This window comes from Sturnira hondurensis, unplaced genomic scaffold (genome assembly GCF_014824575.4).
Source record: "Sturnira hondurensis isolate 20B ecotype Veracruz unplaced genomic scaffold, ASM1482457v3 Scaffold0022566, whole genome shotgun sequence".
Taxonomy (NCBI): Eukaryota; Metazoa; Chordata; class Mammalia; order Chiroptera; family Phyllostomidae; genus Sturnira; species Sturnira hondurensis.
In genome coordinates this window covers 9,783,608-9,854,743 of record NW_028095197.1, presented here as the reverse complement: position 1 = coordinate 9,854,743, position 71,136 = coordinate 9,783,608, and the positions used below count along the sequence as shown (strand labels likewise).

At 44.9% G+C, this 71,136-nt stretch overlaps 2 protein-coding genes and 1 long non-coding RNA gene across 5 annotated transcripts in view; 1 reads left to right on the top strand and 2 right to left on the bottom strand.

The window, feature by feature from the left end:
* The window catches only part of NANS (N-acetylneuraminate synthase), a 19,494-nt gene extending 803 nt beyond the window's left edge, over positions 1-18,691 (bottom strand). The window contains exons 1-5 of the mRNA XM_037035699.1: positions 18,457-18,691; positions 14,665-14,880; positions 5,457-5,556; positions 4,164-4,318; positions 1,220-1,486 (exon numbers count right to left, since the gene is read on the bottom strand). Of these exons, the coding sequence (XP_036891594.1) occupies positions 1,220-1,486; positions 4,164-4,318; positions 5,457-5,556; positions 14,665-14,880; positions 18,457-18,588 (870 nt within the window). The 5' untranslated portion in view covers positions 18,589-18,691. The remainder of the gene's footprint in view (positions 1-1,219; positions 1,487-4,163; positions 4,319-5,456; positions 5,557-14,664; positions 14,881-18,456) is intronic.
* Positions 18,692-25,709: 7,018 nt separating this feature from the next.
* On the bottom strand, positions 25,710-49,918 carry ANP32B (acidic nuclear phosphoprotein 32 family member B). The gene is made up of 7 exons (XM_037035686.1): positions 49,531-49,918; positions 40,633-40,782; positions 36,740-36,862; positions 31,233-31,422; positions 28,265-28,389; positions 27,428-27,497; positions 25,710-26,162 (listed from the first exon to the last, which is right to left on the bottom strand). The coding sequence occupies exons 1-7, from the start codon at positions 49,582-49,584 to the stop codon at positions 26,095-26,097; spliced, it is 780 nt and encodes a 259-aa protein (XP_036891581.1). The 5' UTR covers positions 49,585-49,918; the 3' UTR covers positions 25,710-26,094.
* Positions 49,919-50,183: 265 nt separating this feature from the next.
* On the top strand, positions 50,184-60,688 carry LOC118979583 (uncharacterized). Of its 3 annotated transcripts, XR_005064950.1 has the most exons (6): positions 50,184-51,468; positions 52,168-52,224; positions 53,205-53,296; positions 53,687-53,768; positions 58,856-58,952; positions 59,523-60,688. It is a non-coding gene; the product is annotated as an uncharacterized LOC118979583 (long non-coding RNA). The 3 variants fall into 3 exon arrangements; XR_005064949.1 differs by lacking the exon at positions 52,168-52,224; XR_005064951.1 differs by lacking the exons at positions 52,168-52,224; positions 53,687-53,768.
* The last annotated feature ends 10,448 nt before the right edge of the window (positions 60,689-71,136 follow it).

The window sequence follows — 71,136 nt, the reverse complement described above, 5'->3', positions numbered from 1 at the left end:
TATGACTGCTACTCAGGGGACAGGGAAGGGGGCCTCCAAGGACTCGGCAGATAGGACGGGCCGGTGAGCAAAATGAAGGGTATGTGGATATCTGAGCTCGCGGCCAGCATTTCCATGTCTTGTCCACAATGCTGCTGAACAAACTATTTACTATAGTCCTCTATCCTCCATGTAAGGCCCAAGGAATCAGCTCCAGAATTTAGCATGGAAGCTTCGGAATTTAGCGTAGAAGCAAAACATCTACCTATGAACAGTAACCAGATTATATGTCCTGTTACACTGCCTTGTTTGCTCAGGGAGCCAGGAGACTTAGAACCGAATTAAGCACTCAGCTCTCATTCTGGTTTCTGGTACAATTCTCTCCTCTTTTCCTCTAGCAGGAGATTTGTTTCTTTTTGCTATTATTGTTATTTCCTGGTGTCCATGCAGGTCTTTAATTTGAGGGAAGTGAGTAGGGCGCCACTAGAATAAAAGATGACAACCTTCCCCGCATGCCTGGTGGTTGACCTTCATCTTCACCCAGACAACCGCAGTGGATTAGGAATGTCTGCACCCCTGGCAGTCCTGGGCGCCTGCTCCTATGACTCAGAGGCCAGGATGGGTCTAGGCTGCGGCTTCCAAGAAGCCCAGATGGTCACTGTGCCAGACAGTGTTCCTTGGCCTCACTGTCCCCTCTGTCTAAAGGTCAGTGCTACACAGCTCAGACTGCTCCTGAGGGAGTATGGGCATCATTCCCCGACAACCCCCGTGATGACCTGCCGGCCCCACCCACCCAGGGCCTCCCCTGATTACAGACACCTCGATGTACCACTGGCCCTTCTCCCACTGCCTCACGGAACCCCCTACCTGGATGATTCTCAACGCTTTCCTCTCCAGGGGACCCCAGACTTGACCTGCCCAAGTGCCTCACGAGGCCCTGGACCCCACCACCACCGAGACTGTGTCCTGGAGTCTAGAGCTCTGGGGTCGCAGACTTCAGAGACCCAGTGAGAAACGGTAACCCGACCCTAGGCCACCAGAGGAACTGCCGAAGTTCCCTTCAGCAGACTGTTTCTCCCACTGCTGACGTGAGCCCAGGGAGACTCAGAGGGTGCACGGGACATCCTTCATCATCTCACTGGCCTGGGCTCAGGCAGGGCAGGCATCGACTCTCCCTGGCAGGGCAGCCCACTCCGGCCCTCTGGGACAGGGGAGCCCAGCAGGGTCAGGTGGAACCCACCTTCTCATTGCAGGCCATCTCACAGGGCAGCAGTCGCTTGATCGGGGAGCCCATGGCCCTTTCCACAAGGCGCACGGACCGCACCAGCTCGGCCAGCTCCCCGGGCTCCAGCGAGGCAGCGTGGTCACTCCCCTTCCAGGTCTTGTCCAAAGTTATATGACGCTCCAGGACCTTGGCCCCCAGAGCCACGGCGGCCACAGATATTGCTATGCCTGTTTCATGCCCAGAGTACCCGATGGGAATGTCAGGAAAGAGCTTCTGGTATTCCTTTAAAATAGACAAAGAAAAAAAAAGTTAAATGTTGTGGTGCTGTATGCACATAGTCCAGAGTCAGGCAGATCTGGGTCGGAGTCCCAGTTTAGCCGCTCACTGTCTGTGCAAATACAGGCAAGACACTGAGGCTCTCTGGGCCTCCCCTCACCGGGGATAATGATAACAGTTGAGGGCTGCCATAAACGCAGGAAAAGCACTCGGCATGCTGTGGATGCTCAAAAACTGGCTACATCGTCAAGAATGCATCTTGAGAATGGGTCACACTGTGCCAACCACCAGGAATCACAGCTATATCTGGAGGCCTAAGCTCATTCAAAAAGCATCTGGCCCTGGCCAGGTGGCTCAGTTGGTTGGGCATCGTCCCGTAAACCGAACGGTTGCAGGTCTGATCCCTGGTCAGGGCTCATACCTAGGTTGCAGGTTCACTCCCTAATTGGGACACATACCAATGGGTGTTTCTCTCTCTCTCTCTCCCCCCACCCTTGCTCCACCCTAAAACCAATAAGCATTCCCTCAGGTGAGGATTGGGGAAAAAAAAAAAAAGATGTCACATTTAATTAGCCCAAGCCGCTCAAAGCAAGTGTGCTATATGCACACATATCGTCATCAATAATATATACAGCCCGATCTCAAAACAATTCTTTGGTGGAAATGCTAAATAATTCATCTGTTATCTATAATTCACTGAATGCAACAAAAGACATTCTAAGTTGAGTGAGTCTTGTCAGTGAGAGTGACCAGAAAGCTTAAGGACACTAAGAGGGACCCAGATGGGGTTTAATGGAACACTGGGACAGCTGAGTGGCAAAGACCTCAAAAGCAGGCCACAAGGGTGCGTGATGGACAAGGAGTCAAATTGCTGCAACACGGTGGGCTGGACCCGAGATGGGAGGCTGGCAATTTAACATTCATTGTGCCCTGGAATCAGAGTGTGAACGGACACGAGCGAACCTCGGGTGGGTCTGAAAGGGCCAGGCGGACCACGCTACACAGAGGGAGAAAATCGGGAAAACGTCTGGAGTCACGTGTACCACACTGCTGATGACTGTGCTCTCTGTGGGTCAGGACTGAGAGAACACCCACTTTCTGTGTTCTGTAATTCAGAGCTATTTGAGTTTCTAAAAATCGCATTTAAATTTAAAAAATAACAGCATTCAGAGAGGGCTAAAAATACAGAAAAGACTATCAACTGGGAGAGACGGAAAGTTTAGGTAAAAAGATACAGTGTTAGTTTTCAAAAGGTTAATTTTCTCAAGTGAGATATGAAGACTCTAGCGACATGTACAAAAGTTTACACTATCATGAAAAAAAAAAGTCCAATACTGTACTGAAAAGAACATGTAAAAAGGAAAACCAGTCACTGCAGTACCACAATTACATGTGTGTATATGTATTTAGAATGACACTAATATTACTATTATGCTTTTGTATGATAACTACATGCGTATGGTTCTAATGAAGTTAAACTTCAGGTGCTGATGGAGTTGGCTGGGACAGTACCAGACAAAGGAGTCTAGTCCCAGCTTTGCCACCAAACTACTGTGAAACCTCAGGCAAGTGAGCCTTTTCCCTTTGGGACTAGACCTCACCACCTGCAACAGAGTTGGAGTCGACAAAATCCTGGGGGAGAAGAAGCTCCCTCAAGGCTATCTCTGTAAACATTTTGAGCCTCAGGGATGATCAGAATTACAGGAGAAAATTAACAGAATTGGCAAATAACACTGAGCAGGAAAAGCCAAAAGTTTCAAGAAGGTCACCTACAACTCAATATGAAGAAAAACAAGAAGATACTTGCACACCAATGTTCCTAACAGCATTATTCACAACACCAAAAGGTGTTAACACCCCAAATGTACATGGATGGATGGATAGCAGAGTGCGGTATACACACGCAATGGGGCATTATCAGCCTTAAATAGGAATGAAATGCCGACACATACTACAACATGGATGAGCCTGGAAGACATTATGCTAAGTGAAAGGTGACACAAAAATACAAATACTGCATGATTCCACTGGTGTGAAGTACCCAGAGAAGACCAATTCATAGAGACAAAGAGTGAACGGGGGCGGCCAGGTGCTGGGGGAGCGGGAAACGGGCCACCAGTGTTTAATGGGTTTAGTTTCCCTTCGGGAAGATGGAAGAGTTGCGGGGAGGGAAGGCGGTCGTGACAGCACAGCCATGTCAGTGTGCGGAATGCCCCCGGACTGTCCACCCACAAATGGTGAAAATGGTAAGTCTTTTGTTTCACCACACGTGCATACACACACACACACACACACACACACACACACGACAACACACTAGGAAAAGATACGAGCCAGCAATTCACAGAAGAGGGACTTCTAATGGCCAATACATATACACAGGTAAAGAAAATGTACATAGACAATTATCAGGACTTAAATTTTATAATGGGTGAGATTAAGATTGGTTTTAAGAAAATTTAACTTACAACCACCCTATTCAGAATGCATCTGCTTCTTTAGCTGCACAGTCGGTTCTGATTTGATTTTGTAACAGCGAGATTGTCAGAGGAAGCATGTCAACGTTGGTTAGAATTTTGGTTGTAAAAGAGGCTCCGTCTTCCCCACTGTACATGTCCCAAGAAAAGCCATTTCGCAGCAGCCGACGACACAAGGGCCCGCCCCACCCCGCCCCCTCGCTCACCGGGATGACGCGCAGGTTGGTGTCCTCGGGCAGGAGCGGGTAGGCGCTGGTGCACTGCAGGAAGCAGAAGTTGGGGTTGAGGGGCTTCACGAGCTGATAGACCTGCTTCATGGTGTCCATCGACTGCATCCCGCTGGAGATCACCATTGGGCGGCCTGCGTGACCCGATACCAACACCACCGTCACTTCCTTTTTAGTGGTTCTGATTCTCCCTCAAGAACACCCCAACTGTTGGTTCTGCTCAGTCAACCGAACTTCACAAATATCTCTCAAATATTCTGCCAGCCACTGTGGAGGAACAGAGGTGAGCTTGGTGGGTTCCTGCCCTTGACCATGGGAAACGTGGACTCCCCTCATCCCCCAATATTATAGTTTAGAAAAGTGAGCTGAATTCAGGAGTCAGAGGAATTTCACAGGCCTCAGAGAAAGGTGAGCATCTCATTGGAGTAGAAGGCTGCGCTGTGCGGTAGGGTACGCACAGACCCCACATTCAAGAGCACGAATGAGTGTGAGGCCCAGAGTTGTCACTCACTAACCATGAGGCCTGTCGATGACATACCATATTTTGCTGTGCCTAATGCGCATGTTTTTGCCCAAATTTTTGAGGGAAAAATAAGGACGCACATTATAGATGGGTAGTACCTAAAATACCTTGTATCTATTCTTATGCTTCATAATTATCCGTTACATAAAATTTCTTGTAACATAATATGTTCACAAATAAATGCTAAAATTCCTTTATAATACAAAAGACAAGTATCTAAATACAAACAAATAAAAATTGAATTAAAATATTAAAATGAAAGATTATAAAGTCTGGGCCAGAAACATGGGTGCACATGATACACAAGAACACATTATACATGGCAAACCATGGTAAATATAAAGCATCATGATTACATGGCCTGCTTCAGCCTCAGCGTTGCTGCAAGAATCGAACGAGATCACTCACGTGGGAAACCCCTCCCTAGAAACTGCACTGTGTGTTACAGTGTTAGACACCCACAGACTATTTCCCAGTCAGAACTTCCTCTAAGAAGTTTTACACAGAGTCATAGCTTCAATTTGGTATCATTTCTTGCAGATTAAAAATAATTTTTAATTAAGTCCTTGTAACAACTGTGTCACCCTTAAATTCCTCCCTTGCAGGTCAGCACAAGAAGACGTGGGAGCATGTGCAGACTGAAGAGACTTTTCTGGAGTCTGACTCCAGGAGAGTCCTTTAGCTACCACTAAAGGGGCAAAACTGTGTTTGGACTCCCTCAGATTTTATGACAAAAATTCAACACTCACCTTTTTTGGCTGTTTTTTCCAGATAAGGAAAATTGTTAGTGTCCCCAGATCCAACTTTGAAAAACGGAACATTCAGTTCATGCAGAAACTCAACGGCCATCTAGAAAAATCAAAGGAGTTCTTTTTCACCACTGTTCAAAACCACTGCCCCCAAGACAGGCGAGGAGCCACGTAAGAAAAGAAAAACCCCTCCTCGTACCAACAGGAGGGACTCTCTCAACTTGAAAGGAGGCAAAGATTTGTTATCAGTCATTTCATTCCATTTCAAGCATTCTTTCATTCATAGCCACCCATCCATTTGTCCAACAAACACTGCGCGCTGGCCTGGCTGGCTACAAAATCCAGAAAAGACTCAGACCCCTGGCCAGATCTTCTTCCCCAGGGGCATGAGGCCCGGCGAACAAATTCAAAGGATCATGACCTAATCCTGACCCAGAAAGCCAGCCAGTGAGAAAATGAATGTCCCTCAAAAGGCCTTACCCTTTATGTAGAACGAGAAAGCCAGGAAAAGAGGCCATTTCAATCCTTGCCAAAAAGGAAAAAACGGAGCACCTGACGGCCCAGCCCTGACACAGTGACCCACAGCTGGGAGGGCCTATCAAACCCAAGCCCTTTCAGACCCCAAACCTGCGGCCCACAGGGGAAATCTCGGTCGCTTGGTTTCGTTTTGGTGACACAACATCATGACTTGAAATCACCTACCTAGGGCCCTTCGCCACCCTTATCTGGGACCCATCAATAATAACACTGGCAAGTGTAGGAAATACCGGATGGAGGAATCAGAGGACCACAAGTTTTAAGAGTAAAATCCCAGTTTGCTGTCAATTTATAAGAACTCCCAAACTACCTTTTATTACTATTATTTTAAAAGATTTTATTTACTTATTTTTAGAGAGAGGGGATGGGAGGGAGAAAGAGGGGGAAAGAAATATCAGTATCCGGTTGCCTCTCACTCACCCTGCACCAGGGATGGATCCTGGCCCGCACCCCAGGCATGTGCCCCGACTGGGAACCGAAACAGTGACCCTTTGCTTCGCAATCTGATGCTCAACCCACTGAGTCACACCAGCCAGGGCTTATTTTTTAAAAGCTGAAGTTGAGTATCAGAAGTGGGAGAATCAATGTGTCAGACTGTTTCCAAATATCTGAATTCACTCTGTCCTCGAGTGCTGCCCACGCGTGAGAAGTAAGTTCGGTCAACCTGATGAGCTGGCAGGTCAGTGCTTCCCATGCCCTAACTCATGTGCACGAATCTCCCAGGGATCTCAGTAAAATGAAATGCAAACTCTGATCATCAGTCTAGGGTGGGATCTGACAGCCTGTATTTCTTTTTTTAAAAATTTATTGGGGTGACATAAGTCCCTGAGTAATGCCAAGGCTGGTGCTCCGTGAACCACACTCGGAGTAGCAAGGAGCTAGGTCACCTTGCCTCAGAATCCAAAGGGCACAGGAGTGGTGAGGCACAGTATGAAGAGGTCATGCCGCCAGCAGGCCCCTTAACCAACCCACTGCGGCCTGAGCTCCCAGCCATCTTCCAAGTGGGTAATAAGCTACTCCGATCCCAGTGGCTGCGCTCAGAGAATACCCCTCCTCATGTGTAAGCCCCCCAATACTGTACTGGTTGGAGCCGTCGGAGAGCCATACAAGTGGCTAAGCAGCCAGTGAGTGGGCAGTTCACAGTCTGCAGCTCCCTACATCCGAGCGAGAGACACCGTCTGGTGAGGCCCGAGTGCCGCGCACCCCCAAGTGTGCTAAGCCACCTTTGCTGCAGTTCCTGCTGCCACGACCTCCCTCTACTCTAGTTCTTCCTCTTGTCTTTCCTTTCTGTATTTTTCTGGCTCATTCTCTCCTGTTAACCAGCCTTAGGGTGGAATTGAAAAACATTCTTTAATGTTTATTGAACGAAGTCAAATTTTTCCATGCCTCTCATTCCACCCGGCAGATGAAGAAAGTGTTTTGTATTTTCAGAGGGAAAGCCCAATGCGGAGGTTTCTTCTACCTAATGTTCAACTTTTGAGAAAGTGGCTTGTGATGAAAAAGTCCCCAAGGACATAAAGAGATGGATGAGCTCACTAAGGATTGGTGCAGAGCAAGCAGGGACAAGGAGGAGCCAAATGCAGAAAAAACACTTTGCAAAAACTTACCCCTGGAGTTTGTAAAATTTACAATTTTGTAGTAAGAAAACAAATGGGCAAATTCTATCAAACGGATAGGCACACCTCATTTTGCAGACCTCCTGGGGAACCATCCCCACCTAGTGGCCATTTAGAAGACTGCCATTTCAGATTGATCTCTGCAAACAGGGTGCCAACTTGGGTCATTGGGGATGATGCTAACTAGCCTTTCATACCCAGGGCCCCTTCTCTCTGTGGACTCCTTGGTTTCCCCCAGCCCTGCCCAACTGGCTGCCCGTCCCCTTTCCACCTGGGGATGCAATGAAGCAGGCAGCATCACAACTTCTCCCCCCTCCCGCCCCACAGCAAAATGCCGTTTTGCCCTGGCTGAGTTGCTCAGTTGGTTGGAGTGTTGCCCCATACACCAAAAGGTTTCAGGTTCGATCCCCAGTAGGGGCACATACCTAGGTTGCGGGTTCAATCCCCAGTCAGGGTGTGTACAGGAGGCAACCAATTGATGTTTCTCTCTCACATCAATGTCTCTCTCTCTCTCAAATCAATAAATATCCTTGGATGAGGATTTTTTTTTTTTAAAAAGCCTTTTGGAGTCTGCTCTAGGCACCCAACTGTGTTAAAAACCCAGAAAAAAGGTCCCACCAGCAAACTGGTTTGGGTGAAATGCTGTATTGCCAGAGCTCCTTCTTACAGGGTCCCTTTATTGGGGGGGAGGGATTACTGATTCTAAATGAATTAGCTAATTAATGAGGATCGACAACGTGTTGCCAGAACCCCCTTTCCATATCACGTCCTGTGAGAAACTCTGGGGAGCACTGATCTAAGGGGTAACAGAAGAGAGGAGCTGGGTCCTTTCTAAGCTCCCACCACTGCCCTCAGTTCTGGGATCCTGTAGGAAAGGAAGAAGCCGTCCGCGGTGATGGGTTAGAGAGGCGCCAGGGTGAAGAATGATGAGGGGAAAAGCATGGAACCAGAAAAAGGATGGGTCTGCCCTCAGCCCAGGGGCCTGTCGGAGCACACCAGCACTAGGGCAGGGGACACCCTGCTGGCAGGGTGGCCAAGGGGAGGAAGGGAGGAGGCAGGCACTACAAGGGAAGGGCGGCTCCGGAAGGATAGGTCATTTGTGTGTGAGGGGCCAGCTCTCTGGTTAGAGCTGCCACTGGCTTTGTGAACAGAACTCTCCCTGGAGACCACAGGCATCTGCTCACTTCAGTGCATTTGCACACACCTCTGCGCAGCTTTCCACCAGGTGCTGCGGTAGTTTACTTGGTGTTAATAAAATTCTGCCACACCTTGACCTTCCCTTAGCACACAAAAAACGCCCTAGGGCAGCGCGCAGAGCGAATGCCTACTGTCCATAAGGAAGTTAGAGTGGATAAGCAGCCAGAGCCACTTTCTAGGTAAACACGAGACATGGGACCAGCCCACTTCAACGGCTGGTACACAGGCCACGCTGGCTCAGCAAAGGGACCTGTCCTGCAAAGCAAATTAACTCTTGCGAAGGATCATAAGAACACATTTCTCCTCAAATCCCGTGCCCAGGTCAGTCAGGAGGCCAGCTGGGAACAAACGGCATTCCGAGGACAGAGGAACCTCCCTGCAAAGATGGTGTGAAGCAAAAAAACTCCAATGCATTGAAAGTAACAGAACAACTACCATACAGGGGATGCAAGCCTTGCCCTGGCCTGGCACCCACAGGCTTATCTCCCGGATTCCTTACCCCAGCCCTAGGGGGTGGGCATCTTTATTGTCCTATTTTACAGACGGGCACCTTTGGCTCAGAGCGGTTACACGACCAGCCCAATCCCACACAGTGTCAATGACGGGACCTGAACTCAGGGTGGCCGCAGAGCACGTGTTCCACACCCCAAACAAGCTTCCTGGGAAAGCAAAAGGCTGCAGGCTGAGAGGCAGGCACCAACTACCCACACCCTGGCTCCTCCCCATCCTCCAAATGCTCCTGCTTCTCACCTTGAAGCCCCCTGGGGGCAAACAACTTGCAGAAGTGACTTTTCCTAAAGAGTCTCACAGATGCAAGGAAGTGCCCTCTTTCCTTCACAGTCCACACGCAGGCACACAGGTGCCCAGAAACATGGACTGAGTGGAAACAGCCTTTGCTGATCTTGCAGTGACTCAGGGCATCAGAGCTGGGAGAGCCCTCGGACACGGGAGGAAAGGCAAGTTCAGAGCGGGGAAGGGACTGCCGAGCTCACGCTGAGACCATCTCAGAGCAGAGAAGGGAAGGAACCCCGGTGCCCGACCCTGGGCCCAGGCTGCCTTCCCTAGCTGAGGCTCAGGTCTGAGGGCGCCAGACTTGTGCTGCACTTTACGTGAATGATCACTGAATCTTTGCGACCTGGCGAGATGAGTCCAGGACCTAACCCACTTTATGGCAGAAGAAACAGAAGCCAAAGAGGTTAAATAGCCTCCCCGTGACACAACGGGAGTGACAGGCAGAACCATATTCCAACCTAAATCTGACCCCCAAGTCCATGCGCCTGACACTGGACCACACAGCCAAGGGGGGCACCACACAGCCGAGGGGGGCACCACACAGCATGGGGCCCCAAAGGTTTCAGTATCTGCACTCTTCAAAATAACAGGACTCTAGCCCTGGCTGGTATAGCTCAGTAGATTGAGCGCGGGCCTGCAAACCACACAGTTGCTGTTCAATTCCCAGTCAGGGCACATGCGTGGGTTGCAGGCCAGTTCCCAGCAGGGGACTCACGAGAAGCAACCATACATTGATACTTCTCTCCTTCCCCTCCCCTCAAAAAAAAGATAAATAAATAAAATCTTTTAAAAAAAGCAATAACAGGACTCTAGAGAGCTTTTTATGTGGAGGTTCTATATATTCATATTTATTGCATTAAAATGAAATCTGAAGAGTTTTGTTTTCTTTAAACCTTAAACTTGTGGAGAAGACAGCTTGTAGCTGTAGAAACAATGCAGAGACATCGGGTGTGCCTACCCGTCACCCACTTCCCCAGCGGTGGCATTTCACGGCAATGGAGTGTGGTGACACACCAGGGGAGTGACTCCGCCAGAGTCCACTGATCTTATGGGCTTCACCATCTTACAGGCTCTCATTTGAGTGTGCTCGTATTTAATCCCACGTGATTTCACCATGTGTACTGGCTCACGCGACCACCACCAGTCATGAAAGAGTTACGCCACCACTGCAGGGTTCCCTCGTGTTACCCCTTCACCGCCACATCCACATCCACCTCCCTTCCACCCTCTCCTGAACCCCTGACAACCACTGATCTGTTCTGTCTCTATAGGTCTATTACTGCAGAAGTATTAGATGACAGAGCCGTATACTATGCAGCCTTCTGGGTTTGGCCTTTTTCCTCAGCAGTGACTTTGCCATCCATCCAAGCCTCTGCCTGTGTCAGTAGTTTGTTCCTTTTTACTGCTGAGTAGTAGTATTTCATGGTGTGGATGCACTAGTTAGTTTAACAATTCATCTGCTAAAGAATGTCTGGGGTGTTCTAGTTTGGGGCTACTACAGATAAAGTTGGTATGGACACTCAGGTACAGGTTTCTGTGTGAACAAAAGTTTCCATTTCTTTCAAGATAAATGACCAAAGGACAACTAGTGGGCCATGTGACAAACACAGCCCAAGCTTCTGCCCATCTACTTTTATAAAAAACTGCCAAGCCCTGGTTGGTGTAGCTCAGTGGATTGAGCGCGGGCCTGCGAACCACACGATCGCAGTTCGATTCCCAGTCAGGGCACATGCCTGGGTTGCAGGCCAGTTCCCAGTAGGGTACATATGAGAGGCAACCATACATTGATATTTCTCGCCCTCTCTCCTTCCCTTCCTCTCTAATGATAAATAAATAAAATTAAAAATAAAAATACTGTTTTTACCAAAAAAAAAAACACCCCACAATGTGAGGGACAAATACCATATGATCTCACATTTAACTAGAACATAATCGACAAAAGAAAAAAGGAAGCAAAATATAACCAGAGTCACTGAAATTAAGAACAATCTAACAATAGCAGGAGGGGAGGGTGGAGGGGACAGTGGGGAGAAGGGTTTTCAGGAACTACTGTAAAGGACACATGGACAAAACCAAGGGGGAGGGTGGAAGCACAGGAGAGAGATGGGTTTGGGGGAGGTACGGGGGAGGGGTGGGGAGAAAATACAGACAACTGTAATTGAACAACAATAAAATAGTTAAGAAAACAAAATAAAACACAGTGAGACACCACGTCACACTTGCTAGGAAGTCTAGAACCAAAAAGTCAGATGATAACAAATGTTGGTGAGGACACGAGGAAATTAGAACCCTCACGCTCTGCAAGTGCAAATGTAAAATGGTGCAGCCACTTTAGAAAACAGCTTGCAGTTCCTCAAAATAGTTAAACAGAGTTACCATGTATATTCCCAAAGGAAATGAAAACATGTCCACATAAAACCTGTCCATGAATGTTTGTAACAGCATTATTCATACTAGCCAAAAAGTGAGAGCAATCCAAATGTCCATTAATTGGTAACTGGATAAATAAAATGCAGTATATCCATAAAAGTGAATATAGTTGAGCAATATAGAGGAATAAAGAACTGATAGGTGGTACGGTATGGACAAACCTTGAACACACGATGCTGTATGGCGGAAGCCAGACACGGAGAACAGGTGCACTGCCCAGAACAGGCAAACATACAGACAGAAAGTACAGTGGTGATGGCCTCGGGCTGGGAGAATTGGGGGGGGGGGTAATGGAAGAGGGATGACTGCTAACAGATACAGGTTTTCCCTTGGGGGTGATAAAAATGTTCTAACATTGGCCTCGCTGGTGTGGCTCAGCGGATTAAGTGCCAGCCTGTGAACCAAAGAGTCACTGGTTCAATTCCCAGAGAGGGCACCTGCCTGGGTTGCAGGCCAGGTCCCCAACAAAGGGCACGTGAGAGGCAACTGCACATTGATGTTTCTTTCCCTCCCTCTCTAAAATAAACAAAATCTTTTTTTAAAAAGTTGTAAAATTTTGGTGATAGAATTGATTGTAGCGATGGTCATACAACTGTGAATACCCTAAAAAACCCTGTGTACTTTAACTGGGTGAATTGTATGGTATGTCAATAAAGCTGAGGGGAAAAAGGAACACACGGCACACCTGTCCTTAGTGGCAGCCAGAGGAATCATGTCGCCGCACGTTACACTGGAACGCCGCTACACACTTGTGAGAGAAGGACAGTGAAAAGGGCAAACACATTTGAGTATTGCGAAAACAGTTTTCACTCGTGGACCTTCATAAAGATCAAATGAATCTCCCAGGGGTTCCTGGGCCACACTTTGAAAACCGCTGCCATACTCTCTGATTTGTTTGTTATTTTGGTTTGTTACTGGTTTTAGTTGCCACTCACTGCAGCAAAATTCCCAAATGACATTTCTCTCATTTCGCCTGACTCCGTACTCAAAGCTAAGGTGTGGTCAGGCTTTAGGAAAACTGCCCTGGGGCAGCATCTGCATGGCAGGGCGGGTGGTGAAGAAAAAGGAGGAAACTCAAAGGCCCTGCTGGGCTCTGGGAAGCCACACACACAATGGACTGACACTTAGAAGGCAGCCGAGGGACCGCAGAAAGCACACTGCACCCGGCTTCACATCTGCCTTCAAGGCCCCTTTCCTAGTGGTGCGACTCTGTACAAACCTCCCCGGTCCTCTGAACTGCTGTTTCTTCAACTGTGAAATGAGGCACAGTAGAGGTAAAATATATTACTGTGTGTGAAGATGCTTTGTAAACTATAATCTATAATTCAAAAGTAGGAAATTGTAATCGTTAAATGCACAACTAGATTTGAAGAATGTCATGTTTATGAATGCTGTAAGTTAAGGAATAAATTTGGGCTCCTGAATTGAAGCCCCAACATGCCAAGTTTCCCAGAGGCCTAGGTTCTCTGCCTCCCCACCTTTTTCTAAACTACCAATGGCTAGGCAATGCTTAAGTTTCTTGGAGCTCAATTTATAGACATATTTTGGGGTGCCACAAAGGATCAGAAGCCTAGGGAATGAACTGGGGTCACTTCACATGTTCTGGATGAGTAAAAGAATCCTGTTTCAAGAGCCACACAAATGTTCTGAGGTTTCATCTCATGATCCATTTCTGCAAAGTTGTCTTCAGGAGACAATTCAAAAACAGGGAAAAAAAAGTTCATCTCAGTGTTATTTATAAACACTAAAAACTGAAAGTAATCTGCGTGTCCAAAAGCAAAGAAATGGCTAGGTATGTTATAAATCTTCAAAAAAATGTTACACTGCTATCAAAAACCTTAAGCATAAGAGGCAGGGAGTTATTTATGTCAATTATATCTCAATAAAGCTAAAAAGAAAACAAGATATGGGTAAAAGCTTTTCATATAATGTTAACTAGGAAAAGCACGCACAGAACTGAATATTCACAAATATAACCCCCACGCAACATAATATGCATATAAAAAGACTTCGGGAGGAAATACACAGAATGAGTTGTCATATAGAAATTATGGGTCAGTTTTCCCCTCTTTCTCCTGTCTTCTAAACTTTCTGTGATATTACATTATTTTTTACAATGAAAATTTGTTTACATTCAGAAAAAGAGTACATGAGGGAATCCTGAGGCAGATTACCGAGCAGGTCAAACCTGAGACCTGGTACCAGCTAGGCTCTTCCAGGATGTCAGCAGGGCCATCCTGTGTGCCACTCCCTTCTGGATGACACCAGTGCCACGTCACCCAAATCAGCCATGGCCTCTCAGCAAGGGGCAGAGGTTTCCTGACCCCTAGTCCAGGTCACTTTCCATGGGGGGAAACTGGCCCAGCAGGGGCTGCCTCCTGCTCCCAGAGACAGTTCATTTCAGAAACTACTGTGTTCTTCCCACAGACTCGCACTGGGCCTCAGCATCCTCTGGCCTCCCATTTGGTTGGGCATTGACCTAGTTAATACTATGGAGAGCTCCAGGTCCAGAAAGCACAAAAAAGTCTACTGTGAGCAAGGAAGGGCTGGACTGAGCTCTCACCAAAAGCCACCAGGCCGCCTGCTGTCCCCTGGGTCTGCTAAAGTAGCAAATGGCAGAGTGGCAGAGGGCTCACCTCATCCATGCCAGAGGCAGTGAAGAAGATGCCAACCTCCTTGGCGTATCTCTGCAGCTCCCTGTACTGGTCATGGCTGAATTCTAGGTGGCGCTTGTGCTCCCCGTATGTCTTCCCCCAGGAATGCTTCGAAGTATACGGCCTCTCCAAGGCTTTCCGATTGAACTTGTGCTCCAGCTCACTCTTCTGGAATTTGGCACAATCAGCCCCACACTCCTGCAACACACATCAGGGCTCCTGTCAATGACTTGTGGATTCCCGGAGAGAAGAGAAATGTTGGGGGCAAGGGTTACGACATCATTATCTTTAAAAACAATGCCAGTTGGCGGAGGTGGTCAGTAACCCCCAAAGAGGAACAGGAGAAGCAAAAAGTCTCAAAGGAAGAAAAGGCTTTCCCTCCCCCCTCCCCTTAAAATGCAAAAAAAGGGGGGGGCTTTTGGGGCTTTGTTTTGTGTTGTAAAATTAAAAGTAACTCATCAAACAGTTAAGGAAGATTCTAAGTTGTATAACTCAGCAGAAGACAGTAAAATGAGCACTGGACCAGAATTTAGGAGAAAATACTCAGAACCTGACTCTAAGTCTTGGATCAGTCACTTCCTGCCTCTAGACTCAGTTTCTCCATCTATAAAATGCTCTGGGCTAGCTCCAGGACATGTAACTGTTCCGAGGAAGCCCTTAAAGGAACAACTCTGCTTTTAGCTGTTCTGCCCCTGTGCTTTTCGGCATGACACTTTATTTGAACAAGAGATTCCAAGGCAAAAAGCAAACAACGGAAACCTAGAAATGCCCCGGCTTTCCTAAAGTATGAAAGCTAGATTGTCTGGCTAGAAAAGCTATAATCCTACTGCCAGTCAGCACAATCTCTCAAAACTGTTTTTTAAAAAACACTCAACAGAAATAGTAAGGAAAACCGCCCTGGCTGGTGTAGCTCCGTGGACTGAGTGCAGGCCTGCGAACCAGACGATTGCGGTTCGATCCCCAGTCAGGGCACATGCCTGGGTTGCAGGTCAGTTCCCAGAGGGGGACACAAGACAGGCAACCATACACTGAAATTTCTCTCCCTCTCTTCTTCCCTTCCCCTCTAAAAATAAATGAATCAAATCTTAAAAAAAAAGAAATAGTAAGGAAAACCTCTGAAGGGTCAGCTTACTGACATTTCTGCAGACACAGTGGTATCAATGCTATGGAAAATCTTGGCTCCAGAAATGTCTGTGCTAAGAGTGTGGGTCCTGCTCCTGGAAAAATCACAAGACAGCACAGTCAGGACATGATACTAGAAAGAAGTCAAAGAACATTAGAATCTAGGACAACACAGTTCCCATTGTCCAGAGGAAGTTGCCCAGAGCGCCTGACAGTGAGTCTCCAGCAGAGCTGGCCAGACCACTTTCCTCAAGGCTGCGCACCACGTGTGTCCTGGCTCAGGGCTGAAACCTGGATCCCTGCCACACCCAGGCTTCTGGCAAGCGAATGAGGTGGTCCTCACAAAGTGTCACTGAGGCTCCCTTTGCTTCTCATCTTTATCTCAAGACTTTCACTCAAGAAGTTAAAAGAGCCCTAGCTGGTGTAGCTCAGTGGATTGAGCGTGGGCCTGTGAACCAAAGGATTGCGGTTCCATTCCCAGTCAAAGCACATGCCTGGGTTGCAGGCCAGTTCCCAGCACAAGACACGTGAGAGGCAACCATACATTGATATTTCTCTCCTTCTCTTCTTACCTTCCCCTCTAAAGATAAATAAATAAAATCTTAAAAAAAAAAAAGAAGTTAAAAGGCTTGTCTCCATCTGGACAAACCTTCCATTTACAGGAAGGCGATAAAAGTGAAGTAGCAGAAACTACATTCCACATGACAGCAGGAAGCAGAACAGGTTCCTCTTCTTTTCTCAGCTTCCTTCCTAAACATGAGTGATTGCCTTATCCGTTTAACACTATGATAAACTTGAGGTTCAGAAAACACAATCAGTCTGCTTTACTATAGGGTTATGGTTTCTTTCTTGAGGGTTTTACTGCTTCTCTACTAGCAAAAAACAAGCAGCAGAACTCCAGGATGAGCCAAGGTATCATGTTCCATTTCTATCAAAACTTGAAAGTTAAGAGTATATTTAATTAGCAAATCCCTAATTATAATAAATTTATATTATATTATTATAATAAAAATAATTGAGGACTGATCAGCATGGGTCAGTTGGTTGGAATGTGGTCCCACAGACCAATAGGTCACAGGTTCGATTCCCAGTCAGGACACATACAGCTGCTGCCACATAACATGGTACACTGTTTTACAGCAAAGTTGTGTTTTCATAAGTAAAAAGAGTATACTCTACTATATCATAAGTAGTATAGTAATTATATAAACCAGTAACGTAATCATTTATCATTATCAAGTTTTATGTACTATACATAATTGTATGTGCTATACAGTTGGCACTTGACCTTCTAGGATTTTGGTACCAGCAGGGGGCCTGGAACTACTCCCCTGTGGACACTGAAATGTGTGGGAAGTTTTAAGCAGTTTTTCAACTGCGCAGGAAGGTGGGGGTCCACACCCCCAACCCCCACACTGTTCAAGGCTCAACCGCTTTTAGCCAACTGGCAGTGCAGTAGACTTGTTTATACCAGCACCACCACAGACAGGCGGGCGCTGCATTGTGCTGTGATGGAGGTGACGGGAACTTTTCAGCTCCATTATAATCTGTCTTACGGGAACACCACTGTGTGGGCCACCAGTTCTTGACCCAAACTTTGTTATGTGGAGCATGGCTACATGGAACCCTATGTGCCAAAATCTATGCTATGCACTGTTACCTCTCTTGATCCTTGTAACTCTGAGCTAAGGACTACCATCATCAAGCCCGGTTGTAAAACGAGGCACTGAGGCTCATGGAGATTAAGGATCTAGCCCACATTCACACGGCTGGTAAATTGTCAAGTCAGGATTTGAATCCAGAGTCCTGGTATTTTAACCATTTCATATTCCAAACACAAGGCAGATGCGAGAGATGATAGCAATTTCCAGAAATTTCCATAACTTCCTGAAAGTAATTCAAGGTCGCTGGAAGATGTCAGAGATAAGTAACAGGCAGCAAGGGGCCAGGTCATCAAGGTGTTGAAGTCAGGAGGAAAAGGATTCTTTTTCTTAAGTTGCTTCATAGCTGAAATTTTTGAACTTTCCAGTCCTGCACCAATACCCAGAGATCTATCAGTTGAATGTATGTCAATACCCCAACATATATCAAACCTGACTGTGCCCTAAAGGGCTCCGAACGTGATCAGATGCCTGGCATCCAAATGATAAGCACCCTGGACCAATTAAGAATGCAGAACTGATTAGTCTCAAGGATGTGACTTTATTATAAGAACTCCTAACGTTCTTTTCTTCTTCAGAACACATCTGGATTTTTGGCTAATTGTGTTTCCAAACTCTAAGACCGCTGAGTAAATCTTTGTCATTTATTTCTAGCCAAAGCTTCCTGATGACTCTTTTCGAATACAGGGGTCAGAGGGTTCTGACTTTACCCAAGGTCAGTGGGGAGCCACTGAAGGTGTCAGCAGGGGGTACAACTTGATCAAACCTGTGTTTTAAAAAGACTATTCAGCCACCAGGAGGGAGCGAGGGAGGTCGGGACAGGAAAGTCAGGGTGGAGCAGGAATGAAGAGGGTTTCGAAAGATTCAGAATGGGACCAGGCAAGCAGGACGCCAGACCAGATGCAGGGCAAGAGAAAGGTGGTCCCGGCTCCCCGTAACCCTTCCCGTCTCCGGATCCCCTCACCCCTCTCCTCTGGAGCGTTCCCCTCACCTTGGCCACGCGGATCATGCGCTTGGCCACGTCCAGGTCGCCCTGGTGGTTCTGGCCGATCTCGGCAATGATGAAGCACGGGTGCTGCCCGCCCACCCAGCGCCCGGGACACAGCTCCAGCTCCCGCGGCATCGCTGCTGCCCCACCACTCCACTCGCCTAGGTCCCTGGGCCACGGCCTCTGGTCTCTTCAGGCGGCGGCCCAAGACCCACACGTAGCCCCCGCCACGTCAGCCTGCGCCCGCTGCGCAGCCAATCCCGGGGCCCCGCCAGCCAATCGAGGGCAGGGGGCGGAGCTACCGCCAGGAGGGCGTTGCCTCGGAACAGGGAGGCTCCACTCTCAGGCTTTGGGCCCTGAAGCTTGGTCCCCGACCGTCTCAAGTTCACTACGGGTGCGGCTGAACAAATGTTCTCGGAAGACCCGACGGCTGTCTTCGCAGGACGTAGTCTAGGTCTAGCTCCCAAAGGCGACGTGCCCTACAACAGGGTGTCCCCAACCCCTGAGCCACGGGCTGGCACTGGCATGTTAGGAACCGGACTCACAGCAGGTGGTGAGAGGCGGGCAAGGAGCGAAGCTTCATCCCGCTCCCCATCACTCGCATTACCGCCTGAGCTCCTTCCTCCCCGTTCCCTGCGACCTGTCCGTGGAAAAATTGCCTTCCACGAAATTGGTGCCTCGTGCCAAACGGTTGGTAATCGCTGCCCTACGGTATAATGGAATAAACGGATTCTGGATTTAGAATTACAGCGCTGGCTGGAGCTCTGGATCACAAATGCATTATTAGTCCTTCCTGGGATTCTTGATCCTGAATACGTTAGTCCTTCGTGTCTACAAAACCCTCATCAGAGAGTTAAAGACCCCAGATCCCTTGGACTGCTGAAGAAGAGAGTATGCGGAGGGATAAGTAAGCAGTGTGGAGGCATGAGCCCTGTGCAGGTGCCCTGGAAGGAATGGAGAAAGGGACCAGAAGCAGGTGACACTGTCCAAAGGAGGAGAGACTCACAAGGTCAAAGGCCTTGAGTAGTTCAGGAGAATGAGGAGCAAGATCTTGGGGGGACTTGGGAGAAAGGAGGCCACTGTTCACAGCAGATCTGGTGGCCAAGGGGAGGTGAGGAAACGGGGTGAAAATAGACCTTTTCCTGGGAAAGTTCGGTTGTTAAAAGCAATTGGAAAAAATGGATCATGGGCTAGAGGAGGTCCCAGAGTCGAAGGGTTCTGGACAAGCGCATGTTTGGAGGCCAGGAGGAAGCAGCCAAAGGCAAGAAGGAGATTGCTGCAGCGCTCATTCACCCGTGATGTGTGGGTGTGCTAGACTAGATGGCCAGGGCTTCAGGTCTCTCCGGTTTAAACGGCCTTTACACCTGGCTGAGGCTTATCCAAACACCCTGGTGACAGAGAAAATGAAACCCAACAATAAAGTAACTCAGTTACTATCGGCTAAAGAAACTTAAGGTTTTGCTTAATTTGTGAATAAGTGGAAACTAAGCTTAAAGGGGAAAAAGGAGAAATTATGTTTTATAATACATTTATCCCACAAAAAAACAGTTAGGCTGATGTTACCTGTGTTTAATAGGAGCTTCCAGTAAATTAAAGTAGTACTACTTTACCTTGCTATAATGAGGACAGGATGCAATTTTCATTCCTCTCTCGTTCTTTTAAAAGTTTCTGGTAGCCCTGGATGGTGTGGCTCAGTGGATTGAGTACTGGCCTGTGAACCACAGGGTCTCTGGTTCGATTCCCAGTCAGGGCACATGCCTGGGCTGCGAGCCAGGTCCCCAATAGGGGGCACATGAGGCAACCACACATTCATGTTTCTCTCCCTCTCTTTCTCCCTCCCTTCTCCTCTCTCTAAAAATAAATAAATAAAGTTCCTGAGAATTTCTGTTGCTTTTCTGCTTGAATAATGAATCAATGTTCAGTCTGTCAAAATGGTTGACAGCATGTGGGAAGATCTTTAAAACAAATTAAAACCACTGAGGTTTTTCCTCATTAGCAGGAGAGGCAAGGAAGAGCTTGACTTTGGAGAAACTAGGGTACCCAGAGTTCTGGGTCATGGGGATTGAGGTAGAGAATGAGGGCCCGGTTCCCAGACCTGAGACCTGGGGTCTAGGGCCGCAGTGGCACCCCTGACTGTGCTAAGTCCCTCTAGAAGTTGGCTTCTGCAAAGTCTCCTCCAATGTAAGATTCCTGCCTAATTTTTTATCCTCACCCACGGATATGTTTTATTAATTTTAGAGAGAGAAGAAGGGAGAGAAACATAGGTATAAGAGAGAAACATCAATTGGTTGTCTCCAGCATATGCCCTGACTGGGAATCAAAACTGCAACCTTTTGGTGCATGGGAACGATGCTCCAACCAACTGAGCCACCCGCCTCATTTTTCTCTACTCTTTGCTTTTAAATTTCCGTAAAGGATCGTATTCTCTCACTTCCAGGCTTTGGCACAGGCTGTTTCCTGAGCCCACACACTCCAGGCTCCTCCACCCCCACCACACTGAGCCATGCTTGGCCACCTTCTGCAGGTCCTTCAGCGTAGGAGGCACTCCCTCTCAGAACTTTCTCTCATCTCTCCAACAACCTCCTCTGGGCTGCCATAGGACCTTCTTCTTTTTCCACTTATTACCCTTTCTGGCAACTGCCTCTTCTCCTCTGTAGTTCCCTCTCTACTGAGCTCCTTTGAGTTAGGAAGCATCTAGAGCACCTACTAAGCTCTAAAATGCAAAGCCCTTGCAGTACAGTGGTGAACAGGACAGACCAGGCCTCTGTCTTTTATGTTGCTTGAGTCTGGTGTTATTTATAACTGTATCCTGTCCTGCAGGGCCAGGAGACCCTTCAGAGCAGGGTGTGGACTCTTTGGCACTTAGTAGGTACCTGGAAACATTTTCTTAATGAGCAAGTGCTCAAAAGGAGAGATGACAATGAAGACCAAGGCATAACTGACTTCATGTTTACTCCCCAGCCACATTCAGCCTCATAGGGGAAAGCAACTGCTCCCCACAGTCAGCTTTCTGGAAAGTGCCCCTGAGGAGGAAGGGGAGCATGGACCCACCCAGGCCCCCCCACCCCCAGCAGCAGTTGTCAGTTTGCAGTGCTCATTGTTTGCCCACCCCGAAGCACTGGATGGTTCCAACTCCGAAAACTTTAGCTCTGTTCTCACCTGTCCTGAACCTTTGGAAACAACAGGGTCTTGTTAGCCAGCCTCTCTCTACCTTGCTCCTAGACTGAGGAGGAAGAAACAGGTTCCCTAACTTTCTCATCATTGGAGCCAGGAGCCGGAGGGCCTAAGGAGGCACGTGGGCAAAGAAGATAAACTTTGGACTCAGGCAGAGCAGGGTTGGAATCCAAGGCAGACCCAGTGTTTACTGGCACCCGGACTTTGGGTAAGTCCTTTCGCCTCTAAATCCCTCCGTTTCCACAACTGTAAAATGGCGGTTGCAGGGGAAGGAGGCTGTTTAAAAATGAATCCTCACAAATGGCCATCTGCTCCCTTCCTGACTTGCAGCAGGAGTGCCCCCTAGTGGTAGATGCGCATCCTGCTCATGCTCGTGGTCATGTAAGACTGCAATGTTACCAGAAGACCGACAAGTGTGACTAGTAAAACTGACATTCTAGGATTCCTACTGCAGCTTTTGGAAAACACCTCATTCACTGTCAGTCCTGGGGATGCAGCCCCCATCCAGCCTTTTCCTAGTGACTGTTCCAACTTCCACTCTGCTCTCCTGCTACATACAGGTCTATCCCCTTCTATTCTGTTGAGCCCAACGCATAGCTGACATTTTCCACCAGCCCCCAAACCCTTACTTCTCTTTGGTAGGGTGCTGGGGTGACTGGGAGTGACGGCATGAGTAACTACTAGCATCTCCATTGCTGGTTAGAACTTGGTGTGTACCACATTCAGACTTACACAGCTGCAAGCTTTTAGCTTGGGCCCTGTATTTTTTTAAATCCTCACCCAAGGATATTATTGATGTGATGGGGCTGGGGGAGAAAGAAATGTCAGTTGGTTGCCTGTGGCAGTACCCCAATGTACCCCAACTGGAAACAACCCACAACCTAGGGTATGTGCCCTTACTGGGAATCAAACACGCAACCCTTTAATGTACAGGACAACACACCTACCAACTGAGCCACCAGCCAGGGCTGGGCCTGTACTTTCAGGTGAGGAACTGAATGAAGCTCACAGAAGGAAAAGTGACTCAGAAAGGTCACATACCAGCCAGTAGCCAGGCTGGGGCTAGAACAGGTGTTTGGATTGAAGTCTCCCTCCCAACTCCACTCCTGCTTTCTCAGGGCTGGGGTAAGGGTGGTGCCGTAAGGAGCACATACACACATACACACTCCAAACCCCTCCTGGCCTGGGGTCAAGCCCTTTCATCAGAGTAACTCTCAAGGTCATTTTCTTTTCCCTGTATGTCCTCCCAAACACTGCTGAGACAAGTCGTCAAGTTCATGGTCAGAGATCATGAAGCTGACCTAATTGGCTCTGGGAAGGACTTCTACACTTCCTGTAGTCTTGGTGGTTTTCCCGCAGAGCAACTGTTGGGCTGGCCAAAGCTGAAGAGGGCTGGTAACCTGACTCCCTTTTTAAACTGTCAACACAGTGGTATCACCAGCCTCATTAAAATTGATGTCAGCACAACCTGACAGGGTTGAAGAGGTCATAGCCTGAGGGTACAGCCTTTGTGCTTCTCTCACCTTTCTCTGGTGGCAGGGTAGTACACCCCAAAGTAAGTGCCAGAGGTACAAAGGACTGACCCTGCTCTAACTCTCCTCCCGAGCAATGGAGGAGTCCTGGGGATGGGGTAGGGGACCAGCATCTTACATGAGATGGTCTGTCTGCATTTTGAAAAGTCTCAATCACTCTTCAGGTCCTGGATTCCTGTAGGAGTAATTCAGGGTACAGGCACAATGTTGAAAACAGCCTGTCTCTCTCCTGTGCCTGTTTCCTAATCTCCATAATGAGTGATGGTTCCAGGTCTTCTACTATTAAAGGACAAATGATCCCAATGCAATCATGGTTTCCAGCATATCACCCAGGCACAGGGCCATTGCTCTGCCTGGAGGGTGCACACATGTGTGAAAGAGGCCTCTACTAACCAGTCGGGACTGGCCACCCAGCCCTTCACAGCTCCCACTCAACTCATTTTATAACTCAAAAATTTGCTGCGAAAGCTGGAGGCAAGCCCATTCAAAGATCTCCTTCACATGGGAGGCAGCTCCAGAAATAAGGTCTGCCCTGCAAACTTATCACCAATAAACTTGCTTCTTCAAGAATTTAAAAATTGTCTTTATTCAAGAATAGTGGAGCTTCAGAGGCCTCCCACAGGTCAGAATGTCACAGGCTTCTAGATAACCTAATTTTTAAAAAATGGTAGAAATGAAAACCTGGCTCGGTAATTCCCTAGACATACTCACCACGTATATAGTAGGCCAAGTTGACATTTTATGGAGTGAATGCACAGAGTTTGACCTTCAAGTCCCTCTAGGGTAAGGTCCCAAATTACTGGTCCAGCCTCACCGGCCATTCCTCTTATTCCTTCTCAATTCACTAGTCAGACTTGCCTATTTGAATCTAAATGTACTCAACAATCCCTATCTTCTACTCATGCTCCTCTGTATTCTCTATTCCTATTTCGAAACCCTGTGTATATTCACTTATATGGCTCAAGTACTTTACTTTCCAGGAAACTTCAGCAATCCTGCTAGCTGGATGCCACCTTTCTAGCCTCTGAATTATCCTAACACTTACTCTAGGTCCTAGTAAATACCACTCTTATGTCTTCGCTTCCTTGCTCTGAGTACCAAAGGGCTGGCTTGTCTCTACCCCAGCCTCCCTCCCTCTTGCCCAGCCATGAGCCTGGCATATCCTGGGTGCTTGTTAGATATTGGAAAGTTCTGTAAACTTGAAAAAGCAGAAAAAATAACCATTCAAAGTTACTGTTTCATATTTGACAGCTGCAAAGCCTAAGGACACTTAGGCTACAGAAGACAATGCTTCATAATGTATTAAAGGTTTGCCAAATGGCAGATAAGTTCTGTAGCTGGAGAAAATAAAGCAATATCCGCTAAACCAGAAATCCAATTTTCTTCAATTTCCTTTGTAAAAAGCAAACTCCACTTTAGACTTCACTTTTAAAACACACAATTTGGGGCTTCCAATAATAACACCACATAACTTTTTCTAGATACAAATTCAAATTCGATTCCAATTTTTAATACTGCATTTACATGCAAAAATCCCCTCATTCAAATAGTTTATATCGAAGATTTACTAAAGCAATTCTCAAATCTTTCATTATAAAAATATCGGCAATGCAGTCACACATCTATTAAATGGGTGAGTCGTTAAATGCAAACTGTAGACTATCTTACCCCTCCCCGTAAACCCTTTGAGACCTGTTAAGAATAGAGAAAATTTCCATCTTTTGGAAAAGCCGAGTTGACCTCAGGCTGTGCCTACCAGCTCTTCCGCGAGGCTTTTCACATGTCATTCCTCCTTAGCACGCCTGTCTTGGTAACAAACCATACTCTGTTCACCTGTCAGTCAAACTCTGCATGATTCAGCCACGGTGCAAAGCCCATTTTTCCTTCAGACCTTCCTGGCCGTGAGGGTCACAGACCCTCAGTGCTGCAAGGCTTCAGAAGCCATTTGGCCACCCCGCCCCCAATTTTAAAGACGGGGGGGGGGGGGGGGGTTTTAATNTACGCCGGGGGGGGGGGGGGGGGGGGGTTGATCTAGAGGGCAACGCAAAGTCACCCAGGAAATAGGCAGCAGAGCCAGAACTAGGATTCAGGTCTCCCAGGCCTCGGGCAAGGCCTTTTCCTTTATTACACTATCTCCTTCTCCCTTAGTTCAACTACTACTTGAATCTAGCATCATTTTGACTGGCTTTCAGGGGCTCTAGAGCATTGAATTTCAAACAGTATTGTTAAAAAGTCTACTTCATTTACTCCCGCAGTCATCAAGAATGAAATTGGATGTAAATGCTTCTTCAGATTCTACACACTTGTGCATTTCCCCTCAATAAACACTAACACAAAAACGCCAAAGAAACCAGCTCTTTAGTGTGCTTTAACATGAGCTTACAACTGAAGTCCAATTTAAAAATGTAAGCATACAACTAGGCTTTACCAAAGAGGAACATGTTTATTTCACTTAAATTCTTAAAAATACTTTTTGGCAGTTGTCACATAAAATGTCCTAATGTAAAAAGACTTCATTAAAAAGAAAAGCATGAAAAAAAAAACCGGACCCAAAATGTTAAGATTTTATTTACAAAGCTTCTTTGTTGTACAGAAAGTAGAAATGCTGTTACAATCTTGGTGTAACTGGTAGCCACAACGGCTGACTCGCCAATCACAGCTACCCATGCTACAGCAAGAGTCTTACATGGAAACCTAACAACGCTTACAGTTTTGCTGGGGTGCAGTCCCCAAGCTTGGTGGTGAATTTCCGAAAGGGACTAACTGGAGGAAGGCGGAATGTCACAGGAACTATTCTTTGGCTCTTTGGGTGGGTGGGTGTCCTGGGGTTTGTATCACAGCTACCTTTTTTTTTTTTTTTAAACAGCTACCAAATCCGTATGAGCAGTCCAACCAACACTGAACAGTCCTTTTTTTTTGCAGGTTATTTAGCATCTTAATCATCTTCTCCTTCATCGTCTGTTTCTCTCTTCCTCTTTTCACCTTTCCCGCTTTCTTCCTCCTCTGCACAATAACAAAAATTCACTTTGAGACAATTGAAAAGGCATACTGCCTAGGTTATTGCTAATGGAGGTAAAAACAATGAATTTTTTGATGGTTGAGAGATTAAAAAAAGATGTCAGCTTGATCTGATAGGTTGTTCATGAACAAGTATTAATTTTTAAAAGCATAAATAGTGACCACAGAACCAAGAAGGGCAAGCATCTCAAATCACAGCCAAGTTCAACCAGTTTTTTCAATTTAAGTTGCAGTCACCCAAATGTTTCTTACACTTGCTGGTCCAATGAAACATTAGCAGTTATTAAAATACATAGCAAGGACTTTGGAGTTAGCCTGTTTTTGACCCATGCTCACTAACAATTGACCTTGGGGCAGGCCGCGCAACCTCTTCCCTTGAAGCTGTTTCCTTGTTCTTATAAAATGGAAACAATGGTACTGACTTATGGTGTTATTCTGAGGATTAAATGAGATAACACAAAGTATGCAGACCTAAACATGGCAAGACTCAAACTGTAGCAAGTCAACACTGACTAAAAAAAGATGACTTAGACCCCTTTAGGTATTTCAGACACAGAGGCCTACATAGCATTGTCAACCAATAAAAATTCATGGCTATTTCAATTAAATTGACTAAATCCTTGTCAAATTATGTCCCCAAAAGCTCCGTGAAGGCAGAAATCAGGTCTGAATGAATGAATGCTCTATCAGTGTAAAGTTGTCTAGTGCCTGGCACAGAGAACAGATACTGAAAACCTTTGAACCAATGGGAAGCACAGCAAACAACCTGGTACTCTAAAACCTACACAAGCACGGGGATCTGTACTTACAGTGAGTAAGAAACAGGTGTTTCCTGGGTTTTGGTTGGGGGTAGGGGCAGGAATAACAGTGATAAAATGGGAAGGTGCTATGTATATGTCCTGTAAAAATTATGACCCAATTACAACTTTTTTAAAGGAAAGAATTCAAAACACAGAAACCTCAAGCCTGGCAATAATCCAGACAATAAGGTCTAAACACAGTCTAAGTGCGGGGGCTGGAAACCAGGCCCCCGGCCCCCCAGACAGGCACCCCCAGTCGTTGGCTGTAGGGCAGGTGGGTGGCACTGGGGCAGACACACTGACGGGGCTATCTGTCCACAGAGAGAGCCCATGAGACCACCAGGGCAAAGGGCATTTTATTTTCTCTGTGGTTCCAAATTCTACATTAATGGACACCCACCCCCGACTGTGACTTTTAACTAAGGAACGAGGTACACGCATTAGACCCACCTTCATCTTCATCTTCATCCTCATCATCTTCGTCTTCATCAACCTCTCCATCATGTCCAAATTCTTCTTCCTAAAGAATGGTAACGGCATATCATTATTACAATTCATTCTGCCAAGCTGAGAAGTACAAAAACTAAATAATTTCCCAACAAATGTAACAATCCATCAAGGAGAAAACGTTAATCTTATTTTTATCTAGTTTAATGTACTGAAATGGTTTTCTTAATAAATTTAATTTAAATTTTTCTTTGCAAATTGCTTTTCAGAAGCATTTTATTTTCCAGACATGTTTAATTAGTATATAACTTTAAATGAATTCAAGAAATGACTTAAAAATCTTGAATTTCAAAGCAGGTTTGGACAAAGACTTCTACATTACCACTGTTATAAAAAGCTCCTCTCAGCAACTCAATTGCATTAAGGACCTATGAAAATTATACAAAGTGCTCAGACTTATTTCTGCACTAAAACCAACATGCTTGTTGATGACATCTACTCTAATTCCTCGCCTGTTTCTATAAACCTCCTTGAGGGTCAAAGTCAAGTGACTCCTCTCTCCTGTCCTTGGGTGGCATTACCAGGTGTCCCATTAAACTTGCCTGCTCCCCCAGGGCAGGACCCCATTCTTAGTCAACACCGCACCCTCCACGCTCAGCATTCAGTAAGCATTCCACTTGGTATTTACTAAAAGGGGTGGGAGTTACAAGAGCTAAATGAATCAGGCTGGTATCAGACTATTCACAAGAACCCTAATTTCTTCAGGAGGCCTTTCCCTTTCTTCCTTTCTTCTGTTAAACTAATTTTAATTAGGAAGCAGGGCAGCAGAGTGGCACTGACCTCCCCACTGACTTCATCTTCATCCTCTTCCCCTTCTACATCTTCGTCTTCATCTTCATCCTCTTCATCATCAAACTCTTCCTCCTCACCATCCTCATCCTCTTCATCCTCCTCATCTTCTCCTTCTGAAAACAGTCCAAAAGGAACTCATAAATACCGCTGATGTCCCACGGGGTACCATGGGGTACACCTGCTAAGGTGCTGGGGAACTGTGGGCTGGTCCACAGGACAGACGCCGGGCTGCAAATGTCAGGGGAAACCATGAACCGAAGTCACCCTATTTCTCCCAAGCCGCTGTAGCTGTACCTCGGTCCTTTTGTCCAACAGGGTCCCATAAAATCCGAACTCCAGGACTCCTGGGAAACTGGATGTACATTAAAACACTCACTAAAGAAGTGGTACGGTGTCTGTCATTTGATTCCAAGGAAGGAAGGGGTAGAGGGTAAGGTGTATGTGCAAAACAAGATCAGCTACAAACCAGTACTTGTTGAAGCTCGGTCATGGGAACACGAAAGTTTTGTTATTATTTCTACCTTTGTCCATATCTAAAATTTTCCATAGTAAAAAGTTAGAAAAATAGAAACAAAACAAAGAAAAATCCTTCTGAGGTAAGGGTACCACTACAAAGTTTCCAAATGGGGAACTTGCGAGATCCCGCCGATGGGCAGGAGGGGCAGGCTGAGAAGCACCGCCACCCTCTGTGTCCCTGCCATCTGGCAGAGGCCTCCAGCCGGGCAGGTCTCACCTCTCCAGGTGCTGGAGCTTGCTGTGCCCCTCCTGCCTCCTGGCTTCTGAATGCTCTTCCCTTTCTTCTCTGCTTGGCTAACAATGACTTGACCTTTGGATCTCAGGTAAAACTCACTTCCTCGGGCAGAGATGCCACACCTCCTAGTCCCAGCTCACTCTCACACAAGCACCTGGTGTTTCTCCATCACCACACAGTCTGCTCACTTGTGGTTAGTTAGTTAGTTAGTTGTGATTACTTAACATTCTCTTCTTAGTAGACAGTAAGCTCCAAGCAGACAGAACCATGTGTGTGTATGTGTTTCTTTTTCCCTTTCAAAACTGTTTTCCAGTGTCTGGCATATAGGAAATGCTCAAATTATTTGTTGCCCTGACTGTATCTTCACCCACCGAAGAATTTCCTTTACAGGCTCCTGGCAAACGGGGCTGTTGAACCTGTTCAAATGAGTTCCAGTAGACACCAAGAGGCACGAAGTGCTTTTAGGAATAACTGAGAACCTGTGGTGAGGGGAACAGTGACAGAAATCTTCGGAACCAGGCGAGATGTCCTAATCTATGTCCATGTTACCCCCCCTATATCCTACCCTATCTTTTTGCCTTGTTTCAAATCTCCTGCAAAACTGTAAAAAGCTTCCTGAGTTCTGCTACACCAATAATCGCACCCCAGTTGCCCAATCGTTTTCCTCCTATGCTTTTCTTTTCTTTTCTTTTTTAAAATATTTTATTTATTTATTTTCAGACAGAGGGGAAGGGAAGGACAGAGGGAGAGAAATATCAATGTATGGTTGCCTTTCATGAGTCCCCTCCTGGGAACTGGCCAGCAACCCAGGCATGTGCCCTGACTGGGAATCGAACCGCGATCGTGTGGTTCGCAGGCCCGCGCTCAATCCACTGAGCTATACCAGCCAGGCTCCTATGCTTTTCTTGATCATTTGTCTTGTGTATTTTTATCTCTAAAGAAGAGAGATAATCACAAATTATGCTTCAACATGAAGTACAGCACAAGGAATATAGGCAATAATATGGTAATAACCACGTATGGCACTGGGGGTGGTGGCGGTAATACATTTATGGGTGGGACTCACTTTGTAAATTATGTAAATGTCTAACCACTATGCTGTATACCTGAAACTAATATAAGAATAATACTGAATGTTGACTTAACAGAAAAATAAAAATTAAAACAGATCATGGACATAAATATAAGAGCTAAAACTATAAAACTCTTAGAAGAAAAAATAAAACAATGCTTCACATACAGCAATACTGCAAATTCCAGCAACATCAGAAATTGCTGAATACATTTCCTTCATGCTGACTGATGTGAAAACTAATCACTCTGCTTCCTCTAAGCCACTTGGAGGCGAGAAGTCATTTCTGCTAATACTGACTCACAGTAAACGCGTCACTGTGCAAGGAGAGCACAAGCTGATCCAGAGGATATTTTGGGCAGAAAATATTCAAAGATTATTAAAAATAACTAAGTGTAAAAAACCTTGATCAAATATCAAAAATAAAAACTATATTCTAATTCCATGTTACAGCCAGATATTATTTCCCTTATTAATGAAAAATGGACTCTAACATATAGTACTTTGAAATCATTACCTTCTTAAACCAGTCACATAAAAAGCAGGAAAGCTACTTCATTTATTTGGATATCACATGTATCAGGTACCCCGTGAACAGAGGAAAAAAGCCCCTACCCAAGAAGACAATCACAGCATAGCTGGAAGGAACAAGAGTATAGCAGAGTGACAAGTGCTGTGAATGAGGTAGCAAGGGGGTGTTCTAGCATGCTCATGAACCTAACCTCTCGCAGGTGTCAGAAGTCTTCCTGGAAGTGTTGACAAAGGTGAGTTTGCAAGGATAAGTAAGCAGTAACCAAGACAAGGGAACAGCTAGGAGAAAGTCAGAGGACATGAAACAATGGCCCTTTCAGTAAACTGTGAATCACAAGGACTTCAGTGAGTTGCAGCCGTCTATGATCTCTAGGCTTGAAATCCAACACATTAGCTAACAAACCATTTTTAGGTGGAATCACCTTAAGGCTTCAATATCCCAAGAGCTTATTTAAAATTAAGCAGAGGTCCTAGCTCCAAGTGTAACCAATGCCTATATGCATGGATATGAATTATTTTTCTCAACAGCAAGAACATTCGGCAGCTTTATCAGAACCCTTGAAAGGCAGACATAAGGCTCACTACATGTTACAGCCAATCACCTTCATCATCTTCTTCTTCGTCCACACCATCCACTTCGGCATCTGAGTCAGGAGCTTCTCGATCCTCTCTGTCATAGCCGTCCAGGTAGGTCAGCTGGGGCAAGAGCTTGAAGACGCTGTCTCGGTAGTCATTCAGGTTAGTAACCTCACAGTTAAACAGATCCAGGCTCTTCAGACATTCCAACTTTTTCTGAAGAAAAGGACCAAAAAACACACCTCCTAAACCAAAGGAACATAACAACAAAACCCTTCTCCTAAAGAGGTAAAATTCTAGGCTTGTATTTTATTAGCTACTACCCACTCGGCCTCATACACAGAAAACCATTCAAGTCCTTTGCAACCTTTGTAGTAGAGGCCACTCGGTTTTTAACTAGTCCTTCCCTCTGCATCCCCTTTCCTCAAAGAACTGTCTCCTCCCGGCAGCATTAGTCTCAGGAAACATGAAGTCGAAAAAGCAGTTATTAAAACTGGATCTTTTCACACTGTGAGACAAATCAGAGCATTTAATAAATTTGTTTGAAAACTGAGTTTAAACATTTGAGTTATCAAGTGGCCAATAAGAACTGACTGGGTATCGAGCATAGTCTTCAAAACTCTGGGGTAGTATGGAGAAAAATACAAAAACAAAGACTCAATCAACCAATCAACCAACCAACTCAGGCTCAAAGTGCCTGAGATTCCTATGTGGGGACACAGATGTGAACCACTGCAGGACGAAATACAAAAACCACAAAGTGTGGTGGTGCAGAGATTTTCTGGGAAGATGGGATCCAATACAGGCTGGAGAAAAAGAAGGGAAACTCAGAGTTCAAACCTCAGAAACAGAGCAACATGATGCTCTTCTCCTCCTTCAGAATTTTTGGGGAAATGTTTGACACCATTACCAGACTTTTCCATGTAATGTTCTTCTGATGTCACCACACCTCCAAACTTTTTTGTGATACCTCATTTGTTTGGAACCTCCATTTCATTTATCTGTAATAGTTAGGGCCTAAAAGCTTGGCCCAAGAAAAATCTTTCTGAACAATCAAAGCAGACAAGAAAATTTCCAGGTATTTTACTCAGATCTTCATCTGTTAAGACATCAGTATATTAGTACTTCAACCCCACAATCTATTAAGTTTTGATTAAGAGTGAATTAAGAGACTGGGAGGGCAGAGGTATTATTACAAGCAAGTGAGAGAGCAGCAGGCAGTGACAGCAGACCCTCTTAGGGAGAAGAAGAGAGGGTACGAATGCATAGAAAGCAAACCCAAAGTGCTATGTAGCCTGGCATCTTTTAGAATAGGGGCAATAGGCCCGGAGGGCATATACTACACAGCTTCATAAACATAACTTTTAATCATTCTAAATCAAGAGAAAAGCTTGGTATTCTCTAAGAAAAAAGAAATACAAAAATAGGAAGAGGCTCTCTGCATGAAGTTAAGTTGCAAAAAATCCATGTTGATGTTTAAAGGCTTTGATGCTTTATTGGGAACACCATTTCAACATCCACAAGGACCTGAGGAGAAATGCAGACTAAACAAAATCTTGTCTTCAGGACTTGAGAGATCTGTGTTTGTCTGCTGGCCCATTCCGGCCCACTGCCTGTTTTTGCAAAGTAAGTTTCATTCAAACACAGCCACTCATGTGTTTATATATTGTGTATTGTTTCTTTTGGGCTACAGTGGAAAAGCCGAGTAGCTGTGACAGAGACTGGTGTGGCTGACAAAGCCTAAATGATTATCGTGCCCTGTAGAGGACAGTGTTGCTGACCCCTGCACTTGCAGATTCGTCATCTTCCTGGTCAAACATGAAGTTCCCACACTTATTTTATTTTCACTGAGCAGCCCTTGGGAACGCAGAGAAGAGTTACAGCAACAGGAAACGGTACTCCTCAAAACACCAGCGTTATGTAAGTCAGTCCCCTGGGGTCTTCAGAAAGCCGTCCCCAGCCCTCCTCAACGTGGGGAGAGCTTCTTTTACCGAGTGTCGCTTTCAGATGAGGTTCCCCAGTGGGCAGCCCTGACCTCCAGAAGCCCAGGTATGAATTCTCACCCAAGAGAAGACAATGCTGAAATGCCACCCCAGACAACTAGCTGGCATACTGGGAACTCTCTTCTCTTCACAAAAAGGTTAATTCTATACCAGCTGGGGCATAATCACAATTTAGGTAGCTTTCCCAAAAAGGCACAGTCTAAAAATTCATTGCTCAAACTCACTCCCCAGGAAAGGATGCATAAAGAATGCACACACCCCTGATTTTTAATGTTCTACAGTGCCCCAAGCCCTTTCTCTGGTTCTCTCAACTATCTATCCCCTTATGCAGGGCCTCCAAGGCTCTCCTGTTTTTAAAACTCTTATGAATCTGTGATATTTTTTACTACTTTTGAAAAAAAGAACCATTATAATTCACACATGCCAAACAGTATGCTAGAAAACTAAGTGAAAACAAATAAACAACACAACCAGTTTTAGTACCCTAGAATTGTTTAAAGTAGTAACATTACACTTTAAGGCTCCAAATACACTACACACAAATAATTCAGGATCCCAATGTAATGTCTAAATACTGCTAAAAAAGATTCACAACTCTATCATATCATAAATTTGGCCTAAAATGAAAAGGCTAGCCATAATAAACATTAAACATTTGATTAACAATAATTTTGCTTGCCTTCTTAGAATTTAGAAGGGCTTTGGGGGATGGTTTGGATGGCCCAGGTCTCTTAAAAAAGGTGTCCAAGGAAGTTTGAATTGATGCCTTCTTTGTCTCTTGATTAATATCCCTGTAGCAAGCAGAGGCATTCACAATCATTGCAGTGACTCGTAAGAACTGGGCTCAATGCAGACGGTGTTCAAAATGTATGTGGTTAATGAGGATGAGGATGGTGTTTTTTCCCCACTGAATACTTTCAGAAGTCAAAATGGACCCAACACTTCCCCCCTTCACCTTCGCCTACAATTTTATTTTATGCCATGTTCTAACTTCAGAGGACCCATTTAGCACCTCTAGGAATCTGAGCGGCAATTTCACAGAAGGGTGGGAGCGGGCTTTTGCAGAGAGTCCTGGCTGTGCAGGCCTGCAGCTTTCTCATTGGCCAGCTATGTGTGACTCTGGACAAGGGATTCAGCCTCTCCCAAGCCTCAGCTTCCTCATGTGTAAACTGAGGGGCATGCTATTTCTATCTACTTTGTAGAAATTTTCCTTGAGGTTACCAATGACATAATACACATAGAGCATCCACTATAGTGTATGACAGATCTTCTAAAAATGGTAACTACAACGATTATTTCTCATTCTTCCCTGCCCCAGGGAACCGAGACTTTCGCAGCTACCACAGGGCCCTCATACATCACTGACCAGATCAGGAACACCCAAGCAAACAGCCCCCCCACCCGTGTTTGCCCCTGCTCTGCCTCTGCATGCTAGGGCACGGAAAAGGCTTCTGACGAAACACCAGAGAGGACTCAGGCTGCCAGAAGAATTAGGCAGAAGCCAGTGATACAGCAGGGAAAGGTACTACCTGGTACTGTTCCAGAAAAAGAGGGTTCCCATGCTCATAATGACCCTAAATTGACAGGCCCGTTATTAACGCAAACAATAAAGGCTTAGTGTGGTTACCTGACTGAGAGACCCTTGGCACTTCACTTAGTGCTGCTGTTGGAACAGTTTAGGTCAACTTGGGTATGGAATAAATTTGCAGATAAAAAAAGAACAGGTCCCAAGAAGAGTGCAAAGAATGGTGGACTTCGATTTGAATCCCTGTTCCTCCATTTATCCTGTGACCAGTGAGTATTTGTTTTCTAAATTGGGTTTCTCTACAGTCATTCTCTCTTCGGTAGCTTATATGAGGATACAAGGGTTGGCTCGTTAACATGGGCCAATGTTAATGTCCACCAACACTATGAAACTCAGTAAATAAACAAACAGTAAATGTTTATTTAAACACTGAAAATGGGGATTGGTGTGAAAGAACAGAACTGGTAAGAACGAGGGAGTCTAGCCCCGAGCAGTGCAGCTCAGCTGGCCGGGTGTCCTCCCACAAAGCAAAAGGTCGAATTCCGGGTCAGAGCACATGCCCCAGCTTCGGGTTTGGTCCCCGGCCAGAGTGAGTTTGAGAGGCAACCGATCAATGTGTCTCTCACACATGGATGCTTTTCTCCCTCTCTCTTCTTCCTTTCCCCTCTCTCTAAAAACAAGCAAACAAAATAAACAAAATCTAAAAAAAAAAGGGGGGGTCCTAAGTATCTGGGTATGTCTACCTACAGCGGAAAAAAAGAGGGTAAAACTGATGGAACAAAAGTGAGAAAAGGTTCCTACCATTTATGAGCTACATACCGCCCACTTAATGAAACACACACATAAAGCGCTCAGTAAAGGATGATTATTACATCTACACTGGAGCAGCACCTCAGTTATTAAGAGGGAAAAGACCCTATGATTCTGACAGGAAATCCTCTTCACTGAAAGAAATCATAACTTAACTCTATCTTTCCTTGAGATACTAACAGAACATTCTGTAAAACTGATGTGACAGCCACTTATACATATGCTGTGACATCAGAAAAGACAGACAGCAGAGGATCCTCTCACCCTCTGGGTTCTGCTCTTCTGGATCCCGAAAGGCAGTTCTTATCTGTGTATAACCCTCTCCCAAAGGCTGTCTGGAAGTTAACACAAACACTGACTTCATGTACATCGTGTTAGCCTCATTAAAATGGAATCCTGCCTGCATGCCCAATTTATAAAATTTCGTATTTAGGAAAAACAGTCATTTAATAATCTTGAATTCACAGAAATTTCCAGATGCTAGCCAAAAGAACAGCCAGTGGGTCTGCCCCGTACCCTGCATTAATTCCTGCCCCCAGAAACTCTTTTCTGGACACTACAACTTCCACATAGGCTGGACCCCCATTAGCACAGCTTCCCAACTTATGAAGCAAATTACATCCCCTTATTTTATTCTAAGAACTCCTACATGAGGTAAGTAAGGTAGGGATTATTATACTGTTTCATGAGTGAGGAAACTGAGGCCCCAAGAGAAAAGAAGCAATTTGCCCAAGGTCACACAGCAAATCTATAACCCACTGCACTTGAACTTAAACTTTCCATAGCACATCCCAGTACATTAGACTGAGGAGGACTTGGGGGTTCCCAGGCAAAACTCTGGGCAACTGTAAGTAGCTAGAACACAAGACCAGGAGTTCGGAGACCTAAGATGTACCGCAACTATCTCTGGACTTCTATTCCATCTGTAATTCAGATATGCCACTCAACACAAATAACTTTCTATAAAAGTACAGAATAGCCCAGCCGGTCTCGGGAAAAATTACATGTTTAATTTATTAAACATGTGAAATTTTAAAAGGACAAAAAACAAAAAGAAAGAAAGAATTCCCCTTTGATAGAAGCTACCACAGTATCAGGCATTCATTTGTTATTTTCAATAATTTCCCTTACTATAAAGAAATATGAAAATGAAAATGACCAATAAGTCCTGGTTTCCAAATTCTCAATTACTTACCAAGGGTTCCAAGGTACTGATATCTTTCAGTTTATTTCCACTTAAATTTAGATGTGTGAGATTTGGAAGTTTTTCTGCCAACATGTCCAGACTTCCACAGATTCTATTGTCACTGAGCTCAAGCTGCAAGAGAAAATGCACACGGCACACACACAAATATACACAGGAGCACATGTCATTAAGGCTCTGAAGAGCAGATAGTTCGTACACACCACGGTCAAAAAATCTGTTTTTATTAGCGCATATCATTCATTTTGCTTGATTGAGCCCCGGTAAGTGGTTTACAGACACCAGCAATATTCTGGGGCAGGAGAGGCAGGACAGGATTGAGAAGAGTTGTGTTTTCTCAACCACCGACTAATTTTAACAGTTTGCTTGAGAACTGGCCCCTAACATCAGTGAATACATTTTCTAACCTAAAAAGTGGGTCAAAGCAAATTAGAATTCTTTGAGAAGTGTAATGCTCTATACTTGCCAGGAAGGGTAAATGGTTCATGCATTCTAAACAGCTGATTGTGTGTGCCAAGCCAAGCTCGCTATGCCCACTGGAAACCTAACCTGGCTCCGCACAGTGCTGACACATTGTGGAATGCTATGTCGGGAAGCCACCAGGGAATGTTGCTATTTAGACTACAGTGGTATAGGCCCCAAAAAGTCCTTACAGAAGGCCCATGACCTCAGGAAAGGCAATGGGGCAACAGCTTCAGGGTAGCTACAACGAACTCCCTGGAGGCGGCTTCTTGTATAAACCTGGCCTTTATAAGAACCTACTCTAATTTCTTAGCAGCAGATCAAGTAGCATGCAAGTGGTGTGCCAATGAAGGAAATGAGCCTTTAGTAAGGAATATTAGAATCTTAGAATGAAAGATACTGGAGCCTGGAGAAATTAGATGGTCATGAGCATTTAATTCAAATTCTTTATTTTGCAGATGAAAAAACTTAGGCCATACCACTGGTTTTAATCCCCTATTTTAAGCACCAAAAACAATGGTAACTGTATCTAACCCTTACTTACAAGTACTTAAGTGCCAGGTACTATTCAAAGCACCAGAAATACAGGTGCGGACAAAAACTAATTTACATTGTATGGAAAATACTACAATAAATAATAATACAAGAATAAATTCAGTGTTTTGCATATTCACAACTGTAAACCTACTTCTGCCCACTCCTGTACATGAAACTCAGCCTTATAATAATCCCACAGGGGAAGCAAAATTATTACTCCCTCTGATAGATGAGGAAAACGAATTATAGAAAGACTATGTAACATGCCCAAGAGCACACAGCTGTTATAGTGGTGGACCTATGATTTGAAGCCAGGCAGGCTAGTTTCAGAAGAATCTATGCCTTCTGCACTATGCTACCTACATACCTTGAAGAGCATGAACACATCATGTAATTTTATCTATGGCATGCAATGAAATAAACCTATGATGCAGAATAGAGTAACTTCTAAAAATTTAAATAAACTTAAATACTTGCTGAAAAAATCAGTTTAAAAACAGCTGCTCTGACCAGTATGGCTCAGGTGGGCATAGTCCCACAAAGTCAAAGATCCCCAGTTTGATTCCTGGTCAGGGCACATGCCTGGGTTATGGGTTCAGTCCCTGGTCGGGGCACATACAATTGCATCTCAATGCTTCTCTCCCTCTCTTTCTCCCTCCCTTGCCCTCTCTCTGAAAAATAAATAAAATCTTTAAAACAAAACAACAACAAAAAAAACTAGCCTGCTGCTCAGGTATTATTAAATATTTCAGAAGAGGAAAATGTAACATTTCAGACAATTCTTTCCTTCCCATGGGATGTTCTAGTCAAACGGCTTGTCACTGTATAGTTTGTAACTGTTTGTTTGTTTACTCATGAGAGAAAGAGAGAGAAACACTGACTGGTTGCCTCCCATACACCCCTCCCCCCCCCCACTGGGGATCAAACCCATGCCTACGTACAGACCCTGACTGGAATCAATCCCCCAACCCGCTGGTTTGTGAGACAACATTCCATACAACTGAGCCACACTGGCCAGGGTTCATTGTATACATTATAAAATATAAGTCTACAGTCAATAAAGACTCAAGTACTAGCTTTATTGAGATACTATCACACATATGTAATATTCACATCCTTTCAACAAGAATATCTTAGGTAGTAGAAATAAGGCAATCTGCCAAAGGATTAAGTGATATTATTAATTTGAAATGCAAGCAATGTGTAACTCTAAGAAACCTGAGACATTTATTTATACCAAATTTCTTTCATATCCTATTTCTTGCTATAAGACAATCCATGCTGTAGGAAGTAAATAAAGTCCACATCAGCTGTGAGAACATCTATCTGCCTTTAAGTCTGATTCATGGATATTTCCATTCCTTGCTCACTAATTTTACAAGTGAACTGATTAAAAGAAGACTTCAGAAGGGCTTGATAAATCCTCTCTATCAATGATCATTGATACTTTCTGAATAAGTCTGATAGTACACAGACCATAGCAGTTCAGGAAAACGTACTGGGATGCTAAGAAAGCACAACACGAGACACATACTACTACAATCTATTAGCATCAAGTTCACGTGGACAGATGCTAAGAAGCCACCAGTTGTTTAATGGGCTAACCAGAGCTTCCAGTGTCACCAATAACCCATGCGAATAAGAAGGACTAACTCCTGAATCACTAAAGAACATACTCATCAGAAGACAGGAAAAATTCACCCATTTAAATATAACAGGAGTCGTTTGTATAGGAAGCAAGTCACCCTGAAACCCATGAGGGCTGTCTGAGCATTTATTACCTAAATAAGGCAAACAAGTAAAAAGCACCTCTGGTTTTTAATTCATGTGCTCAGGAAAAAACAAGTCCCTCTCAGGACTCAGAAGCAAACTACAGGAACAGCATACCAGCCCTCTGCTTAAATTTGACCACACCTTTGTTTAGACAATAAAGTGAACACCTAAACAGTAAAGAATTCTGCAACACCTACATGACCACATAACTTTCTGTACGTAGCAAAAAAGGTACTGGGTTAGGAAAAAGGAGATACAGAGTCTAGTTTTGGCTCTAGCACTAAGCACCTTTGCAGGTAGCTTTAAGCAAATTACTATACCTTTTTAGGTCTACTAGTGTGCCTGTAAAAGAAGGTGCTAGGCTAGATCAAAGTTTCTTCCAGTTTTGACTTTCTGGGGTTCGGTGACAGTTAAATGTGCAAGGACACGAAAAATGTCTCTCTCTCTCTTTAATTTAAAGAAGGGGGTTGGAGGTGGATAGTGACTGATTTGCAATCAGACCAATGAAGTGCTAACACCAGACCACCAGCTAAGAAAGGGAAATACAGTAGTGTCATTACAATGAATTCTTATAGTAAGTCACAACACATTTTAAATGTCTAGTCATTAAAAATTATGCAATGGGTTTGAATTATCATAAAGACTATAAATCTGAAGTCTTTACTACTTAAACTCACCCTTAATCAATAAATATAAAACATGAAAAGTGGTAGGCACTTGTGTTTCCTAAACCAGGGCACACTAAGAATGAAATGCATCCAACATTGTAACAAATTTATAGTAAGTAATACATTATTCACAAATTAATTATTCTTTGTAACTACTTTTTATTTAGCATCCAACATCTATTATTTCCAAACATCACAGCAGTTCTGTAAGGCCAGGTGGTAACACCAGTTTATAGGTGAGGAAATTGAGCCTTAAAAGGATTAAGTAACCTGCAGAAGATGACCCACCAAGGAAACGAAAGAGCTGTAATTCAATCCCAGATATGCCCAGTTCTAAAGGCCATGTGCTTTCTGCTCCACTACATGCTTCCTTATATGTAAAATCATGCATTTTCCCCTCATCAGGATGGTTCCCTCTTTTACTGTTAAAGAAAAAGCACTTACCTTTTTCAATTTTGGTAGTTTGGGGAGATTTGAAACTGAAATCAAGCCTACATTTATTAAACTGAGGAACTCTAGGTTCACAAATTCAGCTGTTAAGCCCTCAATTTTTCCATCATTTGATTTGCAATTGTCCAGGACAAGTTCTCGAACCTGTGGATGACAAAGGAAAAAGAAAAAAGGACAAGCTTTCAAAAACACACAGAAAACAAACAACAACAAAAAGCAGAAACACCAACCATAAATACCCAGCAAAACACCCATATATATAAACAGCCTCTACTTAGACCTAGATCACAGTTATAAATAAATGAAAAATGATTAAGCCTTTAGTAACAATATACTAATAGATACCAAGGGTGGAATGTTACACCGTGGTATAAATAAAGATTTAAATTCTTTCCTTTCCAGAGACAGAAACTACAGTTCTTAAGATGTAAGTGAAGAAACCGTATCTCTCCTATTCCTTTTCCCAAGCCTGTTCTCCAAGGGGCAGCTCTGACTACAAACGCTGAGTGAAGAAACCCCTCGCCCTCCACCTCAAGGCCCAGGAGAATGACACAAGGAAAGGAGTGCTTTGCCTCTCCTACCAAGATCTCAAAGAGGTCTGGCAGCACCACACACGTCCACTGGTGGTTTTTATTAATCTTCACTAAGATCACATTGACACTAGGAAGGGATCAAGATGCCAAGGCCTTAATTCAAAACAAAGACCAATTTGGGTTATATGGGAGAATGATGGGGGGCGGGCGGGGCGAGGGAGAACTGTCAGACATTAAATTAGGTTCCTTTTTCAGACCAAAAAATCTCCTTCTTTTGAGGGCCTGAAATTCAGAACTCAAATTCATCCAAGAGTGCCACCATCTGAAGATTTTGAATACTGACCATTTAACAGTCTACTGTATGACTACTATACTAACCCTTATTGCCACTCTTGCTGTGGTTGACTCTGAAACTTGCAACTTTTTAAACACGTTTTGATCAATTTATAGTGATGCAAATTAGTTTTAACCGCCAAAGCCGTTCATGCAGTGAATCTACCAAGTTTAATAACATCAATCAAGTGTATATATGTGTGTATACACTGAGAGAGAGAGAGAGAGACAGAGAGGAGAGAAAGAAAGAGAGAGACAGGAGCGGGAGGGAGGGAGGGAGAGAGGGGAGGGAGGGAGAGAGGGGAGGGAGAGGAGGGGGGAGAGAGAGGGGGGGAGGGGGAGAGGGGGAGAGACAGAGACAGATAGAGAGAGAGAGAGAGAGACAGAGAGAGAGAGAGAAAGCAGAGATGCCCATAGTTCTAAAATGACGAGCTAGGGTGTTAGTACTGGCTTCACCCTCCCTCACAGAATCCAAGGATCCTACTCCAGCAATTGCTATCACTTATGGAGAACTTACTATTCTTCATACCACCCTCCCCTGCTACACAGAGAAGGAAACAGATTTATAGAGTCAGTGATAACCCACAACACCACAACTTCTCACTTGCTTCTTCACTACTTCTCACTGCCCTGCCTCTGCCTGCTTCCTCCTCAGAAGCCCTGGTTTCATTTCGGTCAGGACGCATGCAGTCCTACACCTTTTTACTTTCCTTCCTTCCTTCTTTTCTCTAGATACCTCTGCTGTTCTTCCTTCTTCTGATGAAAATTTGCACATGTGAAAACCTAACAGGTCAACTGATGAGAGCCAGGCTCTGGGGACAGACGCCTGGGCAGAATCCTGGCTCTGCCACTTGAAACCCATGTGACCTTGGGCAAGTCATGTAACCTCTCTGTGCCTCAGTTTCCTCATCTGTAAGGTGGGAAAATAGTGCCCACTTTATGGAGCTGTGGTACAGTAGTGCTTGAGACACAGTAAGTGCTGAGAAAGGAACCTGTGGGAAAGGGGGTAGGGGAATGACAGTGACCTTTGCTGTCCACTTTATTCCCTTCTATGCTTTTCTTTTACAAGCAGGTATTTCTTTTGTATTAGGAAAACCCCAACCAACCATAGAGAACGTGACTTGGAACGGCCACCCACCTAAGTAGTATATTGAGACACCACTAAGATGGTCCCGTTTGGTTTGGGGAAATTTCTATGACTCTATCTTACAGAGAAGGCAAAATTATTACACAGAATGACACTAATATGCCAGAAGTCAACTAAGGAGGATTTAGAGTTAGCCATATTGCCTCTTAAGCCATTTTTCCTTCCTGCTCACTGGGTGAAATCACCTTTTGGACAATTTCTCTCAACTAGTAAAATTCTACTGTAATGAAAATCATCAAAAACTACCATAAAACGCCCTGGCTGGTGTAGCTCAGTGGACTGAGCGCGGGCCTGCAAACCACACGATCGCGGTTTGATTCCCAGTCAGGGCACATGCCTGGGTTGCAGGCCAGTTCCCAGCAGGAGACTCACGAGAAGCAACCATACATTGATATTTCTCTCCCCCTTTCTCCTTCTCTCCCCCCTCTAAAAATGAATAAAAAATTATTTTTTAAAACTACCATAAAACAATTAAATGTTAATTTATGAATCAAGAAGAGGAAATTAGAAGAAAAAATGTTAAAGTGGTTCTAATTTGCAGGTTTAGCAAATGAGTATAGAAGATGACGGAGAGGAATTGAGGTTCTGGTTTAGAGAAAGGGGAACCATTAGCAAGATGGAACTAAGAAAGGAACAGCTTGCTGAGGGATGTGTAAGGAATTACAAAAGGGACACCAAGCTTAAGTTTCCCAAGGGATGGCCATAAGAAAGGAAGGAACCCCAGGCAGACATGTGGGTTTGGAGTTCAAGGGAGGTCTGGGCTGTAAATTCCCTATTCAGGAGTCATCAGGATGCAGACACTAGTGGAAGGGTAGAATCCATAGGAAGAAGACAAAAAGGATGGAATCCTAGGGATGCTGCAAAGGAGACTCGAGAAGAATCAGGAGTACCCAGGAGTGAAGCACGAGCTGGAAACACCCAGAAAGGCTTATGAAATAAGGTACAAGTGATTGAAAAAATTAGAAAACTTAAATGCCCATCAACAAGGGATTCATTTCCAGGAAAAAAGTACAGAATGCATGTTATTATTTACATAATATATCACATTCACTTTCTTATATGTATATAAAATCTCATAGGAATCACCTCTCAGGGAGAGAAAGGGAGTGGCTGGGAGACTTTTCTCTAGAGCCTTACTTTGTACTCCAATGATGAGACTATTAATCTATGTTTAAAAATAAAGACAAAAAGCCCCGGCTGGTACGGCTCAGTGGCTTAAGCACCAGTCTGTGAACCAAGGGGATGCCAGTTTGATTCCCAGGCAGGGTAAATGCCTGGGTTGCAGGCTGGGGAGCTGGGGGGGGCACACGAGAGGCAACCACACACTGATGTTTCTCTTTCTCTCCCTCCCTTTCTTCCTCCCTTTCCCTCTCTCTAAAAAGAAATAAATAAAACCTTCCAAAAAATAAAATAAAGGTTAAAAAAAGTCACTGCTAAGAATACTGCATGGGGTGGCAGGACTGTAGGGGATTGAGCAGATGATACAACGAGAAAACCTGGATATATACCTACTTTCTGATCATAAGTATAATCACATTAACACAAAGCATATTACACTGGGGGATGGGCTGGGATGGGAGTAAAAGACAGAAAACTGTACTTGAACAACAATTAAATAAATTTAAAAAATACAAAGCATATTAATGTTTATCACTATTGATATTTTAGTATATTTTTTCAGCCTTTGTATATTTTTAATATAGGTGAGATAAAACTACGTAACTTAGCATACTTTAAAATAACAACCCTGAGTATCTGTTAATAGCTAAATAAATGAAAGTGTATGGATGTACCATGAATTACAATCTTCCCTTTAGAACAGTTCCAGTTTTCCCTATTATAAATAATGCCATAGTACCTTTTCGTGTAAAACTTATGTAATACTTTCCTCACAATCTATTGCTAGGTGAAAGAGTATACCATGAGTTTGTTATTGAGTTATGAGTTCTTTACTTAAAATGGCAACCAACCCCTCTTTTTAACAGTTTTTTATGACCTTTCTTGATATTTGAAAATTCTAGGTATTTGCATTTATTCACCGTTTTCTTGAGGATATTTTTTTACCCTAATGAGGAAAAAAGCACCCCAAAAGAAGTATCAACAAAAAACCAGACAAGCCATAAAATACAAATCATCAGTAGACACTTAAAAAATTGTTTAACTACAAGTAATACAAATGCATATTAAAACTAACGTATGTTGGGTTGGCCAAAAAGTCCATTATGTTTTTTTTTTTTCAGAATGATGGTTTTAGTAGCACTTAGTTATCTTTAACTTCATCGAAACAATTTTGTTAGACTGTATTGTGACAGCTGTCACATCAGCATGCATTTTATAAAAAACATCAAAATTGGTTAATTTTTTGTTTTTTTAAAGATTTTATTTATTTATCTTTAGAGGGGAAGAAAAGGAGAGAGGGAGAGAAATATCAATGTACGGTTGTCTCTTGTGCATCTCCTGCTAGGAACTGGCCTGCAACCCAGGTATGTGCCCTAACTAGGAATCGAATCACGGTTATTTGGTTTGCAGGCCTGTGCTCAATCCACTGAGCTACACCAGCCAGGGCAAAATTAGTGAATTTTTGTGCAGCCATTTTAATACTGAAGATGGAAGCAGATACACAACTGAAACACACAAAAAAGATCAGTGTGGTGTATGGAGAAGGGGCTGTGACTAATCAAATGTGTCAAAAGTGATTTGTGAAGTTTCTTGGTACTATCGACATTTTGGCCCAGTAATTCTTTGCTGTGGGGCTGCCTTATGCACTGGAAGATGTTAGCAGCACCCCTGGCCTCTACCCACTAGAAGACAATAGCAGGAGATAGCTGACACACCCAAAATATCCAAATCAATAAAGTTACTGGTGAAAATGAAAAATGTCTCTAACATTAACAGACTTTTGGGGCAATCCAGCATCATTGTACTATTGTTGGAGGAAGGACAGTACTTCCTGTGCAGAAAACAACTAGAACAGGCAGTTACGAGTGAGCCTGTAAGTGAGAGAGCAAGAATTTCAGGGAACACACACTGAGATCTTTAATTTTCTCTATGATCAGGAGGCAAGAGAATTTACTGGGGTGCATAGGGCAAAGAGAAGGCATGTCCTTGCACTTTTCCAGGAAGGCTGAGGATGTAAAGAATAAAGAAATGTGCTACCCCAGAACAGGACTCCAGAGGCACAGTAAGAGGATGGAGCAGAGTGGGAATTACTGCAGAAAGCAGAGACCACAGGAGGGTCCCACTGAGTGTTGTGCCCAAGTGTGACAGGCCTGGAGCCATCTAGCCTGTCTGAGGTTCTAAAGAGGACTTTAGTGAAAAGGTTATCTTCTCTCAGGCACTGTGTCAGCATTTGAGATAACTAAGACCATCCACTCCCTTATTCCTAAATAATTAGCTGGCCTTCTGCTCAAAAATAGGCAGTTTTAAGTTTTGGGGTCAAATTCACTCTTCTTCACACCTTTTCACACCTTTCCAATTAAACTAGCCTTTTCTCAAACATTAATTTAAGGTAAATAAGAATTAAAAATAAAAATCCATCAATTCCTATTCCAGTGTCCCATAGGGGCTTAGACTGTGAACCACAGGAACTGCTTGGCTTTTAACTTTGGGCAAAAATCTCAAACAGAGCTAGTATCAATGCTAGCTGTCCCTAGATGCATAATAACGAAGTGCTGGTACCAACAACTTGTGTTGTGTGTGCTCTGTTCTAGGTTTGTTCAATTTGTTCCCAGAAGTAACTGACAATACAAATATTTTATACAAACTATTTCCTATAGTTTGCCAGCCTATATGTTTGAATGGTTAGCACCATTCTTCATGAAGATTTTCAAAAGCCATCTTAGTCATTTTTTCCACTGTGAGAACACACCTCTGTTATCAAGAGTTGTTTTGGACTTAGAATTCTTCCTCTTTCCCCAAATGACTGAAGTCTTAAGGATCCCAGAGGCCAATTCAACCTCTAAAAGGTGGCCCAGTACAAACACGAAGAGCCATGTGACTAGCTGAGTTTGGTTTTAAAAGAGTCATGCTGGAATTTCTCATTTGCCAAAAGGATGATGCTTTTGTGCAAAAACACTTAACTCCTCATAAATTTCCCTTCAAAACCCAACCATTTTTTTCTTCCCAAAAGCCTTCAGTTTAAGGTCAAAGCTTTCGTCTTTTCTTGTAAGAACCTAACTCCTACTGGCCTCGTCTCCATGTCAGAGTCCTCCCTCACAGCCTCAGCTGGCTCTGTGACACTCTCAAGGCCCCTAACTGCCCCAGTGCAACAGGCACCCCTAGGGTCTGAGGCCTCAGGAGGGGGGCTGGGCTGCTGTCTGGTTCACACTGCTTTGCCAGGTGCTAGAATACTGCTGGTACTCAAATATCCGTTTAATGAACCCCTGGATTACTGTAGGCTGGTGCTGCCCAATCCAGTCTCTACTAATCAATTGCAGCTTTTGAACACCTGAAATGCGGATAGAGCAACTATCAAACTGACACGTGACTGGCCTGTCTTTAGCAAGCGGGGAAGGCCTAAGTTGATTACTTCCAAAATTAACACTTGCACATATATGTACTTTAAAAAAACAATATATTAGTTACCTCATATAGGAAGAAATTCCATATACTAGGAACAGCAGCCCAGTTATTTCCCATTGGGAGCAACACTGCTCTTAGTAGTTTTTTTTTTTAATTGTCAAGTGCTGTAAGGTTTTCTCTCCCTTAAAAAAATAACCTTTTTAATTGAATTTATTGGGGTGACGTTTGATAATAAAATTATGCTTTAGATGTACAATTCTATGTAATACATCATCTGCATTGTGTATTGTGTTCACCACTCGAAGTCAAGTCTTACTTATTTAGTACTTTAGAGTACTTTAGCTTGCGCACAAAAAATTCAAGTTCTAGATTTGAAAACACTTACCACCATGTGCGTACTTTTCTTTTAGAAATTTTGGCTAAATTTAATCACTCCACATTCTATTTATTTACAACTACCCAGAAATAACGTAAGCGCCTTAAATTAACAACTCAAGGAGTTTCAGTGTGAAGAAGCTTAACCCTTCAATGTACTAGCACGTGGCCGACACAAAATGTCTGACTGATGAGCCGAAGGGACGACCATGGTCCAACCTCAACCTTAAAACTGGGGGGCGGAGGTACTTGCCGAGATGCCACGCCCTCGAATCCCCCAGGGGCGCTTCGGGTGACCACGCGTTTCGGCGCCCCCAACCTCACTTGTTGAGACCTCAGGGATCCAAAACTTCGTGCATACCAGGTAAACCCTGGTTGAATTTCCACAAGTGGGCAACTTGTTGTCCGCGGGTACCTGACTGCACAAAACGCACCCATCGCTCGCTGGACTGGGGCGGGGTGGGAGGACTTCCCCCGGTCTACCTGCGGCCAGAGAGCGCCACTCACCGACGAGGGGGTCTGGCAGAGGCGCGGCCTCCTCGAGTGGCGGCCGGGAACCGTGGCCCCGCGGCGGGCCGCGGGAAGCCGCTCCAGTTCGCGGGGAGGGCAGGGGTGGAGAAGAAACAGGCGATTCTTAAAGGCCCACCCGCCGCTCACGCAGCCGGGGCCCCCGAGTGCAGGCCGCGGTGGGCCGCACTATACACTTGCGGGGGCAGAAGCCTCCGGGGCCCGCCGGCACGCCCGGAGCCTGGCCCGGGCGCAGCCAGCCGCCTGGCATTGCCTTTTTAAGAAGGGGGGAGGAGGAGGAGGACAGAGCTCTCCGGAGAGAAGATGAGTCGGCGACGGGGCGCAGGGCTCCCGCCAGAGCCAGCCGAGACCCGGCCAGGAAGGCAGAAAACCAGAAGAGCTCCGCCTGGGGAGCCGCGGCCCGCAGCCACCGCCGGGGGCGGGCGGGCAGGGCCAAGCCCGCAGGCCGGCTCTGGCGACGGGTGCCGGCCAACATGGCGCTGTTTCGGCCTATGGCGCGCCCCGGCTGGCGCGAGGAGCCGCCGCCCGCCCACACCGAGGGGCCAGCCTCCCGGACAGGGGGCCCGGGCTCTGCCGCCGCGGCGTGGGAGGGATGGCGAAGCCGCCACCACAACGGCTCACCCGGGCCGCCCGGGACCGCCCTGGAAGGCTAGGAGTGGGGAAGGCCCGGAAGGCGAAAGGGAAGCAAGAGACGGGTGAAGAAAGTTTTATTTTTAGTCTTGAAGAAATGGCGGGAACCGCGTCCTTTTTTCAAACTTGGCCTCGGGAGGGGCGGCAGTTGCGCCACCTCCGCCGCTCGGGCTCGCCCCTCCCCCGCTCTGCGCGGGCCAGGCCGCGCCCGCCTAAGCCCCCTGGCACCCGAGGGGGCTTTCCACCCAAATCCGAGGCAAAAGGCGCCCTCCTCGCCTCAGGGCCCCTGCCCTTCGGCCCGCCCGGCGCCAACCGCGAGGCCAGGCTGCGGGAGCCATCCCCACACTCCGCGCTCAAGCCCCTTCCCCGGCCGGCCCCGGGGCGCGCGAAGCCCGGCCTGGACCGCAACGGGCCCAGCCCGGGATGGCCGCGCGGCTCCCGGGCAGGCCCGGTCCCAGCCGGGCCGCGCATCCCGGGAGGCTGCAAACATGGCTCCCAGCGTTACACAACCTCCTCCTCCCTCCCTCGCCGCCGGCCACTCGCACACACGCTCCTCCGGGAACAACCCCGGCGGACGAGGAGCTCAAAGTTTGCTTTCCCCCACCCCACCGCCTTCCCCGGAAGGCCGCGGGGGCCCGCGGACGCCAAAGAGTTAATCCCCGCGCGCTCGCTCCCCCCTCCCGCCCGCTCGCCCGCCTTCCCCGTCCGAGCCCGCGAGCTGCGCCCTTCCCCGCTCCCGGGCCAGAGAACCCGGGGCCCCGCAGGTGGCCACCATTACATGCAAGTCATCGGAAGGAGAGGGCTCCCTAAGGGGACTCTGCTTACAGCTGCCGGGGTCCGGTTCCTCAGCTCCAGGTGGATCCTCCTCTTCATGTCCATGTTTCCCTCTTCCCCCCTCTTCAAACTTAACTTTCCGCGGCGGGGGCGGAGGGGGGAGAGGCGTCCCGGCCTGCGCAGCTAGGACCGTCGGAAGGGGTCTGCTGGCGGCAGAGGCCGGCGGCGCGGTCCTGGGCAGCGGGCGGCGTGCGGTCAAGCGAGCGGAGCCCCCGGAGCCAAGTTACTCACGGGAGCGGAGAGAAACCATGGAGGGAAAAGGGGGCTGGAGCGCAGCGTTGGTCTCACTACCGCCTCCTCCGGCCGCGGCCCCGCACTGCGCTTAACGCGGCGACGCGGCGCAGGCTGCTGCTCCGCTCGACTCGGCCCCGCGCGGCGCCGCTCGACTAGGTGGCCGCGGTTGCACCAAGGATGGGGCGGGGAGACGAGGCGGGAGGGGCGGAGGCTGGGGGGGAAAGGCGCAGCCCGGGGGACTGGAGAGACTTCCTCCCCTCCCTCCGGTTGCACGTGGGGTGGCTGATGTAAGACCTTCCTTGGGGGCTTCCCGGGCCCCACCTCGTTGCTTCAGGACGCGGGTGTCCGCCCGCGATTGGACATTTGCTAGAGGGGCTGGGGGGAGGCTTTACAGTCCGGCTTCGGGGGTCCGTATGGCCAGGTCTGGCCGCGGAGGCTCGACTAAGCCAGCCCCACGCCGCGAAGGCGGGACACGTGCAAGGAGCGCGGGACATGCGGCTTTCGGGTTCACCTTCTCCCCACAGTAAGGGTCAACAGCCCGAACCCTGCCGTCTTCTTGGACCGGTGGTCATGGAAGGGCTACGCGGACACCCGTCAGGAGCGTTGTACCGCGTGGCTCCGGGTGGAGTCGGCATTCTCGGGGGCGGCTCCGGTTACTTGCCCAAGCCACAGAGAAGCCCAGCGTCCCTGAGTTCAGTAGAATCTCCCTGGGTTTGTAACATTTAAATGTAGGCTAGCGAGGCAGCAATTAGCATTTCTAATGGAGCCTTGGAGTTTTACAGAGTTTTCCCGAAGACTTTTATCCCATTATTCCTTAGGGGACCCCTGTGAGGTGTGTAAATTCTTATTGGTCTCGGTTTGGGTGAAGCTTGGCGGGTAGCCTTTGTGATGATCTGGTTAAGAGAGCATCCTGAGATCCAGGGTTAGAGCACTAAGTTTTGCTCAGCAGGTTTGCTTTGCAGACCTGCTAGAGTAATATAAGGTTATAGTCAGTGTAACATAAGCAAATATGTCATGTGTCTAAAATTCTAATATAGACAAAAGGCTCGAGAGATAGGGGACAACGTGTGAATAAACAATTCTGTGCATCAACCTAAGGCTTTTTTAAAGCCTCTCCCCTGCCATTTTACCTTCGGCAAACACAACCACTTACATCAATTCTTAAATATGCAATTCAAGTAAAAGTTTTTAATAGGCTTATGGAAAAAAGGCAGGAGCTTTCTAGTATGTTGTCTCCCAACTCTCATATTTAAAATGTTAGTAGTAGCAGACATCTCTGCGACAGGAGAAAATGGTGAGGGAAGTACTCCTCAGGGTGTCACACGAGGTCCAGCTGTAAAGTTATGAGAACCACAGGGCCTTGAGAGGAAGGCTTCCTGGAAAAACTAGCAACTCAGTTCCATGAGCTATAACAAGCAATGATCGATCATCCCCTTTTAGGGCTTGATATGCTCTTTTTCACTTAATCCAAAAACAGCCCTGTGAAGTAGGTTGTATTTTAATCATTTTACAGATGAGGAACTGAACCTTAACCTGCATGTCCAAGAGGTGGAGCTAGGCTTCAAACCCAGATGGGTCTAATGCCAAAGCCTAACAACTTCTTTTCTGCTACTCCATCAGTCTGCCTTGAATGAAGTCCTAGAATGAGGGCCTGATTTGGAACATGAGGCCGGGAACACTTGTAGAGGACCTTTAGTAAGTACCAAACAGAACATGCAGGTGCCCTCTTTCAGGTAAAGGGGAGATAAGGAAAGAGACCAGGTCACAGTAACTCTTTGCTAGAGAGCGGTAGCCTGGTGGCTCTTGGGGGAGGCGGTATTGATGCTGAGGGAGAAACCAGGCAAATCTTGGGACCTTGTCCTCTAGGACCAACTCAAGGGCATGAAGGACTCTTTCCTCACTAAATAAATGTGTGTTTTATAAGATTAAGCTACAAAGTAATTAATAAACATAGCCACAATGTGCAGCAAATAAAAAGAAAGCAAAGGAGCCAGAGGAGGAGAGACTACAGACCCAGTACTGTCCCTTCTGACACAGCCGGTGCTGGCATGCACCTCTGTGAACAAAGAGCATGTGTTCCAGTGACATGCTTCTTTGTCAGGGGCTTCACTGCCAGAGGCATAAATAACACAGGCAGAACAGGGTGTGTCTCTCTGCCCTGCCAACATCTCCCACTGGACTGTCAGTCCGTAGGCCTGAAGGGGCTGTTGTCACAGTGCCCTGGTTTTGAATATTGGTGTGCTTAACATCATTCTGAGTATGCATCTGGGTGTGAGAAGTAGGCTATATAATTGTATCTAATCCATGGTTAGCATCGTGTTCGTAGATTTATGGATTTGAGTAGGGGCTGGAAGGGAATACGGAAAAACAAAAACAGCTTATTTATTTATTTAGGGAGTCGGAACTATGGATGAATCTCTTTTCACTTCCATTGACATTCATGGTTGCCTGGTAAGCTATGAAAAATATCAAATAATACCCAGTATTGGGCACTCCTTTTCGTTTTAAAACTGCCTATTAACCAGGATATGTGTGTATCCCAATAAGCTCCAAGTGGAGGGGAACATTAATTTGTAACTCCTTAGGCCTGCTTTCTACTCCACTGCCTCGGCACCAAGCAGGTCATCCGTCAAAATATCAGCTGACCCGAGCCTTCCCCAAATTTTGTGGCTGGCAACAAGCTTTAATAAATCTGAGAGGAAACAGCTCCATTCAGGCATCAATTTAACTGGCTTTGAAACCAGCTTGGCAGAATGGCACCCTTTCTTTTTTGTAAAGACAATATACAAAGCTAATGGATACTTAGGGTGAAGAAATTGTTGCTCTTTAAAAACTGAATACTTCCATTCTGACCCTCCTCCACTGTACACGTGCACATGTTGCTGAATCGGCTCTCTGACATTCCATAGCGTGGTGTGCGTACCTGTTACAGCAGTTAGGCACACACGGACATTGTTGAAGGATCTAGAATTTTGCCTAGACTGTGAGCTCACAAGTAATATTTCTGGGTGATGTAAGTGGACAGTAGGAGCCTGGGCCAGTGTAGGTGGTCTGCCAGTGCATATTATGTTGAAAATAATGCTGCACATCCTCAAGAATACTATCTAAGCAGCTGGGGTTGTTGAGACAAGGGGAAGGGGAGAGGCAGAGAGATGGAAATTGGGTAAGGAATGAGATTCTGTAAGTCTCCAGATGGTAAAAACAGGAGGGGAGAGTGTCAGGAGTGTAGGCAGTTGTAGGTATAGCCAGGGGCCCTTGCCAAGGGAACCAGAGCTCTTCTTGCTGCCCCAGGAAGGCCCTAGCACCTATTTTGGAGAGCAGGAAGGTAGAGCTATGACTACCAAGAGTCAGGCTTACAGGCTTACGATTTATTAAGTGCCATCTTGATGCCAAGTACCATGCTTGGAACTTTCACGTATATTGCATTTCAGTTAATCCTGGCAACAGCTCACTGGGACAAGACTGCAATCCCCTTGTGTTGTTTAGGAAACAGACTCAGAGAAGCCCAGTGGAACTCACAAAGGTAGTAAGAATCTGGGTTTCTCTGTCATTATGCTCTCACTGTAATTCTTTCTCAATACTTTGATCCACTGGTCCTCATAACTGCTTGTAAAAAATCTTTTTTGTTTTCTTTGCTTCAAAGAAGCAAAGATGTACATGCTTGTGTGTCAGGGGAACAGGGGAAGAAAAACACAGAAAATAAAATAAAAAATTAAATTCTTACCACTGAGATACACCCACCACTAAAGGTGTAGATCCTTGCAGCTTTTTCTATATTATACATAATTTTGACAAAAGAATATTAGGATCAGTAAGATGTTTTTGAAACTTGTTTTTTCACCTACTATTATGAAAAATGAGTTAATATGACAAATAAGAATATTAACTTTGCTCAATGTTTTTCCCTTTTTAGAGAAAGACTCTAATGAGGCTTTTGAACAAACCACATAACCGCTCTGGGCCTCCGACTGCTCATCTCAGGACCATTGTGAGGGGTAGGCTTGGTCATGAGACTCCTGCCTGGCGTAGTGCCTGCCACAGCCACTGCGAGCCCCCGTCCCTCCCTTGCCCTAAGTAGGGGCCCAGAGCTTGCTGGCCTCATCAGGGGCTACGTAGAAGCTCTGCTGTCTTCCACCTCTGCTCTGTGCCCTTCGTGTCCTGTCTCCCTTTGACTGAGGAAAGGGCTCCCCGCTCACCCCAAACCCTTTAAGTTGACTATGAATAGGGGTGGCCTCTTTTTTGGTTCCATGAAGTCTGTGGCCTCTCTTCACGAACTGGGACTGTGCTCCTGAGCTAGACTGGGAAATAATCTGAGTGGCCCCCCCGTGTTGGGTGTGCGACTCCTCCGTAATTAGCCAGCGTCCCCACCATCTGGGCTCTTCTACCTGACAGGGAATTCCTTGTCCACACAGAATTGTCCAAGAGCCCTGCCTCTGCTGACCAAACTTTCCCCTGTTCTGAGCTTGCTCTGCCGACTCTAGTCTGGCCGGGGTCCTTGGTGGAGCTACTAGGTGGTCCTTGCTCACTCTAGACTCTGACACTCCTGGCATAATCTGCTAGTCTCATTTTGGTAAAGGCCAATGCTTTGCCTTTTTAAAAAAGAAATTATTTACTTATTTTTAGAGAGAGAAAAAGGGAGGGAGAAAAAGAGGAAGAGAAACATTGATCAGTTGCCTGTTGCCTCTTGCATTCCCCCAACCAGGGGACCTGGCCCACAACCCAGGCATGTGCTCTGATCTAACTGATGACCTTTCTGTTTGCAAAGGTCTACCCACTGAGCCACACACACCAGTCAGGACTCACATGCTACTTCTTGAAAAGCAGGGCAGGAGCACCCTTCTCGTTGCTAGATGAGATGCTGTCAGATTCATGAATCATGTACTGCAGCCAGTTAGATCTTAAGAAAAGAAAGAAGGAAAGCAGGACAGCCAGGTTTCTTTTTATGCTATTTATGGATATACTATAGAAAACTTGGAAACTGTGCTCAACAAAGAGAAGAAAATAAAAATCTCAATTCAGGGCTAAGCATGCACTGGTCACGTTTTGGTGTCTATTCCTCCAGTCTTTTCTCTGTACACATATGGCACTTTCTCAAGTCTCAGATTGCCAGAAGCATCGTCTCATTAATAATAACAGCTTTTCAGGGAGGCAGCAATGGGGAAACCCACTACATTAAATATTCATATTGATCATAAGAGACATCCTTACTTTACAAATAGTAGTAAAAAATATCATAGTTCCTAGGAATATATATATATATATAATATTTTTTAAAATTTTCTCAAAAGCAGGATGATACTGTAGCCTGCTTTTTTCCACTTGGCAATATGTTATGAACATATTTGCTTGCCATTGCATAGTCCTCTACAGTATATATTGCTTGACATTCTCCTACAAAATAAAAATAGCTTTTCTTTTTCTGATTATCAAGACAATACATATTCATGTAGCAAATTCATGCGATGCCAAAAAGTATAAAGAAAATAAAAGCCAGCCCAAATCCCATTACCTAGTGGCTACCACTATTGACATTTTTTGTATTTTCTGATCAATCTCTATTAATGTATATTCTTATGTAAAGTATATATTATATAAATGCATAATACTATAAATGATGCTTCATAACATGCTTTAATTTTTCACTCAGCAATGTCACAGGGATTTCTCCAACTCAATAAATGAGTTTATTTAATTACTTGTAAAGTCCATATCATATTTCACTGTATGCTGAATTTATTCACCTGGTTTCCTACTGATTGACATTTAGGTTTCTTCCAGTTGTTCATCATTGTACATAATGTCTTTCTACAATTGGCTCCTTAAAATAAATTCCTAGAAGTATCATTCCTGAATCGGAGGATATGTATTTCAAGTTTGGAAATGCTTGGCAAATTACGCTTCAGAGGCTGTACTGCTTTTGTGCTCCCGTTAACAGTGTGAGACTTCCCTCACCCTTGCCTAAAGTAGGTATTCTCATTAAAAGATTTTTTATCAATCAGTTTTCAACTAATGACAAGGTTGAAAACCTAAGGGTGCCAAGATAATTTGATGTGAAAAGAAGAGTCTTCCAAACAAATGGGCTGAGACTACTATATAGCCACATGCGAAAGAACGAAGTTCAACCTCCACAATATACTGTATTAAAAAACTAACTCAAAATGGATTGTAGACTCAAATATAAGAGCTAAAACTATGACTTGGAAGAAAACAGGAATAGATCTTCATGACCTTGGATTTGGCAAAGCTTCCTTAGACATGAGAAGTACAGCATACAAGAGAGAAAAATAGATATATTGGACTTAAAATTGAAAATTTTCGTGCCTCAAATGACACTGTGACGAAAGTAAAAGATGCCCTGGCAGGTGTGTCTTAGCTGGTTGGAGCATGGTCCAGTAGTCTGAAAGGTTGCAGGTTCAATTCCTGGTCATGGTACACACCCAGGTTGCAGGTTTGTTACCTCGTAGGGGTGCATGTGAGAAGGCAACACATCGATGTCTCTCTCTCTCCCCACCCCTTCTCTCTGTCTCTCACCTCCTTTCCTTTCTCTCTAAAAGCAAAGAAATGGGGAGCACTGGGTGGGGAAGGAGGCTGGGATGAGAATAAAAGAAAACTGCACTCAAACAACAATTCAAATAATTAAAAAAATAAAAGCATTGAAAAAATATGTTCTCGGGTGAGGATAAAAAGAAAAAAAGTAAAAGAATGCATGGAATGGGAGAAAATATTTGTAAATCCTATATCTAATAAGGGACTTGTATTCAGAATATAAAAACTATCAGTACTCAATAACAAAAAGACGACCCAATTAAAGATGGGCAAGGCATTTCTTCAAAGAAGATATGCAAATAATCAATAAACATGTGAAAAGAAGTTAAACGTTAGTTAGGCATTAGAGAAGTGCCAGTCAAAGCCATCATGAAATACCACTTCACATCCACTAGGATGGTTATGATAAGAACAGACAAGTGTTGGTGTGGATGTAGGGAAATGGGAAGGAACGCTTGTGCTCTGCTGGTTGAAATGTAAGGCGGTGCAGCTGCTGTAGAAAACAGCTAGCTTTTCCTCAAAAAGTTCTACATAGAGCCAGGAATTTCTTTCATTACAAGGTATAAACTCAAGAGAAGGAAAATATATGTTCATACAGAACTTGTACATGCATGTTTATAGCAGCATTATTTATAATAGCCTTAAGTTGTAAATAACCCACATGTCCATAAACAGGTGAATGGATAAACAAAATGTGGAATACCCATACAATGGACTTTTTTCAGCCTTTAGAAAGAATGAGGTACTGATATTGCTTCAACACAGATGAACCTTAAAAAGATGCTAAATGAAAGATGCCAGACATGAAAGCCAGCCACACGCTGTATGCTTCCATTTATGTGAAGTGTCCTTACTCTATGGGCAAATCCATAGAGTAAGAAAGCAAATTAGCCCTGCCTAGTGTGGCCCAGTGGATTGAGTGCCAGCCTGTGACCCAAAGGGTTGCTGATTTGACTTGCAGTCAGGGTTGCGAGTCAGGTTCCCAGTAGGGGGCTTGGAAGAGGCAACCACACATTGGTGTTTGTTTCCCTCCCTTTCTCCCTCCCTTCCCCTCTCTCTAAAAATAAATAAATAAAATAAAATAATTTTAAAAAGAAAGCAAATTAGTGGTTGTCAGAGGTTGCAGGAAGGCGAGAATAGAAAGTGATTGCTAATGGCTATGAGGTTTCTTTTTGGGGTGATGAAAATATTCTGGAATTGTATGACAGTGATTTGGTTGCACAACTTTGTGAATATATTAAAACCCAGCGAATTGTATACTTAAAAGAAAGTTAAATGTAGAGCTGCCATATGACCCAGCAGTTCCACTCCTCGGTACATACCCAAAAGAACTGAAAATGTCAGTCCACACAAAAACTTGTACAGGAATGTTCATAGCATCATTATTCATGGTAGCCCCAATGGGAATAACCCAAATGTCCATTAACTGATGAGTGCGTAAACAAAGTGGGGTATATCCGTGTGGTAGGCAGAACAATGTCTCTCCAGAGATGTCCTAATCTCTGGAACTTGTGAATAAACTCCTTAGGTGGCCAAAGGGGTTGTATAGATGTGATTCAGGATCATGAAATGATATTGTCCTGGATTATGCATGAGAAGGTCCCTAAAAGTTGAAGAGGGAGGCAGAAGAGAAAGGAAGAAGGAGAGTTGACTACAAAAGGAGAAATCAGAATGATATGACTTGATAAGGATTCAACCTACCATTGCTGGCTTTGAACTTGGAGGAAGAGCGTATTAAACCAAGGAATGTGGATGGCCTCTGGAAACTAGAAAAAGGAAGGAAATGGGTTCTCCCAATGAGGTTCCTAAAAGGAATGAAGCTCTGTCAGCACCCTGCTTTCAGTCCGCAATAACCATTTCAGATTCTAACCTACAGAACTGTGAGATAATAAATGTGTGTTGTTTGAAGCCACTAAATTTGTGGTAATTTGTTATGGCAGCAAATAGGAAACTGATACATCCATACAATGTTTGGCCATAAAAGGAATGAAGTACTCATAAATGCTACAACATGGATAAAACTTGAAAATGTCATATGAAAGAAGGCAGACACAAAAGGCTGCATAACATATGCTTCCATTTCTGTGAATGTCTAAAACAGGCAAATCTGTAGAGACAGAAAGCAGCTTAGTGGTTTCCAAGGAAGGGGTGTGAGGAAAATGCTAATTAGTATGGGGTTTCTTTTGGGGGTAACACATACTCTGGAATTTGATAGTGGTGATGGTTGCACAACTCAGTATACTAAGAACTACTGAATTGTCCACTTTAGAAGGGTGAACTTTATGATATATAAATTATATAAATGTATAATATAAATGATATCCAAATATCTTACATAAATTATATCTCAAATATATACATTATATAAATATGAATCATATCTCCACAAAGCTAATTTTTTAATCAATTAGGTAAGTTGACAACACTATCTCATTTTTATTTATTTTATTTATTTACTAGATGGAAAAGAGAGGTTGATTTTGTTGTTCCACTTACTCATGCATTCATTTTTTCATTCCCGGTGTGCTCTGACCAGGGATAGAACCCACGACCTTACTGTATGGGGATGATGCGCTAACCAACTGAGCTACCTTGCCAGGGCCCCATTCTAATGGGGCTGAATATTTTTTCAGGTATTTATAAGCTATTTGTATTTCTTTGTTAAGTTGCCTGTTGGTATTTCAAAATTATTTCTTAATAAGTGCTCTGTATGTATTAAAAATATTGACCCTTTGTTTAACCTACACATTCAAACAATTTTCCCCCACCTGTTTTGTTTCTGGGATGGATACATATGCACACACTGGGGAGGGTGATGACAAAAGATTTGAAATTGTGTTTAAGATAAAACTAATCTTTATGGTTGTCGCTTTCATGTCCTGCTTAGAAAGGCCTTTTGCACTCAAAGATGATATACCATTGTTCACCTACCTTTTCCCCCAGTAATTCTGGGTTCATTTTTATGTGAAATCTTTCTATAAACTCATCTTCTAATGTATGATTTGAGGTAAACACTAATTTTATTTATTTTTAATAATGAGCCAGTTGTTCCAATACCATTTATTAAATAACCATCTTTTCCCCGTGAACATGAAATATGACTTAACTTCTTACATATTCTTAAGTTTATTTCTGGACTTCCTTCTCCGTTTAATTAATTAATTAATTAATTAATTGTATCTATCTATCTACCCCCTTACCAGTGGCCATCTGGGAGAGGTTAGAAGGTGGAGCCAGCAGACAAACGGCAGAAGACGAGACATGGACTCTGGAGAATGGGCTCGGAGCGGTGCCGGACTCAGGAGGCCCGAGGCCTGGATGAGGGCTCATCTCCACTAACCTTGTGGAGGTGGAGAACAGACCTTTCAGAATGCACAGTACCACCGCCAATCCCGCACTACGCCCTCTCATTTTTCTCCTTCCCCGTTTCTTTTCTTTTCTCCTCAAAGAATATCTTATCAGTTTAGGTGTTCAATGGTAGCACAGGGTTATCTGGTCAATACTGATAACTTCCCCTTACTTGCTTATCTCCACACCCTCCCAAACCCTTAAAAGGACTCAAAGATAAGTTGAGGATATTTTCTCAGAAAGTTGAACAAAAAAATAAAGACGTTATTACAGGTGAAGGAAAAATAAATATGTTGACTAATCAGAGTGCAAAAAAGAGGAAAGAGAAAACAGAGGGAATAAGGTGGGATTCTACATCCCAAATGAGCAGTGAGCATCCCTCCACCTCCTGGCCCCCGGCTCAGGTCCAGGATGCTGATATGATAGCTGGTCTCCCAAGTCCGGAGACTGGAGGGTTCTTTTCTGGGGAAAGTGACTGAGGTAGGAGAAAATATGTAAGGTAACCAAATCTGTTTTATTTTAGTTGCAATATTTTAACTTCCAAGGGCTTTTTCTTGCTCTTTATACTTGTTCATTTTTCATGCATCTTGTTTTTATTACATTCGTGTAACATCTCTTAAAAAAAACACACACACAAAAAACAATACTGTCTGTTGGGGAAAGTCAGAGCTGTGTGGGAGTTCGAGTGTAAAGAGAGGCACATCCTTACTTTGCATAGTAGGAAGCCGATAGCTAATGTTCACTGTTAGTGTCTAAAATTAATTTAGAGAGTCTAACCACATTATGTAAAAAGCAAACACTAGAGGCAAAGGCTCATAGAGTTGAGGTCGCCATCTCTGGAGAACGGGGCCACAGCAAAAGACGGCCGTTGTGGTGACAAGCTCCGCAGTGCCTCCATAGACACTTTGGTGTTTCGAATTCTGTCTACCTATTACTCTGAAACCAGTGAAATTTAAATTGGCGTCCAAATAGGGTGAAGGCAGCTTCTTCAATAAATGGTATTGTGAGAGCTGGATAGATACATGTAGAAAAAAACAGAACCAGACCACTTTCTTATACCATATACAAGAATAAACTCAAAATATATTAAAGACTTAAATGTAAGACTTGAAACCATAAAATTTTCAGAAGAAAACATAGGCAATGAACTCTGGTATTGTTCTTAGCAATTTTTTTTCTGTATATGTCTCCTCGGACAGATAAAACAAAAAATAAATAAACTAAATCAAACTAAAAAGTTCTTTTCACAGCAGAAGAAACCACGCATAAAATGAAAAGACAACCTACTGCATGGGAGAAGATATTTGCCAATGATATATCTGATAAGGAGTTAATACCCAAAATATATAAAGAACTTGTACAATTTAAAACAACCAAAAAACAGTCTTTAAAAAATGGGCAGCTTAGACATATGAAAAGATGTTCAATGTCAATAATCATAAGAGAAATGCAACTTAGACCCCGATGAGATCACCTCACACCTGTCAGAATGGCTATCATCAATAAATCAATAAGCAATAAGTGCTGGCAAGGACGTGGAGAAAAGAACTCGCGTGCACTGTCGGTGGGGTTGCAGATTGGTGGAAAACAGGGTGGAGGTTCTTCCAAAAAACAGAATTGCCATATGACCCAGGAGTCCCACTTCTGAACATTTATCTGGAGGAACTCAAAACACTAATTTGAAAAGATAAATGCATCCCTTGTTCACTGAAGCATTCTTTACAATAGCCGAGATATGGAAGCAACCTAAGTGTTTTCATCGATAGAGGAATAGATAAGATGTAGTACACATATACACTGTAATATTTGACCATAAAAAGAGAATGGAATCTTACTATTTGTGACAACATGGGTGGACCTAGAGGGTATTATGCTGAGTGAGATAAGTCAGACAGAAAAACAAATACCATATGATTTCACTTATATGTGGAATCTACAGTGGAATCTAAAAACACAAAGAAAGAAAACAGAAGCAGACTCATAGATACAGAGAACAAACTGATGGTTGCCAGAAAGAAGTCCAGGTTGGGGAGCTGGGTGGAAAGAAGGTGGAGGTATGAAGAAGTACAAATTGACAGTCACAAAATAGTCTTGAGGACGTAAAGTACAGTTTAGGAAATGTGGTCAATAATATTGTAACAATCACGTATGGTACCAGGTGAGTACTAGACTTAGGGGCGATCCATTTTGCAAGTTACATAAATGTCTGACCACTATGCTGTACACCTGAAACTAATATAATATGGAACGTCAACTGTAACTGAAAAACATTTACAAATAAAATTTTGAGAAAGGAAAAAATATTAAAAGAAAGCAAGCTGGCCAAGGAGGCCCCTGGTGGGGGGTGTGGGTCCCGACCAGAGGTGTCCTGCCTGCGGCAGAGATCTATCTGTTCCCAAAGGGCGGAATGTCCCCAGGGTGCAGAGGACAGCTGGTGTGGGCGGAGCCAAGGGCCTGCCTACCTTTTCTGTCAAGCAGTCTGCTCAGGGAATGAAAGTGGGTATGAGCTCAAAAATGGGACAGATTTTCTTAAGCCAGTTGCAACGACATTCACAGTAAAAGAGTAGAGAGGTTGCCAAGACCCTGGCGTTACATTTAGGTGAGATTTTGCGTGGGGTTGGGAGATACCTAATTTCCCCATTTCTTCAGATACATTTTAGCGAGAGGCTGAGAGATAGCCAGGGGCTACTAGGCAGCCACTGTTTGTTTGGGGTTTTTAATTTTTTAATTTCTTAAATTTTTAAAATTTAAAATTTTAATTTAATTTAAAATTTTAATTTAAATTTAAAATTTAAAATCAATTTCTTAAAATTGATTTTAGAGAATGAGGAAGGAAGAAAGAGACCTCTTGTTTTGGAGGGAGAGCTTGTCTCTGTGACCCTTCCCATAACACACTGATGGCGTTGTTTCCACCGCATGGGGTGGCAGGGTGGAAGGACCGGGCCTTTTAAAGGATCGGTGTGGTTTACACACACACTATAAACGGAAACTGGCTGTGATACACCCCCATTTACTTAGAGCTATTTCTGCACCTGGAGGCTAATTAAAAGCCTGTGACAATACCCCACACCTGAGGTAACAGACGTTTAGAGCAATTTGGGGTTTTTTTTTTGTTTGTTTCTGTGAGAAGAGAAAGGGTCAGTATTTCACAGGAAGGCCTGGCGGAGCTTTGCGACAGAATGGACGTGTGAGGCGAGGGGGCAGCCCTCTGCCTGTCGATCCCTCTTCTCTTCACGGCCCAGACCAGCCAGTCCCTCTCCAGGCTCTGTCCTGTGAGTGGCTTTAAGGGGGCCTGGTTGGTTCAGTGGCTCAGCCCGACTTCCAGGCCCACCTGTCCCATTCATCCTGCTCCTGGTAGCTAAGCTGTCACCACACTGTGGGGCTTGTTAAAGGGGTAGTGATGTCGTGTAAAGGACACTGAATTTGGACGCGGTCCGCTTTTCATTCTCTCCCTTACTGAGGCTTCCCAGGTTTCAGTTTCTTTGCAGGCAAATTGAGGATGAATAAATGTCCCTGCCGTCTGGGTCTGTTTGGGAATCAGAGGAATAGAATTGTAACGGGTCACAAGGAAGTCAGTGCAATAATCGCCCGGAGGACAGGGTGAATGGAATGGGGGAGGAAGTGGGAGTGAAACTCTTAGAGCATACCTTTTAAAAAAAAAACTATGTGGACACACTACCTTTTCAAACAGAAACACAACATACACAAAGGTTTGTCAGATTCCTAATTTCCCATCTGTTCAGGTGTGTTTTAGCGAGAAGTATGGAGCCAGACGACCACGCGCTTCCTCCTGCAACGGCGTCAGCAGGCGGTTCATGGACAGAACCAAACCCACTCTCCCCGTGAACATCAGCCATCCTGGGCTGCTGAAGGGAGTGGGGACCAGAGACTGGCTACCTCCTGTCTCTGAGAATCTCCAAAGTCCATAGCCCAGAAGGCCTGTCACTCCGGGACAGCTGGACAGGAGGGAACTGTTTCAGCCTAATGACAAAAATGTTCCACCTGGGTGGCAGTGAGACCTCCGCTCCGACGGTGAAGAGCCCTGGATCCTGGTTCCGGCAGCACTGTGTAATTTCAGTGGGTTCCTTCCCCTCTCTGTGTCTTCTGTTGAATGAGGAGCGGAGCTGCCTGACCTTTGAGGTGCCCCCAGCTTCGACATGCTGGGACACAACGCTGATTTCTAAGCAACAGAGGTTATCATGATGTAATATATGTAGAGGATTCACTAGTGGCATTTTTACATCTAAGGCAAGAGCAGGGCCGTGAATTCCTCGGTTATATTTCCACCTTTTATTTCCTTGATATTAAATTAATTATCTGAGAATGCTGAGTCGAGTCGAGTGTGTATTCCAGGAAAAGGAAACCGAGGCTTGTTCCAGTCGTACCACTGGTGCAGTCCCAATGCTGCCTGCTGTCAATACCAGGCAGAAGGCACATTGATGCTATTTTATGACTCTACGGCACTATATGTGGCTATCAGTGAGTAAGGTCTCAAAGGTCAGACAGGTCAAATACTAACAAGACTCAAACAGGAGCTGTGGTGCCAAGGAACTCGCCTCCTCCTGAAGGGCATTGTTCCATTTTTATATTGCTCAAATTGCTAGGAAACCGTCCCTTAGGTGGAGCTGAAATCTTGACTTCATATGACTATCAGTCCTAGCTTTGCTCTCCGGGCTGCAAACTACACCTGCATTCTCTCTGGCCAAGTCTGCAAACTGCTGAAATGTGGGTCAGTGATGGGCCATGTCTTGCTGACTCTTTATAACATTTAAAAGTATCTCAGTTTCCAATGTTAAAACATCATGAAACTTTTTACATAAACTGTTTCTGGCTTCTCTTGAAAGATCAAGAAGATCTGTGTAGTTGCCTCCCCAATAAGCCTCCCCTTCTCTTTCTTAGGATTCCAAGTTTCGTACCGGTACCCACTCCCCCTGACTTAGCCTATGTGCTTTCGGGAGAGGCTGGTCCCACCCCTGGTTCTAGGGCAGGGCCTGCAACTAGTACCAATTCATCAACGTAATCTCATCTCTCATCAGAAATGAGCACTCTCTTAGAGACTGGGTTCCCTGGAAACAGAATCTAAGATGATGGAGAGTTTCCTGCAGATGTTTGCTGAGTAATGCTCCCGGGTCACCCACCTACGGGGACATGAAGAAGACAAGGCAGGCATGGAGAGAAGCTGACCGCCACAATAGCTGCAATGTGGTAGTTATAAGCAAGACCTCAGCTGATTCCCCAGGACATCAACCCTTCAGAGTTGTCCCAAATTGAAATAAAGAGGCCAGGTAATTGTATTCTCATATCACATCCACCAGCCACTGGCCATAGGCTTCACCCTTGGAGGGGGGTGTTAACACCTCGGGGGAAATGGCTCCCTGAGATTGACAGCAAGGATATTCCCGGCCGCTGAGGGGTGTGTGTGTCCCCCCTGAAGAGGGGGTGTGGGTGGAGCCCCACAGCATCCACTACAGGCATGTGACCCAATCTGGATTGAGAGAGGTTTGCTATGGTTCCTGAGAAGGAGGTTTCCAGAAGTGATCTTTATCTGTCTGGATCAGGGTGAGGAGCCCTGGCCCTTGCTGGCAGCTGCCTCACCTCGAAGTCAGCTTTGATGACTTCGGCTGAATCAAACCAACCTTGGACTCTTAGTGTTTCACTGTTATGTCAGTTTTTCAGCTGTGTTTTAGTTACTTACAAATGAACATACTCTGACCCACTCCGCCAACACAGAGCTGTGTTTTTCAGCAGTAACCTGCTCAGAGTAGCAGCTGCCCTCCTTTCAGAGGGTCACTTGGTTTCCGGTTTACTAGTGCTCACTAGGCTTTTAGGAGTGGTAGCAGAGAGCTAAATCCCAACCTTCTAATAGTAAGAAGTCAATAGATAACATCTGAAGTGAAAGAATCAAGAAATAGCAGCAGAAGTGTGTGTTTATAAATATTCATATAAACATCAGAAGAAATAGCTACTGGAGTTGGCCGTAGTTGCCTCCAGGGAGATCTCTCCGGATGGGATGGGACAAAGGGACACAACTCGTTTTTTGTTTTTTGTTTTAATTGATTTTTAGAGAGAGAGAAGGTGGGTGGGGTGGGTGGAGGAAGAGAGATGGTTTGTTATTCCACTTGTTCATGCATTCATTGAATTGGTTGCTTCTTTTTTTTTTTTCAAACGTTTTACTATTTATTTTTAGAGGGAGGGGAGTGGAAGGAGAGAAACATCAGTGTGAGGCTGCCTCTCACATGTCCCCTACTGGGGACCTGGCCCGCAACCCAGGCATATGCCTTGACTGGGAATCGAACTGGCGACCCTTTCATTTACAGGCCAGTGCTCCACTCACTGTGCCACACCACCTGGACCAGATTTGTTGCTTCTTGTACGTGCCCTGCCCAGGGATCAAACCCACAACTTTGGTGTATTGAGACGATGCTTTAACCAATTGAGTAACCCAGCCAGGGCCACAGCTGGTTTCTGTGGGAAACTAGTGCCCTTTGACTTGAAGCTCCACGTACTGCTGTTGATAATGCGTGTTCTGGGGCACCTGCACTCTGCTCTGTGATTCTCCCATCACCCAGTTAGCTCTCCTGCCTTCAGCCTTTCTCCTGGGCAGGGGTTTTCCTAAGTGCTGGTTGAATAATCATCTTAAGCTAACCTTTCTCTCCTGATTAAGTTCTGCACCTAGGAAACTTCTTTCCCTCCTACTGATTTCTCCCCTTAGGGTCTGTGTTCATATTTCTTCTACAGGATCACCTTGGGGCTCCCCTGCCCTATCTGACACTCTGTGAGGTCTAAAAAAGAGATGGAAACATTTAACAAGTCATAAGAATGTATCTCATTTACTTAAGATTATTACCATATTTTGCTGTGCTATAATGCACACTTTTTTTGCCCAAATTTTTTTGGGGGGAAAAACGGTGCGCATTATACATGAGTATAATGATTACATACCATGGGTATAATGATCCCATGTACAATGCACACCAAATGTGGGTGCGCATTATACACAGCAAAATATGGTAGTTAATTTTTTCTTTTGTCAAAAGAAACAGGCATCTATTGAGCACCAATCATGCGCGATGCTCGATACCAGATGCTAGCATGTGGCTTTGCTATTTTGACATATTTTTATGACCTCAAGTTTTTGTTTCCTCAATTTGAGCATCTCTAGAATGTGTATAAAGTTATGAAGACTGAATGAGTCAATGTCTGTAAAGCCTTTGAAAAGTACTTAACACAACATTACTAACTAGCACAACATTTGGATAGCTGTGTGTTTGTACGTGTGTGGTAGGTACTGACTTCGGGGATATTAAAATACCTGTGTTCTGAAGAGTCACCTTTTAGGAGAGACAGACACATTAACAAAAAGTGATATTTAACTATGATACAATGTGGTAAGATTTCTATCAGGAATATAATATAAGGAGTGTGGCCAAGGTACTGTAAGTGTACAGATTAGGGGAAGGGACAGGTCTTCCTCGGGTGGGGTTAGGGGTGGGGGCCCATGAAGATTTCTCCAAGGGAGTGTCATCTTAGATGGACTTCGAAGAACATGTATAGCTTTCTGGGGGGGGGCAAAAAGGATATTTCAAGTGGAGAAACTGGCATTAGGCGAAGTCCAAAGAAGTAGATTGAAAGGGGCAAGCGTGGGAGGGGAGCGAGGAAGGTGTTTTGTTACCTTAAGAGCTGCAGCTGTGGGAAGAGCTGGCAAAGAGGGAAACCCAGGGAAACCCTCAGGCAGCTTCAGGTCTGGATGGGAAGAGCCCCTCCTACAGGCAATGTGCAGCCTTTACTTTTTAATTTGTTTTTCCTTAATGTGGTAAAATTCACATAACACAAAATCCACCATTTTAACCATTTAAAGTGTACAGTTCAGTAGCATTTAGTACATTCACCACGTTGAGCAGCCGACACCTCTACCTAGTTCCAGAGCATGACCATGACCACTCCCCCTTCTGGCCACCCCCATCCCTTTCTGTCCCTACACAGGAGCCTAGTCTGGACATTTCATATAAGTTGAATCATACAAGCCATAGGGTCTTTCAGTACTGTTAAAAAGCCAAAGGACATCTTATGAAAATAACTTTGATCCTACAGACCCCCTGAAAAAGTATGCGGATCCCTGCAGACCAGACCTTGAGAACAGCCGGTCCAGGTCACCCAAGGCGTCGGGCGCCAGCTCCCCATTACAGCTCTGCTCCAGCGCGAGGTGGTTATCATGTCCCCGTGTCCAACGTGAGGCCTCCCCACCTCAGCATCTCATCTCCCCCAAAAACTCTCTGCAAAGTTGAGATCAGCAATACGGTAATGGGCTCACATTTAAACTGTGAAGGAAACGACCAACCAAGCGGGGTCCAATTTTCATTTATTAGTAATAAATCTGAATGTGGTAAAAAAACCCAACTGTACCACAAACATATTTCCAATAAAATTCTGATCACTTCCTGACACTGTCGTTACATTTTATAATCACAGTGATTATCTTTTGCCCGTGACGAGGGACGGCATGTACTTTTGAACACCGAGCAGCAGCAGTGCCGTACATTGCGAGTCCCTTTCTCTTCTAGTGATCCCAGCTTATTTTATTCTTCAAGTATTCTTCTCAGAGAAATTAGCACACTTATTATCCAGCATATTCAAATGTTAATGTGCACACCATACCGGCACTATTACGAAACCCATTTTGCTCAGGAGCTAAAATTATGTTGCTGTTCTGTTTGGTGCTAGAGGTTCTGTGCTTGAAACCTGTTTCCCACGTGCAAAGAGCCAAGGTTATTTAATTAGGATGCTGAGCTAGAGTGAGCAGGGTTTGACACTTAATATAGAACCTGTAAGGTACCTGGGGTGAGCAAGTATAGAGCCTACACCTTTTGAGTGGACCATCCATCACCGTGGAGACAATCCATATTTGAGCAGACTGACTTTGGGGCATGTTTAACACTGTTCCTCCAGGGTCTCTGCTAAACTCTGCCTCTGCAGCTTAAACTGCCAAAAACCTCAGTTCTGACAACTGGGAACATTTCCCTCATCCGGAGCTGAAATCTGCCGGAATTTTCACTCACTTGTTTTTGATCTGCCCTCTGGAGATGTCTGCTCTCTGCTATGTGACTGCCTTTCAGAGACTGAGCAAAGGGACCCGGTCCCCATAGTCTATTCTTCTAAGGCTCACTGGTCCCAGGCCCTAAAAAATACAGGTTGCCTGTCCCTTTGCCACCGTGGTCACTCAGTTTGTCAATGTCTCCCCGCCTTTTAAAGTGAGGGGCTCGGACCCCGCCACAATGCTGCAGGTGTGGAGTGATCAGTGTGGAAACGAGCAGGTCTCTTTCGGATATGAACACACTTGTTGGATATGATTCTATCAGTGCTTCCAAGAGTATATATAACCATGTTATTCAGCACTGATGCATAATCAGCTGAAACAACCGAGTCTTCCAAGTCATATGTTGGTATTTAAGCAATAAGCCATTTTCACCCAAATACAGGGTCTGAGATTTAGCCTCATTACATTTCATCCTATTTGGCCCAATGCTTTGGCCTGTCAAGAGCTTTGCAGTCAATCCTTCCCATCCACAAACGTATCAATCCATCAATATACCTGTCTTTATATAAATCAAAGTTAAAAACACCTGACAAAAAAAAAGACCTCTGGATGGAACCCTTCGCTTACAGCTACAGACTTTAAATCAAAGCCTTCAGTCAACCAATTGTAACCCTCCCTCCCCATTCCCAATATACACACCTCCATCTCAGCAGTGCCTCCTAACTCAGGTTGTCAGGGGCAAAAACCATCAATGAATATTCCACATTACTAACCGGCTGGTTAAAGTGGCCTGGAAAGGAAACTGAGGAAAGGGAAGGAGGGAGTGAATAAGACCTCTTGAAGGGCTGAATGTGCAAGGGCAGAGTTCTGTGAAGCTCTATCCAGGCCCACACAGCAGCACAGGTTGGGAGGTATGGAGGTATGAGTCATTTGGAAGATAGTCCAGGGTTCTGCTGTGATAAGAGGGGAAATCTATAACCCGGAAACAGGAGAAATGTTGGAAGGTAGCTAATCACTACACCAAACTGGAGGGACTAGACAGAAGAGGATGGAGACAGGCAAGAGCCACAGGGAGAATGAAGCAGAGAAGGAAGCAAAGAACGAGCGTACGTGCGCGCTCTCCCTCTGAGGGACTGCCGTCCTCTCCCCGCAGGCACATTACAGTTGCCTTTCCCTCTCCTAAGCTCCGAGGACCCTTCTTCTGCCTCTACAACCTGTTTCCTGAAGACCACACAGCCCAGCTGGCTCATTTCTACTACATCTATAACTTTCTCTTACAATTTGAAAAAAGAGAGAGAAAAGAGTGAGCCCGAGGCGCAGGACCTGGGCATGTTGAGTAGACTCCAGAGCTGTGCTGTCCAATAGGGCAGCCACCGGCTGCAGGTGGCTAATGCAATTTAATGAAAATTAAGTTGGGCCCTGGCTGGTGTAGCTCAGTGGATTGAGTGCGGGCCTTCGAACCACACGATCATGGTTTGATTCCCAGTCAGGCACATGCCTGGGTTGCAGGCCAGTTCCCAGCAGGGGACTCAAGAGAGGCAACCATACATTGATATTTCTCTTCTTCTCTCCTTCCCTTCCTCTCTAAAGATAAATAAAATCTATGAATAAAAAAAGAAAATTAAGTTAAAAAAATTCAGTGCCTCGGTCCCATTAGCCACATTTCAGGTGTTCAATAGCCACGTTTGACTGGCGTCTACCATACAGAATAGAAGGATGTTTCCATCATTGAAGAAAGTTCTATTGGACAGTTCTTCTCTAGAGCATTCTAGGTATACTTCTAGAAAAGCAACAAGCCAGGGAGGATATCTATTTTTCCTTTGCTTTCATTCAGCTCAAATACCAGTTCTTCTAGGAATTTCTCCCCCCGTGGGCCTGTTACTGTATGCTTTAGGCAACAGTGCATTCGGAGCCATGCAGTTCCTAGTGATAATCAGGAATCTAGAGAGAGCTTAGTATGGAGATCCTAGCACAGCTATTTGTCAATATTAACCACAATGTGGTCCTTTTTCTATTTAGGGAAAGCATCCTCCTTGACAGACTAATTAGCTTTGGGGCTAAGACTCGGGACAGGAAGGAAGAAGGGAAGGGAAACTCTGGCCCAGCCAGCCATGTTTGCTGAATCCATCTTTGTAGCTGCAAAAATAATTTGTAATAAAAGTTTTTGGCCCCCTGTCCACAGACATGACACAGGCCACCTTGGCAAGCCAGTCAAGAAGGTGAAGTCAAGGTGATCTGCTTGATGCGAGGTATCTTGTCATCTTACCTGTGGGCCTGGAGTAAATTTTCAATCTGCCTCTTTCTCTTTTAATTTCCTGTGCCCAAAGCTCCTGGAGTTTCTCATATAAGATCTTTTGATTCTGCCTTCTAAATCTCTCTAGGACCTGTCCCTTCCTTCAGTACCTTCAGTTAATTTATCTTCCCTCCTTTCCCAC

Coding starts and splice junctions, on each gene's coding strand:
- ANP32B (XM_037035686.1), bottom strand. CDS start 49,584: ATGGACATGAAGAGGAGGATCCACCTGGAGCTGAGGAACCGGACCCCG. Junction 31,423..36,739: donor TCAGTACCTTGGAACCCTTG/GTAAGTAATTGA, acceptor CCTTTTCTTCAG/AAAAAGTTGGAATGTCTGAA. Junction 27,498..28,264: donor AAGATGAAGTCAGTGGGGAG/GTCAGTGCCACT, acceptor ACCATTCTTTAG/GAAGAAGAATTTGGACATGA.